General features: G+C 43.6%; 1 protein-coding gene across 3 annotated transcripts; it reads left to right on the forward strand.

The window, feature by feature from the left end:
- The first annotated feature begins 2700 nt into the window (after nucleotides 1-2700).
- bcl6aa (BCL6A transcription repressor a) lies at nucleotides 2701-20907 on the forward strand. Of its 3 annotated transcripts, XM_060834664.1 has the most exons (11): nucleotides 2723-2742; nucleotides 5560-5674; nucleotides 7597-7638; nucleotides 8061-8226; nucleotides 9587-9808; nucleotides 11488-12489; nucleotides 12798-12979; nucleotides 14519-14686; nucleotides 14809-14939; nucleotides 18687-18824; nucleotides 19942-20907. In XM_060834664.1, the coding sequence occupies exons 4-11, from the start codon at nucleotides 8063-8065 to the stop codon at nucleotides 20080-20082; spliced, it is 2148 nt and encodes a 715-aa protein (XP_060690647.1). In that variant the 5' UTR covers nucleotides 2723-2742; nucleotides 5560-5674; nucleotides 7597-7638; nucleotides 8061-8062; the 3' UTR covers nucleotides 20083-20907. The 3 variants fall into 3 exon arrangements, with proteins under 3 accessions (XP_060690648.1, XP_060690649.1, XP_060690647.1); XM_060834665.1 differs by lacking the exon at nucleotides 5560-5674 and having other exon boundaries at nucleotides 2701-2742; XM_060834666.1 differs by lacking the exons at nucleotides 18687-18824; nucleotides 19942-20907 and adding an exon at nucleotides 18029-18201 and having other exon boundaries at nucleotides 2720-2742.
- Nucleotides 20908-72089: the final 51182 nt, after the last annotated feature.

Below are 72089 nucleotides of genomic sequence, written 5' to 3' on the forward strand. Positions count from 1 at the left end.
GTTACAGGCCTCCAGTCTGAAAAGCAACCCTCCTACACCACCCTCTGTCTCCTACCTTTGAGCCAGTTCGTACCCAAATGGCTAGTTCTCCCTGTATTCCATGCGATCTAACCTTGCTAACCAGTTTACCATGTGGAAGACTTGCCTTACTTAAATCCATATAGATCACATTGACTGCTCTGCCTTCGTTCCTTCTTCAAAAAACTCAAGTTAGTGCATGGGAAATTGTATTTCACAATCATTAAATAGTTTTTGCCTTTCCAAATGCAAGTAAATCCTGTCCTTAAATCCCCTCCAACTTCTTGCCCACCACTGATGTCATGCTCACCAATCTATAGATCTCTGACTTTTCCTTTTTTAAATAGTAGCACCATGTTAGCCAACTTCCAATCTTCCAGCACTTCATCTGTGGCTATCAATATACAAATATCTCAGCAATCACTTCGCTAGCTTCCCACAAAGTTCTAGGGTACACATGATCAGGTCCTGGGGATTTATCCATCTTTGTGTGTTTTAAGATGTCTAGCACCACTTCCTCTGTAAATTGAATACTTTTCAAAGTGTCACTATTTATTTCCCCACGTTCTCTCGCTTCCATATCCTTCTCCACAGTAAACACTAATGCAACATACTTGTTCAGTATCTCCCCCATCTTCTACGGTTCCACACATAGGTGGCTTTGCTGGTCTTTAAGGGGCATTTTTCTCTACCTAGTTAATCTTTTGTCACTAATGTATTTGTAGAATCCATTTGGATTCCTTAACCCTATTTGCTAAAGCTATCTCATGTCCCCTTTTAGCCCTCCTCAATTTCTCTAGTCATCCTGCATTCCCTACGCCTACCAGCCTTGCCCTTCACTCTAACAGGAACATACTTTCTTTGGACTCTAGTTAATTCATTTTTGAAGGCTTGCCACTTTCCACCTGTCCTTTTCCCTGTGACTATCCACAGTCAATCTTTTAAAGTTCTTACTTAATAATGCCAGTGAAGTAGCTATACTGAAACAGTTTGGCTAGGGCCATGGTAGGATTTGGAGCATAAATCTTCAGGGTTATTGTTAGAATTAAGTCAGGACCATTAGGTTTTGCAGTATCCCGTGCATCTGTTCTGGTCATCACATAACTGTAATCGCATCTTTTTTTTGTACAAAGTTAAAAATCACACAACACCAAGTTAACCTGGTGTTGTGTGATTTTTAACTTTGTACACCCCAGTCCAACAATGGCATCTCCAAATCTTTTTTGTAGACAGGATGCAGAAGAATTCACCAGGATCTTGCCCAGCCAGGAGCATTTCAGCTCTGAAGGGAAACTAGATAGATTGGGGTTTCCATAGAGCAGAGAAGCCTGAGGGGTACTTGATTGCCCCTAATAATCTTGTAAAATGCATAAACAGGGCGGATAGGGTGAAATGTTCCTCTGTATTAAATGCATCAATGACAACCAGGTACAGTTATAAGGTAAGGGGCAGAAGATTTAAAGGGATTTAAAAAGGAAGAATGTTTTTCACCCAAAGGGTGGGATGTGAACAGAAATTGTAATAGATGGAGACTCTTAAGATATTAAAGAAGTATTTAGATGATTATTTGAAGTGCCATTGCATAACATAGCCTTGTGCTGGACAATAACAGGTGGTTGATGATTCTTTCTCTGTTGCATAACCCTATGGCTTGTGTTCTTACTCACTTTCAACCAATCCCTGTGAAAGTGATTGGAAAAATAGTTTCACAAAAAAAAATCAACCCGTTCAGAGATGTTATTCATCACCTCTGGAGCCGGTGAGACTTGAACCCCGACCTCCTGGTCCAGCAGTAGGGACACTACCACTGTGCCACAAGAAGGCTGGCATTCTTCCCACGATTTGGCTAAAGATACATTTCGCGAGAATATTGACACTTCAATTTACCCCATCTTGATGCCACTTTTGTGCCAGTGAGAGGACTCTGCTCTCATTATAGATTAACGAAACCTCTTTGGCTCCATTGGAAAATGTTCTATTCATAAATTCGCTGAACATTGCAAAGTTCACTCGGCAACCTTTCAAAGTAAGAAGCAATGATTTTTTTTGCACCATCGCACACTGTACTGCGCGCATCCTTGCAGCGGCTCCTCGTCGCCCCAGTCTGGGATGTCAATCAGCTGCATGGCCACGCCCCCTCGGGCTGTCAGTCGCACGGCGGCTCTTTTCCGGAAGGTGGGATGTCAATCAGCTGTTGGCACCGCCCCAAACCGCCCCTCATCCTCGATCCCGCCCCGGACCTGTTGACGACGACCACGCCCCTTCGTTACGCCCACTCCCCCACTGTAGCCGCGCCCCTTCAGGTGGCCCCGCCCCTACATTTACCACCCCTCAAGTCCCCGCCCCCCGATTCTCAGAATTCGGATTCAATGTATCCATTTCAGTCTCAACGTCACTGTTGGCCCAGCCACGTGATGAGCCAAACCATCCACCTGAGTTAGTGGGGGGAAATTCGCAAACAGCAGACTCCTGAGCACCATCAATAAACCCTGAAACCGGCGGTGGTCTCCAGGAGTAATTATTGTATACTTACCACATCACTAAACGTGGAATTCACGACTTGTAATGGCGCCATGGTGTATATTGTGTACCGGCAAGTCTATGTACACCCCTCCCCCTTCTCGAATGGTTGGGCCCACAGCTCAAATTCGCGGAATTGCCGGGCGCCGATTCTAAGAAGCGACGGCGGTTCCTGGAAGGAGCGGCCCGGGTTTCCAGGAACAGGTGACTGGCCGAAGGCTGGGAGAGGCAGGGCCGGATCCGGGGAGAGGGACTGAGAAAAGGACAGGGACAAGGGGAGCTAGGATTGGAACAGTGCGGAACCCACTCTCCATTTCTCACTTCCCCGGGCTGTAGCCATCAGTTTCCCCGGCCCCCTGGTGCCAGTGTCTTCCGCTCCCCAGCCCCGGCCTCTCTCGCTCTCAGTTGTAGAGTCTATCCCTGCCTCTATGTCTGTTTGTGTCCCTTACTCCCTGCGTCTCCGTACAGGAGTGTCACTCTCTTTCTCGGTCCCTGACTTATTTTCCCCGCAAGACTCCTGCATACTCGCCTCTCCTTTCCCCCCTCTGTCTCTCTCCCAGCCCCTGATTCCCGTACAGAGTCTGTCTCTCCACTCCAGCTTCTCCCGCTGGCCCTTTCTGAGTCTCCCCATCCCGGTGTCTGTCTGTCCGTCCCTCCGTCACCCACAGGAGTTGCCCTCAGTGTCTGTTGTCCCCCTTTCTGTTCTCCAGCCTCTGGTTGTGCAGACCCCCTCCCTTGATCCGTGAGCGGACTCGGCTGTCACTGACAGCCTCGAATCTGTTTGTTGTGACCGCTTCCCCTCTTCTGCCTTGGGGGATCTGTTGAACTTGACCCCGGGAGTCGAAGCATGGGCGAGGGTGACCGCTCTCGGTCCTGGGGTGCCGCGATCAGGAATATTCAAACCACAAACCCCTCGCAACCGGTGCCAGGTCCGGGCTTACCCAGGAGAGGTGAAGCGTCGGTTCCTGAGCTCCGGGATCGGGGCTCACACAGAACCGAACGGCTCCCCTATACACTTGGCGGAATCCGTTCCCCGGCGGCGGATTCTCGGAGAGTCCGGCGGTCTCGTCCCTTGTGTGGTTTTTTTTGGGGGGGCTCGGATTCCCGGGATGCGGGGGAAGTGTTGGGGTTCGCAGTTGGGAGGGGGATGCAGAAGTCCACGGGATGTGCCCCTTTCTCTGGTCAGGGTTGTGTTTCGGGTTTTTTTGGAGCTAATCTTTCCCCGGGGGAAGGGGAGGCGGCTGGAGGGTCCAGACGCCGCGCTCTCTCTCTCTCCCTCTCTCTCTGGCGCCGGAAAGTTTTGGGGACAGAATATCGCGATTATTTTCGGAATACTGGTGTTGACAGAAACTGCTGCTCCGCCGCTTGGTTCCGCGTGAACGGCCCCAGCCGCTTGTGTAACATTTGCTCAGCAAATATTGCCAGAGGCAGCCCCGGGGTGTTGGGGGAGAGAGAGAGACGGAGCCCGGGCTAGCTGGCCGGGGGAGAAGTGGGGGTAGACACGGGTTCAGGGAGCCCGGGCAGGGCCGGGCGTTGGAGGAGCGTCTTGTGTTGGCGTCCGCGGTCCGCTCGGAGATTGCCGGCGGCATCCGCGCACTGGTCCCCGATCACTAAGCCGCCCGTTCCCGGGAGGTTTAAACCCAGTGACAGGACTCAGATTGGGATCCTCTTTCGGAATAATCCCCCAAATTGGTCAGACTGTAGCACCCTGGTCCACTTGTGATGTTTGATGGGGGGAGAGGATGTGGGGTGGTGATGAAGGGCAGAGGGGGGCCATTCGGGCCATCTTTTCCGTCCTAGCCCCAAAGGAATCGGAGTCTCTCGTTAACTCATTAAGTCCCGCCTACATGTCACAGGAGGCAGTTCAGCCCGTCCCCAGCCTGCTTTCCCATTTCGACGCTCAGCTTGGGTACCTCCGTGATTTCAGGGATCCCCCCCCCCCCTTGCCCCGGTTTGAAATGTTCCGCCGTCAAACTGTCGGCGACAGTGACTTGAGAGAATTCCCGTGGGAATATTGAGGCTGCCTTGTTACCCCGGCCTGGTGGTACTCTCCTCACCCACCAACTCCTATCCCCCTCACCCACCAACTCCCCTCCCTTTCTCCCCCATTCTGCCCCTCCACCCTGATCCATGTGACACCCCATCCCTTCATCCAGGATCCCTGTGACACCCCCATTCTGGCTCTTGCCCCCTCCCCTTCCCCCATATGTGACACCCCCTCCCTATCTCTCCCCACCCTCCCCCTCCCTATCCTGACCCCCGGGGGTCCCTGTGACACCCCACCCTGTCCCATGTGAACTTCCTGATCCCGGAACCATGTCAATGAGAAACGCCCTCTCCTCATAGACCCCCCCCGAGGCAATAACCGGGTCCACTCATCACCTCCCGCTGTCCGCGAAATCCCCCGGGGGGAGGGGGGTGGGAGAAGAGTCTGGACGGTGTGCCGGGGCGAGGCCTTGAGCGGGTTGGGATCGAGTCCGAGGGAGGGGAGGAACTCGCCCTTTTGGAAACGGGACCGAGTTCACGAAAAGTAACCCCAGACCGCCACCTGCCGGCCTCCGTCGGTACTGCCCTGGAGCCTGGTGGTGGTGGGGACCGAGTGTCTGCGGGGTGGGTGGGTGGCTGAAGGGCAGAGTAAGTGGGACAAGGGAAGGCATATACCCAAGGTGTGGTGGCAGCAGAGGGGATCTAGGGAAGAGGGGTTGGTTTTGTCTAGTTTGGGGAGTGGGGGTGGAAGATTTTTGAAGTTGATTTGCCCAGGCACTCGTGGTTGTGGGGAGGAGATGAAGGGGAAGGAACCATGTGCCCCCTGCTGTTGCTCAGAGCTCAGAATTTGTCCCTTACCTGGGTTTGTCCCAAAGCTCATTTCTATTTCTGCCCAATGTCCACAAAACGTTAGCTGTAATGACAATCTCGTTTTTGTTTGTAATGCTGTGGAGGGATAAATATTGAGCTTAGGAAGTGGCAAGAACTTGCTGTTTCTTTCAAATATTGGGAGGCCGTCTTTTGCATCTGTTCAAGTATAACTGGGCCTGGTGTTCAACATCCAGTCTGGAAAAATGACATCACTGCCAGAGCAGGGCATCCCAGGTGGGCACAAACATGGCAGATGGAGTTCCCTACACAGCAGTGTGAGGTAATGCATTTCAGGAGGGCAGAAGAATAGGCTGGATGTTGAGGTGACATGGACTTTAGGTACCTAAAGGCACTGTCTCTGCAACACAGATCTGGGAGTTGGCGTGGGCTTGCTGTTAAATTTGGAGTGCTACCTAACTCTTATCTGACCCAGGGGCGAGTGAATCTGTGCTGATCCTTCCACCAACATCTGATGTTTAATGAGCTGCTGGATAACATGGACCATTTTTAACATGTGTGATTGCTGCCTGACTTTAACCTTCCCAAAATGTCCTGCTGGGTGTTGAGGACGCCCAGGAGCTTTTCGAAAAAAGTTGGTTGCAATTTTTCATTGAAAAATTATTGCTTGACTCCGTTTGTGTGTTTTGAATCTTGCCTGAAACTGTTAGAAGTTAGTGGGGAAAGAAAGGCCAGAAGTGTATGCGGGGACACAAATGTGGTCTTCCTAGACATTACCTTGGGGTGGATTGGCCCATTCCCAGGTTGGACAATCCTGTAGCAAAGCTTTGCTTCATTAGGGTGATGTTATGAAGCAACATACCCTCGGGACTAAAAATCCAAACACTTGCTCTTCTACTTTGTGTTTTTGGGGATCAATTTTTATTTAAGGGCAAGATCAGTTGTTGGATAGCAATCTGTACAGAGTTGAAAGTCCCCTGTACCTCCACTCCAAATTCCCTTAATTTCTAACCTCAGCTCTGCACTCTTTTGTCGCTGTCGTCTTCCCCAGTTGTGTGCAGCTTCCTACAGAGTATAGCTGCAGTAGTTTAAGAAAGCAGCTCACCACCACCTCCTACAGGCCATCTAAGGTTCGGCAATAAATGCTGACCCAGCCAGTGATACCTACTTCCCGTGAAGCACATCTAAAAACAGCTGGTCCTCTCACTCCTCGTGTATATTTGGAGTGTTTCCTGTAGCTGTGGGTGGAGTGATATTTTTAAATCAAACCAATTTTCAGAGTTTAGTTCAAACCTGTCTGGGAAATTTTCTTTAGAATCACAAAGTCTGCATGACCTGGTAATGATTATCTGTCACTTCTGAGAGAGCAAACCACACAAGGTGGAAAGATAGAATCAGAGGAGGCTCTCTACAATTCCTAAAACTGAAGATGCCACCTTTCCCCTGTGTTGGAGGTTTACCAGTTCATTTGGAAGGTTTTTCTGTGTCTTTTTAATACCTGCAATAAACCCAGCAGGGGAGTAGGGTGTTTGGGGGTGGTGGTTGTTGATTGTGATTGGGTTTGGTCCTTGATTTAGACCACCAGAGCTCCAGTTATGAAAAGATAAGGGAGATGCACGCATGGCCCTGTGCTGAGTTCATTCTGGCCTTTTTGCATGTGGAACAAAATTATTTTATTTGCCAGAGTTGGGACTTTGGACAACTTTGCAGTGGGACTGCTGGCACTTGAATATCAAATCCATCATTAAGACTGGGCTGGAACCAGTCCGAGTAATAGCTTGACTGAGGGACAACAGTAGCTGGTCCTATGTTCAGAGCCCCTGTCACTGCAGTTCAGTTGCATGCAAGACAATATTGTATTGGCTGCAGCCAGTATTGTCAAGTTGGTCCTGACAGTGCCTAATGCTCCATTGTTAACTCTCTTTGAGGAAGATCATTTTAATTCACACACTCTAACCTGTGTAATCATAAAAATGATCTTGTTTAGCTAGGATCGGAGCTGAGGAGTTGGGAATTGGTTTATCAGTAATACAACTCCCTCGCCATTGTAGAAACTCTGACCTGGTTGCTGTGGAATTGATATTTGGTTTGACATTTCTTGCCCTTTGCAAAGTTAGAGACTTGAATTTAAAGGTTGTTGGTTCTTTAAGGATGTCGTACAGAACATAGGCATCTTACTGGCTTTGAATGATGTGACTGAAACCACTTGTGACTCATCTTTGCATTTTCCTTTTCTGTTTTCAGACTTGTCACCGAACTGAACTCTGTAATAGGGCGCTGAATAGGGTAAGTGAAAACTTCAATGGGTCCCAGTTTGTTTCTTAAATTTGAATCTCTGAAAAATATTAGCCCTTGTACAGTTTGCTTGCATTTAGTATTCTTGGATTGCTAAAAGTCTGAGGACAATTTCAAACCAGCTGCTGTTTATATGCTGTGTACTTAGTATTGATCTTGATCTATGAGGGATGTAGACTGAATAGAATTGACTAAACAAGATGCAAGTTAGATAATAGTATCAAATAAGTTTCTTTTGGATAAAGTTGTGAAAGAATAGAGTCGCTCACTTAAGTCTGTCAATCTGAGCTTCAATTAACAGCAAAAGTGGAAATCCCATGGCAAATTGGAAGTAAATTATGACTTCAGTGCCGTTTTAGTTTCTCAGGATTGTCTTGATGTTGTGGGTGTAAATGTCTTTATTTGTGTTTCAGGCATGATGGCCTCTGCAGCAGATAGCTGCATCCAATTCACCAGACATGCGGGTGACGTGCTGTTTAACCTGAACAGGCTGCGGTCCCGAGACATTCTGACTGATGTCACTATCTTGGTGGATCACCAGCGTTTCCGAGCCCACAAGACAGTGCTCATGGCGTGCAGGTGGGGCCAGTGAAGATTGATTTTACTCAGACTCCTTAAAGTACAAAGCAGGTGTAGGAAAGGAATCGCTGGTGTCCCAGGTCAGAGGTTGACAGCTCTGACTGTGGGTCACATTCTTTCACAAGACAGCACTTTATAGCTGCAAACCCCCCAGAGCTGGACTGAGTGGGTAATGGGAGGGGGCACAATGCTGGTGAGGGATGATGGAGGACTATGGGCAGGGGTGGGAGGGAAGCAGATGCGCGGTGTCTTGGGGTTGGATTAAAGGGATATGCTGACCTATGGGAGCGGTGGATTGCAATATGGTGTTGGAATGGGAGATGGTGGGGCTATATAGAGACCTGTCTGAAGTGGATAGGGAAAGAAAGGTGGTGCTGTCTGGTGGGCTGAGGGAAGGGGGGGACACATTTGCTGTGAGGATGGGTGGGGGAGGGGCACAGACACGCCTTGGATACTCTGGTGGTGTAGTAGCCCTGTGCATGGGTTTTATCTTTTGGATGTGATCTTTATAACACAGCCTTGTTTGCATTTCTTTTCTGAATCTAAAAATTCAAGGGTGCTATTTGAAATATTTGACTCCTGTATCACTGTCCATCAATCTGTATCCTTGGCTGAAGCCAGTTGTTTCTAGGATCTCAGTATGTGCCCACTTGCTGCAACGGTAGTCGACATTTATAAAGTGTGTTTGGCTGTGGCTGTGCAACACTGAGTTGCTCCAAGATTGTGAAAGATGCGAAAGAAGTTAGACCTATCTTCAATACCATGCTGGAAAGTTGCCACAGAGTCACTCAGCTTGGAATCTCTGTGGGTCATTTTGGTTTCCAGTTACAGCAGAAAACTTGGCACTCTGCCTTGCTTCATGTAGCTCTCCTCCAGCCCGGCCTGAGGGTCAAATCTAGGTCCTTTGTCTGAAAAGATAAGAACTGACTGATTTACATTGAACCCTGACACCAATCTCTTCCCTGCCACTATCAACCCTTGCCTTGCCCCACCCTTTTTATTTAGAAGAGTGTCCTCCAACTTCGTCCCTGTGCATGACCATTCTAACCTTGCACAGCCAGCTAATTTCCTGGTGACCTGTTGTGAAGGAGCTTTCAGGAGGCTTAAAGTTATCTACTTGTCTCAAATGTAGTTTTTGTGATTGGTTGACGAGAATTACAATTTAGGGTAACTCTGGCAATGCCAATTTCCTTTCTGCCTGATCACATCACCAATATTAGATTAAGCAATGTCCATTTGAGCACAAGTTACAATATGCAACTTTGTGTTATATCAAGCAAGAACTTTGTGGAATCTGGAATGACATCAATGGCCCTCCCACTGTCCAGTGCTGACAAAATGCTGATTGTTTTCTTTCCAGTGGTCTTTTTTATGCCATCTTCACTGATCAGCTGAAGTTCAACTTGAATTTGATAAGTTTGGACCCAGATGTTGATGCAGAGGGATTTGGAATTCTTCTAGATTTTATGTATACATCCCGCCTGCCTCTGAGAGACAGCAGTATCATGGTAGTGATGAATACAGCTATTTACCTGCAAATGGACCATGTGGCCGACACATGCCGTAGATACCTACAGTCCAGGTGAGTCATTTGCCTACTTGTTTGAATATTGTCTAATACTGGCACACCCACACAATGGTGTCCTATCAGCAAATAGCAAGCTATTGTGAGCAGGTTGGAGTTTAGCAATTAAGAAATCTTGCTGCAGTTATAGGGATCTGCTGAAAACACTTGAACATTGACAGAATCTGTTTATACCATAGGCCATTCAACTCATCATATGCCTGCTAACCCTTTGAAAGAATTTGTGCATTGTCCCACGCACCCCTTTTGTGCATGATCCTCATGTTCCTCAATTGCAAATCACTGTCCTGATTTACATTTGAAATTACTTATAGAATGTGATCCCTTTTTGTGTCAAATGTTCACAATCACAACATCTTGGCATTCCCCTAATGTTTTGCCAATGGTTTTAAATCTGTTTTGAACCTGTGAGGACTGAAGCAGAGGTAGTCTAGTCCGCATCTTAAACTTGCTTGGCTATTCAATAAGATCGTGTCTGATGTGTTTGTGTGTTGAATTCTACATTCCCATCTACCCCATACCTTTGATTTCCTCTGCCTGTCAACAATCTGTCTACTTGTACCTTAAATATTTAATCCTACCTCCATTGTCTTCCAAGGTGGAGAGCACTAAAGTCTCTCAGCTATCTGAAGAGAAACAATTCCACTTCTGTCTGTCCTAAAGGGCAACCCTTATTTTAAACACACTGCCCCTAGATCTGGACTGACCCACAGGAGGAAACCTCTTTTCCATGCCCACCTTGTCAAGACCAGGATCTTGTGCATTTTAATCAAGTCTCTCCTCACTTCTCTTAAACCCCAGTGGAAACAAGTCCAGCCTATCCATCCTAACATCATAAGACAATCTGTTCATTTCAGGTATTAATCTAGTAAATCTCGTCTGTATGTTTATGTCCTTTCTTAAACAGAGACCAAAACTGCAATGTTTACAATGTGGTCCCACCAATGCCATTCTCCAGTGACATCCTTTTCTAAGGTCTCTGTCCATCAGTAATTGAACAATGTTATTAATAGCTTACTCCATAACCTAAAGCTCTGTTGGGCCACTGCCTTAAACTTCTCTGTTCCAAGGGGGTTTTGGAATTGGATGCATTTGGGACAGAAGTAAATACTTGTCTCGAAGGGGCTGCAGTGAAGGTTCACAAGATTTATTCCTGGAACAAACAATGATGAGAGACTGTGCAGGTTGGGCCTGTACGCTGGAGTTTAACAAAACGAAAGGTGATTGCACTGATTCCGGTGGCTTGCTACGGAGTAGTTGTTTCCCCTGGTTACAGAACCTAAAACTAAGTTCATAGTTTGAGTAAAGGGTAGGCTGTTTAGGACAGAGCCAGAAGATTTCTTCACTTGTGAATCCTGGAAGGTCCTCAGCTGCAGGCTGTAAATCCTAAAGTTAAGTGTATTTGAGACTGAGATTGATCAAATTTCTGTCCTGGATGGAATCATAGAGAAGGCAAGCTGAGTTGATACAACATCAGGCCTGATTTAAGATTAGGGAATGGAGGGAGGAAGGTTTTGGGGAAGGGGGTGAAAGACGTGGTTGGATGGAGACCTGAGATGGCTAGTTGACTGCATGGAGGAACAAAGACAACACCAAAGTCTGTTGGACAGATGAGTTTTGCCTGTAATAGTTGCCATTTTGTCAAATTGTTATAATCTTGATTTGTTTCCCAACAGTGAAGATATTTGTTCTACAATCAGTCCACCTCGACAGGAGTTTCTTCCCAGCAATGCAACGTTACCTCCAGAAACATTAAGCTTTCGAAAATCTGAAGTGACTGAAAACCTGCTTCGAGATGCATCAATCCCTGATGGGCGGGCTTTGGGCTCCAGTATCTACAATGTAATGACTCCCTCTCCACATCCATACTCTTTGTACAGCCATATCCCTGTTCACAGTTACTCTGCAAATCCTTACTTGATTAATGAGTTCAGAGATTGTCACATCCCTTTATCTGAAGTCCCCAAGCTCAGGAGATACCAGGGTAACTGTGTGCAGCATAATAGTGACACGGGTTTCACCAAGTACAACAGCAGGTCTGTCGCTGACGTTGCATCCAATGTTTGCCATGCAACTGTTTTCTCTCCCAGAGAGATCTGTAGGGAAAGTGATGCTAAAATGGATTTGCACTATAATCAAACTCCTAGCTCCAAAATGGCCTTGCAATCCTCTGCCAATAATGTGGCGAATTACCCTTCATCACTGAATGTTAACAGGAGGGTTGAAGAAAGCAATATTCCAAAAGAAGATAGGAGAGGACTCTTGGAATCCAGTAATCTGCCCGTTAATCATAAAGGCCCCTTGATTGGGCCTCGGAGCCCTCTGAAATCTGACTGCCATCCCAACTCCCCAACAGAATCGAGCAGCAGCAGGAATGCATTCAGGAGTCAGTGTTCTGAATCTCCCACCGCCAAGAGCCCCATCGACCCCAAAGCCTGTAACTGGAAAAAGTACAAATTCATTATCCTGAACTCATTGAACCAGAGCGCCAAAACTGAAAATGGCAGCCAGCTGGAACCCGAGAACAGCTCTCCTCCAACCTTCTCCGCCTCGCCTGCTCCTTTCCGTCAGTCTTCTGATGTTGAAACCCTGGGGAGCCAAACGCCAGCCAAGATGGATGTTGCTGGAGATGAGCTGCATGTCACTCAGGCCAGCAAACTCAACAGCATCGTCAACAGGTATATCTAACTTCAATCCTCCAGCCCAAAAAGGGGGTGTTTGATAGATTGTCATTGTAGACTCCTGGGAAGAGCTGTCTACATGCCTCTCATACTGTATCCCCTTGCATCACCCCCTCCCACACAAAGACAACCAATCTGATAGTAGCAATAAAGCCAAGCCTTTTGTTCTGTTTCTCCTCGTTTACCCCTCACGCTTCACCTGTGCACCTTGGGGAAAATTGATAAAAGCAAATTAAACAGTAGTGGGAATCTTTGTATTATGACCTGATTTGCAAAGGGTCTCATGCTGATCTATTCTGACTCAGGTCATCAGATGAGTCTTCACTGGATAACCAGCAGCCATCTCCTTTGGACACCTTTCCACGTAAATGTAGCTCATGTGAGTCACCAACTAACCAACACCCTGAGCTGTGCCGCCACACACCTGTGTCTCACCTGGCAGAAGAACTAACTGAGACGCAGTCTGAACTCTCGGACTCCAGCTCAGGTGAGGCTGGGGGTTGCAGCATTTGCGATATTTATTTTGCAGGAGGCTCATGCGTGCTGATTTGAATATGTGCAGACTGGAGAAGCGAGTGATTTAGAGCTTATTGTGCAGGGCTAAACTTGATGTGAGTTCAAATCCTCAAGTCAAGCTATGAATTTAATAAACTTGGATTGCCTACAGGAAAGGTAAAGCTGAGCAGCTATGTTTATAAAAAATAAAATGTAGGGGGCTCCCTGTCATTCTAGTCTTAATTTGACTTGATTTCCTTTGGACACTGAGAAATAAAAAGGCCCTTTTAAACTTAAAGGTGAAGCACTTTCTTTAAATGCAGCGAAGGCTCAGCTAAGATTAGAAATTGGGTTACTCAACTTATCTTTTAAAACCATCTCATTCCAAAGTTGGGGTGAGAAAGCAATTTACAGTTTATCCCTTGGTATTTTGCTCAAATTCCATTTGTCCGCTCACTCTGCTGCTGAGTGAGATCCACATTGTGGGAGTTGAATGTGTGGGGAGAAAGTCAAAGCATTGCTAAGAGGAAGTGGCATTTGATTAATCTAGAATTCTGTTAACTTATTATTTTCAGAATTTGTTCAGTCTGAACTACCCTGTATTTATTTTTCCTGTAACTGATTTTTATCTATAAACAGCAACTCTCATAATTAGCTTGCTTTTACACAAACCTGTTCTGCAGTTCTTCAACCATCAGTGTAAAATTTTCCTTTATTGCATCTGGGTGTTGCGCACGCTCTGTGGCTCTGAAGAACATAGAGTAGGAGAGCCCTTACCACCTGGTCTCAGCACAGTTTACATTTTTGCTTGGTGTGCTGGGAGCTTTGTGAACTTGACTCTGAAAGTGAGGATAGGTTCGGGGGAAGTTGGGGAGGTGCTTTCCCTTCTATTGTTTCATTTGATTTGTGTACAAGATCAGCATCCTTTAGCTCCCATACTGAGAGTCATAATACACAGAAGCAGCCCCTTTGATCCAACCCGTCCATGCTGACCAAGTTTTCTAAACGAAACTAGTCCAATTTGCCTGCGTTTGGCCCATGCCCTTCTAAACTTTTCTCATTCATGTACCTGTCTAAATGTCTTTTAAATGTTGTAATTGTATCTGCATCTGCCACTTCCTCTCTCAGTTCATTCCACAAATGAACCATCCTCTGTGAAAAATGTTAACCCTTAGGTATCTTTTTAAATATATTTTTCTCTCTCCTTAAAAATATGTTGAGTTTTGAACTCCCCAACACTGGGGAAAAGACCTTTTTTATTTGCTGCTGTGCACCGTCTATCTCCTGACCTCTGTAAAATTTGTACTTTGAATCTGTGCTTGAAAATAAATGAGGTATGGCATATCTCTGCCTTCAATCTCTCTCCATCTCCCAGCCTCATACTCTCCACTGCTGCATCCTGTTGGATTCTGAGGGGGTTGGGGGAGGGGGGGAGGTGACTAGGTGTTGTCCGGTTTCTCAGTATATCAGATTTTCTTTTTCCAAGTTTCACTCAGCCCTGGACTAATCCTGAGGTGTTTGTTTTGTTCAGAGAATGGATCGTTCTTCTGCAGTGAGTGTGACTGTAAATTCTCTGATGATGCTACACTCAAGAGACACATGGTCCAATCACACAGTGACAAGCCCTACAAATGTGACCGGTGTCAAGCTGCATTCCGTTACAAAGGGAATCTGGCGAGCCACAAAACTGTGCACACAGGTAGGCAGATGGTGAGGTTGGTCAGGTAACCTGGGTGAGAAGGGGGACGCTGGCAGATGGGGTGAGGGGTTTTTGAGTCCATCATCACCTCTAACGCCCTATTCTGCTTCTGCTTCATATAGGGGAGAAGCCATATCGCTGCAATATCTGTGGAGCTCAGTTTAATCGTCCAGCAAACCTGAAGACTCACACGCGCATTCATTCTGGGGAGAAACCGTACAAGTGCGAGACCTGTGGAGCACGGTTTGTCCAGGTCTGTATCCACCTTCGCTTTGCAACAGCCATCCAATAATTTGTACCCAGTGACTCCTTCCCCATAACCAGGCAAAATGTTTCACTTGCACATATTTCCCCCTTTTGAATGTTCTATTGAAATCTGTTTCCAGCACCTGTTCAGATGCCAACTTGTATATTTAAACCCAAAATAGTGCTGCAGTATCTGATAGAAAAACAGTTCACGTTTGAGTCCAGTGTTCTCTTTCTGATGAGGGGTGACTGGACTTGGAAATGTTAATTGTTTTTTGCTTGCAAGATATGCTGCCAGACCTGATGTGTTTCCTCCAGTAGTCTGTACATATGTCCCTTTTTTGTTATTGCCAGTGATCTTGTATCTGTCTTCTCTGGCCATTATTCCTCTCCCCTCAAAATTGGCCCTCTTTGACTGTTCTTAAATTACTTCGACTATTCAAGGTGTCCACAATGCTGAACCTTCTCAACTGAGTGAGCCCAGCTTCTCCAAACCCTCTCCGTTTACTGAAGTTCCTCACCTCCAGGACTGCCCTGTAAATGTCCTCTGAACGTTGCCATCCTCCTTTTTAAAGTTTGGTGCCTGGTATAGGCATGATGTTCTGGTTGAAGTTGAGCCAGTGATTTAGGAAGATTTAATGGAAGGTACTAGTGCTTTTTGTACTCTCCTACTTTCACCATGTAGGTGTGTGAAGGCCAGATCATCAGCTGAAACTTCTGCTTTTGAGTTGGAAACAGAATCTGGAGTGTGCAACAGAGAGTCTTAAGTTTGGTTGAATCAGGAGGATCTTCAGTCCGTTGTACCTGGTGCTGATTCTTTGGAATAGCTGTCGAGTCAGTCCAACTCTCCATAATCCTGTACCTTTTTGGCCCTGAACTGTTTGAGGGAATCACTGCGAGAAGATGATTGAATTAGAAGCCCACAGTACAGAAGAGGCTCTTTGGCCTATTGAGTCTGCAGTGACACAGAAGATTTCTCTTCATTTGCATAATATTCACTTTCTAGCACTTGGCTTATAGTTTTGAATATTCATGGTATTTCAAATGCTCATCCAAGTACTTTATTAAACAGTTGAGGTATCCTGCCTCAACTACACTCCCAGACAATGCATTCCAGATTCCTATCACTCTGGGTCAAAAAAAAGGTATTCCCCATATCCCCTCTTAAACCACCAACCTTTCATTCGTGAGTTTATATCCTCATTTTACTGACTTTTCAACTAAGGGGGACAGCTGCTTCCTATTTACCCTTTTCATGCCCCTCATAAACTTATGCCTCACATGGGTCCCCCCCGTCTTCTCTGCTCAAAAAAAGGTACCTGATCATATCCAGCCTCTTGTAACTAATCTGCTCCATTCCTGGTAATATCCTGGTGAATCTCCTCTGCGCTGGATAAGGTGCAGTTTTTTCCTTCCTATAGTGCAGTGACCAGAACTGCACAATATTTCAGCAGTGGCCTCACCGAAGACATGTACAGCTCCAACATATCCTCCCAGCTCTTATAATCTATGCCATGACTAATAAAAAGCAAGTGCCCAATAAGCTTCTCTAAACACCTTATTAACCTGTCCTCCTGCCTGCAGAGGTGTTCTGTAGATGAGCAGCCCTATAACCTGTGATCTTCCTAGTGTCCTGCGATTCATTTAATAATCCCTTGTCTTGTTGTTACTTACAGAATGTATCACCCCTCCATTATCAGAGTGAAGTTCCATTGGGCAGTGATCTGCCCTGCTGACCAATCCATTCATATCCTCCTTAACCTAACTCCTCCCCCCATATTGTCAAGCACCCAGCCAATCTTCTTGTCATCTGCAAACAAGCTCATCTCCCCACCCCCAAGATTTCCTTGTCGTCTTTTTTAATATTACAAACATAAAGGGACCCAGCACTGATCCCTGTGGTGTGCCACCGGACACCACTCCAGTTATATAAATAGTCTTCTTTTATCACAGTCCCAATGTAGATCCCATCTTGCCGAGTTACTGACTCCTAATGTTTTTACCTTTTATCAGTCTCCTTGTCAAAGGCTTTGAAATCCATATAAACTACATTTACTACGCTACCCTCATCTACACACCTGGTCTTCAGTTTACAAAATGCAATCAGATTTGTTCGATATCGCCTCTGACAAAGCCTGATCAAACCTTCCCTCTGCAGGAGGGGATTAATTCTGTTCTGAATTTTCTCTAATAGCTTCCCTACCACTGATTTGTGAGGCTCCTTGCTCTGTATTTCCCTGGTTTATCTCTACTGTCCTCCTTGAAAAGTGGAACCATATTTAAAATCTGATTGAAGATTTGTAGCTCGGGTATCCGTTGTTGTGGTTCTGCTCGCCGAGCTGGAAGTTTTTGCTGCAAACGTTTCGTTCCCTGGCTAGGGAACATCATCAGTGCTGTTGGAGCCTCGTGTGAAGCGCTGCTTTGATGTTTCTTCCGGTATTTATAGTGGTACCATATTAGCTGTCCTCCAGTCCTCTGGCAACTCCGTTGTGGCCAGAGAGGTTAAAAATTTGTCAGAGCCCCTGTAATTTGCCCCCCTGCCTCTCACAACAGCCTGGAATACAGCTTTCTCAGATCTGGTGATTTGTCCACTTGTCAGCTTGCCAAAACCTTCAATATCTTCCAGCTGACTGTCCAACTCCTCGAGAACCCGTTTGTCCCTCTTCCTAAATTCTGATTGGAGGAGTTTGTGGAAAAGACTGAAATTGGCTTGGCAAATTGGGATGAAGTCCTTTTGAGCAAAGGTTGATGGTTTAACCTATTTGCAACTTGATTTGAGCTTGAGACAGTTTTTTTTTAAAAGCAAATCCTAAGCAGCTGAAAGATAAATCTATTCTCTATGGTTTTGTTCATGAGAGTCTCTACTTTCTAAATGCCTAGGATCAGATAACTGCTGGTTGGTCATTGCAAGGTTTTGCTATCTGGTGCAGTATCTAAAATTATCACAAACTAAATAAAGTTTCAAGCTTAGTGTTTCAAGAAAGCAGAGAATGTGTGTTGGTGGGTACAGAAGCTGATTAAAAAGGAATTCCTGTTCTATCTAGTAATGGGTATTGGCTTTTTGGAAAATTTCTAATTTTGGTTGATTGGTCATAGAATTGAGGAACTTCGAGATCAATTCCCGGAATGGCGGGACTATCTTACGCTGAAAAATTGGAGCGACTGAGCTTGTATACCCTTGCGTTTAGAAGACTGACAGGGGATCTGATTGAGACGTATAAGATTATTAAAGGATTGGACACTCTGGAGGCAGGAAGCATATTTCCGCTGATGGGTGAGTCCCGAACCAGAGGACACAGTTTAAAAATAAGGGGTAGGCCACTTAGAACAGAGTTGAGCAGAAACTACTTCACCCAAAGAGTGGTGGGTGTATGGAATGCTTTGCCCCAGAAGGCTATGGATGCCAAGTCTCTGGATACTTTCAAGAAAGAGGTAGATAGAGCTCTTAAGGATAGTGGAATCAAGGGTTATGGGGATAAGGCAGGAACAGGATACTGATTGAGGATGATCAGCCATGATCATATTGAATGGTGGTGCTGGCTTGAAGGGCAGAATGGCCTACTCCTGCACCTATTGTCTATTAATGTGGGGAGACTGGAGAGGTTGCTGGAGTTCAGGGTAAGAAGAGCAACAGTTTCCAGTGACAGTGGCTTAATCACCAAGCATACCAATTAGTGAATCTGATTCTTGGACAGTTATGACAGATAAGTTTGCAGGGATGGCTGAACTCAATTTCAAACTTCTCTTTCCAAAGGTAGCACATCTCCGAGCTCATGTACTGATTCACACTGGAGAGAAACCGTATCCATGTGAAATCTGTGGGACTCGCTTTCGCCATCTGCAGACACTCAAGAGTCACCTTCGGATCCACACAGGAGAGAAGCCTTACCATGTAAGTAAACAGTGAGGATGCTGGGGCAGAGTTAGGTGGCAATATTGGTTACTTGTCCAGGGATAGTACCTCAAGCCTGGCGTTCAAATCCCACTGGAATAAGTGATCAAACTCAACTCTGAATCTGGGGGCTATCCAAGTAGTAATTAAAATGCAGGCAATTCCTTCACTGGATGGAGTCTTGTCATTTACTCCAGGATCCAAGCTTGGGTAGACAATTTGTCATGCATTTGAAACAATGACTCCCTCATACATGGTGAAAAGGATGGTCATTGAATCTACAGGATCGCTGACTCCCATTCCAATTGTGAGAGCAACTGCCTGCAGCTTTTTTTTGAGCAGAGAGCAGGTGAGAGTCTAACCCCTTCGTCCCTGGATTTCTGGAATATTTGCCCTCAGGATATTATTGGTGGGAATGGGGGTGATCCTTTCTGCAGTGAAATAGCAAGGGAATTTAAGATGTCAGTAGAAATGTTTTGTGGGATGGTTCTCTCGCGTACAGGGGGTGATGAGATGGGAGCTTGCTGCTGCATATGTCTGGATCTTTGTGCTCATGAATGACAGGATGTCACATGACAGATGAAAGTTGACACTCCGTGGTCCTGAAACTCCCCCATGTTTCTCAGTTACACTGAAATGTGACTTTGATAATGAGGAATGGCAAGTTTGAAACAGCTGAACAATCACTGGTATCACCGTAGGAAAAAGTGAACAAATAAGGGAAATAATCAATGTCCCAGTCATCTGTTTGAGGGAATCATTGATGGAGAGAGAGGTGATTGTCAGCAAATGGGATGGTGCCATAAGGTTTTCTACATCCTGAAAAAAGGCTCTTATTTTGACACTTCATTGGAAAGACTGCCCCTGTGGGCCAACTCTGCTGTCTTTACATAGCCCTCTCAATGTTAAACAAGATTATCAGCTTGGCTTGTGAGTTGGATCTCTGATCTGGGATGCAAACCCACTACCTTCCGAGAGGCTAGTTTTCCCTCTGCCCACATTGAAACCTCGACTTTCTCAAAAATCGCCAGATCCCTTTTTGAGATCAGTAATCAACGAGTATGAACATCTAGAATCTTTCTCATTCGCCAATTATTTCTTTCTTTTCTCTGTACAGTGTGAGAAATGTAATCTGCACTTTCGCCATAAGAGCCAGTTACGACTTCACCTGCGACAGAAGCATGGAGCCATCACCAACACGAAGGCCCAGTACCGTCAGCCTGTGGAGACACAATCTGATCTCTGCCAAGCTCGCTGAGTACTCTCAAACTTGGAACATTTGAGGAAAATTGACTTTGTTGAGGTGGTGGAATTTCTTTGAATTGTTAAGGGTTTTCATTCAATCTCCACGTGGCAAACTTTACAACAGGTGTCATCAGATAAAACTCTAACGGGTTTCTTAAGCTTGTGAAAAGAAGTGCTTGCAATTATTCTGGTTAATAGATATTGGAGTGTTTAGCTTTTAAAAGATGCCTCTCTGCTCTAATATAAAGAAATGTATGAATATATATATTTTTCCTGTGCAAAGCACAGCAGAGTTGTATTATTATATACGAGTGGGAAGGGTCGATATTTTTAACCAAAGTTTTAGCTATGGCAGTTACAGAATGATGCTTCAGACAGATTGTCTGCAGGCAGAGCACAGTCTGAACATCTTATTGCTTAAAGCACTTAAGATATTTTGTCTATTGTGAAAATTATATATGTGCTTTTGAAGTATTCTTTACAGTGGTTTCCAAAAAGTAAGGTTTACATTTGTCCAAATGCTGTATTCATTTTTCATTTGTGGTGTTCTTGTCTTGTTGATCAGAGCAGATCCATTGGTGCCTTCTACGTGCTAAAGCTGATTGTCCCAAAGGCCCTGATACTCCCTGACTTTTTGCACCTTCCTCATTCCTTTCCTTCCCTACCCTTTCTGTACTCCTCTCTCTTCTCCTGGATCCCTCAGTGCTCTGGGGTCACAGAGCTCCGCTGTGAGCTTCCAACACAATGTTGGCTTAAAAACTGGGCAATGATTTGAGAATTTTTATCACATACTGTACAATATAGCTGTAAGGATGTAATAAAGATATATCGCACTGTCCCAGGTTCATTGTCTGCTTCTGTTTAGGTATGCATTTCCCCTTCCCTGCACAAACTTTGGTTGCTCCCTATCAATTGGAGTGCTGTTTTGGGAAGGAAGTCTGCTTTTTATAAAGTCTGTGCCTACATGACCCCAGATCCAATCCAAAACTTGATGCAGTGCTGCAGGAGTCTTCATAAAGGTACAACAAAATTGCTCAACACCTCTCCTTCAAGAAATACAAGATTCAATGTTTGGTGCAGGCCATAGTTTGGACGTAGTCCCCTATTGATCTACAGTTCATTGTAGCCAGGAACAGCTTTCAGCAATTTATTGTTTTGGAGCAGTTAACAATCCAATCTAGAAAGATGTCGTCTTTAAATTGGATAGACTCCGAGAGAGCGAAGTTTGGCTCACTGTGTGCACCAGTGAGTGAAGTTTAGCTTGACATCTCAGGATTGTATTAGGTTAGATAATCAAAAGCTCAGAGGTAGGATTTGGTGTCTGTAGGGGAACTACAAATATTAATTTGCAGAAATAGATTCCTTTAACCTGCTGTCATTGGTAATATCAAGGCTGATTTGACCCACATCCTTACCTGCTCCAGATAATCAGTCACCCCCTTGTTTGCCATTAGATGTTTGCTAATTTAGAAGGATGAGGGGGAATCAGGCTGAAAATACGATTCTAAAAGGCTGCTTGACTGGGTGAAAGGTGGATGTTTTACACCTGCATGGAGAATCCAGAACCAGGAGCAGACTCCGATGCAGGACAATACATTTAGGACTGAGAAGGGGAAACGTCTTCAGACAGGCCAGTGAGCCTGTGGAATTCTCTACCACCGAAGGCTGAGTAGCTGAATATTCTCAAAGTTGTTGATTTTAAAGGCATCGAGGGCTATAAGGAGTATGATGCTGAGACAGAATCAGCCATGATCATGTGACATCAGAGCAGGCTGAAAAGGGCAGAATGGATCACTATTCCTGTTTGATGTGTTGCTGGAAAAGCGCAGCAGGTCAGGTAGCATCAAAGGAGCAGGTGAATCGACGTTTCGGGCCGCCTTCAGGCTTATGTCGATTCTCCTGTTTCTTTGATGCTGCCTGACCTGCTGCACTTTTCCAGCAACACATTTTTCAGCTCTGATCTCCAGCATCTGCAGTCCACATTTTCTCCCACTATTCCTGTTTGTCAACTTCTGCCTTAAAATCTTCTGAAGGCAGAGCAAGAGATTTCACCTATTTATTTTAAAAAAAAAAGTCACTGATTGAAAACTGACTTCCTTGATCTGGATTCTCAAGAGGAAATACGCCCCCCCTACAACCCACCCTCCCACCCTGGCACTTCCCCTGCCACCGCAGGAACTGTAAAACCTGCGCCCACACCACCTCCATCCAAGGCCCATTCAGGGCGGCACGGTGGCACAGTGGTTAGCACTGCTGCCTCACAGCAACAGAGACCTGGGTTCAATTCCCGCCTCAGGCAACTAACTCTGTGGAGTTTGCACGTTCTCCCCGTGTCTGCATGGGTTTCCTCCGAGTGCTCCGGTTTCCTCCCACAGTCACAAAGATGTGCGGGTCAGGTGAATTGGCCATGCTAAATTGCCCATAGTGTTAGGTAGGGGGTAAACGTAGGGGTATGGGTGGGTTGCGCTTCGGCGGGTCGGTGTGGACTTGTTGGGCCGAAGGGCCTGTTTCCACACTGTATGTAATCTAATCTAATCTAAAGGAGCCTTCCACATCCATCAAAGTTTTACCTGCACATCCACTAATATCATTTATTGTATCCATTGCTCCCGATGCGGTCTCCTCTACATTGGGGAGACGGAGCGCTTTAGGGAACATCTCCTAGGACACCCGCACCAATCAACCACACCGCCCCGTGGCCCAACGTTTCAACTCCCCCTCCCACTCTGTCGAGGACATGGAGTCCTGGGCCTCCTTTGCCGCTCCCTCACCACCAGCCGCCTGGAGGAAGAACGCCTCATCTTCCGCCTCGGAACACTTCAATCCCAGGGCATCAATGTGGACTTCAACAGTTTCCTCATTTCCCCTTACCCCACCTCATCCTAGTTCCTAACTTCCAGCTCAGCACTGTCCCCATGACTTGTTTGGACTTGTCCTACCTGCCTATCTCCTTTTCCGCCTATCTCCTTTTCCACCTATCCACTCCACCCTCTCCTCCCTGACCTATCTCCTTCATCCCCTCCCCCACTCACCCATTGTACTCTATGCTACTTTCTCCCCACCCCCACCCTCCTCTAGCTCATCTCTCCACGTTTCAGGCTCACTGCCTTTATTCCTGATGAAGGGCTTTTGCCCGAAACGTCGATTTCGCTGCACTTTGGATGCTGCCTGAACTGCTGTGCTCTTCCAGCACCACTAATCCATCCTCTCTGCATCTACCCTGTCAAGATCCGTGTGGATCTTCATTGTTTCAATTAAAAGGAAAGAGTGGTTGAGAGAGGGAATGCCAAACCTGAGTAGCTGAGCCAGAGCCACCACATGCTGGAACGCTGCTTGAGACGTCAATAACTTGAGGGTTGCTGAAAGTTCTAACAATCAGTGGGTATGTTAGATTACTGCACACATGTACTGGTGCATAGGCTGACATTACTCTGGGCTGGTGGCAAGGAAAGATCCGGCAGTGTTCTTGTTGCTAGCCAAACTTATGGAACAATGGCTCAAATATGATGCCTCCCTGGTTGATCAGCGTAATGATATTGCCATTTGCTGAGTAACCTAAAGGGAAATGGCACTTGTGATTGCTGCTCACTGGATGTCAGGAAGCTTGTATGAAAATATAAGGGGTCTCATTCAAAGCTTATCCCTGTCCTCCATTCACACTACCAGAAGCCCTGCAGTAACTCACTGAGGTACCAAAAGACTTGGGAGTGAAAGTAAGGCCATTCGGTCCATCAAGTCCACTCTGCTATTTAATCGTGGCTGATGGGCATTTCAACTCCACTTACCTGCACTCTCCCTGTAGTCCTTAATTCCTTGTGAGATGAAGAATTTATCAATCTCTGCCTTGAAGACATTTAATGTCCCGGCCTCCACTGCCCTCCATGGCAATGAATTCCACAGGCCCACCACTCTATGGCTGAAGAAATGTTTTGTCATTTCTGCTCCAAATTTATTCACTCTAATTCTAAAGCCTTGCCTACTGGTCATAGTCTCCTTGCCTAATGGAAACAATGTCCACTCTTTCTAAGCCATGAATTATCTTGTAAGTTTCTATTAGATCTCCCCATAACCTTCTAAACTTGAATGAATGCAATTTCAGGATCCTCAGCTGTTCTCGTACGTTATGCCTACCATCCCAGGCATCATCTTTGTGTAACTCTGCTGGACACGCTCCAATGCCAGTATATCCTTCCTGAGGTGTGGGGCTCAAAATTGGAGACAGTATTCTAAATGGGGCCTACCTGGAGCTTTATATAGTCTTAGAAGCATGTTGCTGCTTTTACATTCCAACTCTCTTGAGATAAATGACAATGTTTGCTTGCTTAATTATGGACTCAACCTGCAAGTTAACCTGTAGAGAATCCTGGACTAGCACTCCCAGATCCCTTTGTACTTTATGAATTTTCTCACTGTTTAGAAAATAGAACATGCCTGTCTTCATTTTTTCCAAAGTACAAGGCATCGCATTTGCTCACGTTGAATTTCATCAGCCATTTCCTGGACGACTCTCCTAAACTGTCTAAATCTTTCTGCAGCCTTCCCACCTCCTCAGAACTACCTGCTTGTTCACCTAACTTCATATCATCGGCAAACTTCACCAGAATGCCCTCAGTTCTTTCATCCAGGTCATTAATCTGTAAAGTGAACAGCTGCGGCACCAACACTGAACCTACGGGACACCACTTGTCACTAGCTGCCATTCTGAGAAAGAGACTTTTATCCCAACTCTCTGCCTTCTGTCAGACAGCCAATCCTCAAACTATGCCAGTAGCTCACCTTACTCAGCAGCCTCCCGTGTGGCACCTTATCAAAGGCCTTTTGGAAGTCTAGATAGATAACATCCACTGGGTTTCCCTGGTCTAACCTACTTGTTACCTCTTCAAAGAATTTTAACAGGTTTGTCAGGCATGACTTCCTCTTACTAAATCCATGCTGACTTGTTCTAATCCAACCCTAACACTTATAAGAGCTTAGAAATCTCATCCTTAATGATGGATTCTAGAATTTTATCAACAACGGAGGTTAGGCTAATCGGCCTATAATTTTCCATCTTTTGTCTTGATCCTTTCTTGAACAAAGAGGTTACACAGCAATTTTCCAATCATCTGGGACTTTTCCTGAGTCTAGTGACTTTTGAAAGATCACAACCAATGCTTCTGCTATTTCCTCAGCCACCTTCCTCAGAACTCTAGAATGTAACCCAGTTGGGTCAGGAGGTTTATCAATTTTTAGACCTTTTAGCTTTTGTAATGGCTACCATACTCAACTCTGCCCCCTGACTTTCCTTAATTGTTGGGTGTTACTGATATCTTCCACTGTGAAAACTGACACAAAGTACTTATTAAGTTCTTCAGCTCTTTCCTTATCTCCCATCACTAGCCTTCCTGCATCAATTTGGAGCGGCCCAATATCTATTTTTGCCTCTCATTTGTTTTGTATGTATTGAAAGAAACTTTTACTATCATTTCCAATATTACTAGCTAGCCTACCTTCATATTTGAATCTCACCTTCCTTATTTCTCTCTTTATTAGCCTCTGTTTGTTTTTGTAGTCTTCTCAACTTTCTGATTTCCCAGTGTTCTTGGCCACTTTATAGGCTCTCTCTTTTTCTTTGATACATTTCTTGACTTCCTTTGTCAGCCAAAGCTGTTTAACCCCCTCCACCACACGCACACCCCACTGGATAATCTTTCTTTTGTTTGGGATGAACCTCTGTACTGTGTCCTCAATTACGCTCAGAAACTCCTGCCATTGTTGCTCTACTGTCTTCCCCACTAGGCTCTGCTTCCAGTCAATTTTCGTCAGTTCCCCTCTCATGGTCCTGTAACCTTTATTTAACTGTAACACCATTACAGCCAATTTTCTCTCTTTCAAACTGCTGGCTGAACTCTACCATATTATGATCACTGCCTCCTAAGCGCTCCCTTACTTTCAGAACTTTCATAAAGTCTGGCTCATGATATAGCAGTAAGTCCACAATAGCCTGCTCCCATGTGGGCTTCCTCACAAGTTGTTCCAAGAAGCCATCCTGTAAGCATTCCATGAATTCCCTTTTTTTGGATCCACCGGTAACATGATTCACCCAGTTCACCTGCATAATGAAGTCCCCCATGATCACCATGACCTTGCTTTTCTGACCTGCCCTAACCATTTCCTGGTATGTCTTGCGCCCCTGGTCCTGACCACTGTTAGGAGGTCTGCACATAACTCCCATTATGGTTTTTTTGTCTTTTGTGGTTCCACCCACACAGACTGCACATCATCTGACCCACATCATTCAGTGCCATTTAAATATATTTTTAACTAACAAAGCAATTCCACCCCTTCTGCTCACCTCCCTGTCTTTTTGATAAGTTGTAAATCCTTGGATGTTTAACTGCTAGCCATGAACCCCCTGCAATCATGTCTTTGTGATGCCTACCACATCATAATCATTCATGATGATTTGTGCCGTTAATTCATCTACTTTGTTACGAATACTACGAGCATTCAGGTAAAGTACCATAATGCTAACATTCTTATTATTATTAGAGATAAGATATCCTAAGTTATCCTTCTTTCCTTCTTGCATTCCTAGTCTGCCTCGAGCTTAAACCCACCTCCACACATCCTATCCTGCTGCTTATCTTTCCATTTAACTCCATACTCCTTGTCGCTTTCACTTTCCTTTCCCCCACCCCCCCCCACCCCCGACTCAGAAGTTTAAAGTCCTACTGACCACCCTATTTATCCTTTTCACTAGAACACTGGTTCCAGATCGGTTCAGGTGGAGACCATCCCAATGGCACAGATCCCCCCAGTTCCAGAACTGATGCTAATGCCCCATGTTTCCCACACCAAACCCTTAGCCACATGCTTAATTCCCTAACCTTCTCATCCTTATGCCAATTGGGCAGTAATCTGGAGATTATGATCCTTGAGGGGCCATAATTTCCTTCCTCGTGCTTGATAATCCCCAAACAGGTCCTCCCCCCTACCTTTGCCCATGTTGTTAGTCCCAATGTGAACCACAACAACTGAATCCTCCCCCTCCCGCTCCAATATCCTTTTCAGACGGTCGGAGATGTCCTGCACCCTGGCACCAGGCAGGCAACACACCATGCGGGACTCCCGATCCAGCTTCCATAGGATATTATCTATCCCCCTAGTTATGGAATCCCCTATAACTACCACTTGTTTTTTTTTTGCTCCCTCTCTTGAATGGCCTTCTGCACCATGGTGCCATGGTCAGCTGGCTCATCCTGCCCACAGCCCTTTCCCTCATCCATACAGGGAGCCAGAACCTCATACCTGTTGGACAAGGTCAAGGGCTGAGGCTCCTGCACTCCTAAACTCAGGATCCCCCTACCTGCCTCACTTACAGTCACACCCTGTTGTCCCTGAACACTTACTAAATTTGAATTCCTTAATCTACCGGGTGTGACTACCTCCTGAGACAAAGCGTCCAGGTAATTCTCCCCGTCCCGGATGTGCCGCAGTGTATGAAGCTCAGATTCGAGATCATCAACTCTGATCCGGAGTTCTTCAGGCAACCAACACTTGCTGCAGGTGTGGTCACTGCCATTCACCATGGGATTAACCAGCTCCCACATCATACAGCTACAGCACATCAACCATTAGCTTTGAGGTAAGCTCCTCCGACAGTTTCTAAACACAGCACCTCTACTTCCTAAAAGGACAAAGGTGGCAAAGAAATGGGATCACCATCATATTGAAATTCCCCTCTAAGCCACTACCATCCTGACTTTCTAATATACTGCTGTTCCTTCAGTGTTGCTGGTTCACAATCCCGAGACTCCCTCTGTATCAGCATTGTAGGTATTTCTAAATTTCACAGTGTGCTCAGCTTGAACAAGGCAGCTCACTCCCAGGAGAAAGTGAGGACTGCAGATGCTGGAGATCAGAGTCAAGAGAGTGGTGCTGGAAAAGCACAGCAGGTCAGGCAGCGTCTGAGGAGCAGTAGAATTGATGTTTTGGGCATAAGCTGATGCCCAAAATGTCGATTCTCTTGCTCCTCTGACCAGCTCACTACCAGCACCATCAGGGCAATTAGGGATGGGTAATAAATGCTGGCACCCAGTAATGACCATATCCCATGAAAGAATAGATAACTTCCACAAAGAAACTGAGCATGTCATTAGATTCTGGCCTATGGCTCACCAAAGTGATCTGAGTTCATTGATTTTCAACTAGTGGTTGAAATGTGGCAGATACACAGTTGAAGTGGTCTTTTTCTTGAGGTAAGATCTTGCATATCAATAGATTCTGCACCACCTGGACAGAGGGACCTGGAGACTCATGTATCTGTTTTTTTTAAAACATGCATGACATTATGGGAGAATGGTAGCTAAACATGTAGGAACTTGGCATCATAAATCGAGAGATTGAGTACAAAAGCTGGGAAGCTCTGTTGAATCTGTATAAACCACTGGTTATATCAGAAGTGAATAAGTGCATCCAGTTCTGATCACCAAAAGGTCAGGAAGAAAGTGAGGGTGCAGAGTGGATTTACAGGGATGAAAGATTTCAAATACATCTTGGTGTTATGACCATAACTGTTGGTAATATTGAATTTGCCAAATCCAGAATAAAACCGAGCTTGAGAGATTATAAGTTTATTTTTTTACAGTTGGTTAATCACTGAAACATTGACATCAAGCTGCTGAGTCTTTCACAACAGGACATTAAATTTATTACACCAAACAAACAAAAAGCTATATATGACGGTATAGGAAGATTTTAAACAAAGAGCAACATAAGGTTTCAGCCTTTTTCTGATACTTTAACCTTTTACCGATACTCAATTCCAGAGAGATATCACTCCTCGCTCAACATTTATTTCTTAGCTGTAAACTGTTCTCCAGCATTCAGTAGAAAGGGGCATATGCTGATGATACACCAAAATGACAGTCTTGTTTCTTGTTCCATAACCTTATGGGTATTATTTGTGACATATCTCATGGACTCCTTATCTAGTCACAATTGCAAGTTTGAATAGCACATGTCCAGCTTCGTGAAGGACAGCCCCTCGGCCAGTTTTGTGTACAAGTCCTCTCTGTGAGGGATTGGGTATTAATTCAGCGGCGAGAAGTGGCTTACTGATGTTTGTTTAAAATCCCCACAAAGGCGAACCAACCCGTCAGGCTTCACAATCGATATGCCTGATGCTGCCTATTCTGCAAACTGGACTGGTTTGATGATTCCTTTGCTTTCCAGCCTTTTGATTTATAGAATCATAGAGTCATAGAGATGTACAGCATAGAAACAGACCCTTCAGTCCAACCCGTCCATGCCAACCAGATATCACAACTCAATCTAGTCCCACCTGCCAGCACCCAGCCCATATCCCTCCAAATCCTTCCTATTCATCTACTCATCCAGATGCCTTTTAGATGTTGCAATTGTACCAGCCTCCACCACTTCCTCTGGCAGCTCATTCCATACACGTACTACCCTCTGTGTGAAAAAGTTGCCCCTTAGGTCTCTTTTATATCTTTCCCCTCTCACCCTAAACCTATGCCCTCTAGTTCTGGACTCCCCAACCCCAGGGAGAAGACTTTCTCTATTTATCCTATCCATGCCCCTCATAATTTTGTAAACCTCTATAAGGTCACCCCTCAGCCTCCGACACTCCAGGGGAAAAAACCCAGCCTGTTCAGCCTCTCCCTTTGGACCTACCCTGGCAACATCCTTATAAATCTTTTCTGAACCCTTTCAAGTTTCACAACATCTTTCCAATAGGCCAACCCCTGTACTCAATACTCAATAAAAGAAAGAATATCAAGCACCTTCCTCACTATCCTATCTACCTGTGACTCTACTTTCAAGGAGCTATGAACCTGCGCTCTTTGTTCAGCAACACTCCCTAGGATCTTACCATTAAGTGTATAAGTCCTGCTAAGATTTGCTTTCCCAAAATGCAGCACCTCACATTTGACTGAATTAAACTCCATCTGCCACTTCTCAGCCCATTGGCCCACCTGATTCAGATTCAGTTGTAATCCGAGGTAACCTTCTTCGTCGTCCACTGCACCTCCAATTTTGGTGTCATCTGCAAACTTACTATCTGTACCTCTTAGGCTCGCATCCTAATCATTTATGTAAATGACAAAAAGTAGTGGACCCAGCACCGCTCCTTGTGGCACTCCACTGGTGACAGGCCTCCAGTTTGACAAACAACCCTCCACCACCACCACCCTCTTTCTTCTACCTTTGAGCCAGTTCTGTGTCCAAATGGCTAGTTCTCCCTGTATTCCATGAGATCTAACCCTGCTAACCAGTCTCCCTTGGGGAGCCTTGTCAAATGCCTTACTGAAGTTCATATAGGTCACATCCATCGCTCTGCCCTCATCAATCCTCTTTGTTACTTCTTCAAAAAACTCAATCAAGTTAATGAGACATGATTTCCCACACACAAAAAGGCAAATGCACTGTGTGTGCCTTGCAGAATCATAGAATTGCTTCCTGGTCAACATCTAAAGTGGCCTTGTCTCCTTTCATAGTACCCAGACCTTCTGAAAAACATCTGGGTATTTAATTAGGACTTCAATCAGACAGCCATTTTCTAATTGAAAATTGTTGAGCCAATCAAGGAGAATCTTTCTCAACCAATTCTGCTCCAACAAGCTTGGACCTGAGCCTTTTACTACAGTCAATGGTAACTGCCCCAGCTGCTTCTCATAGGAGACCGGAAGTGAAGTTTTACCCTTAATTTATAACGGTTCCCCAGTTAAAGGTTCTCAGTTTAGCTAAGTTCTTGTGCAAACTTAAGGGTTGGAGTCCTGAGCAGATCTTGCTAAAGACTGGTTCTGCAACCACCATACAGCTGCGCTGGTATCAACCTCCATGAGAACCAGGTGACTATTTAACCAGAAATTTATTTTGATTGGTTCTGATTTGAATGTTGCTCAGCAATTTAAGTGTTCTAAACCACTCATAGGTGGGCTTTTCAGGGTCTCTTGGATACCAGCCTATGAATTCACTAAGTGAATTCAGGCCTTGTTGGATTCCTTAGTGCTTTCGAGTTTGCACACCGGCATCAACTACAATGGCTTGCAGGCCTGGATCCTGAAGAATATTTTAGCCATTTGACCGAGGCTTGCCTCTGTTATGGAGTTTTGCTATGGGCTGGCCCAAGGTCCCTCTGCTCAGGATATTCCTTGTGTGAGGCTCTGCGATTGGTGTTCCACAAATTCAGTTAGACTGTTGAGTGTGTCCATGTCCATCAGGATGCCCTGCAGCTCACATGGTCCACTTGCTGCATCGTCTAATGACAAAGCTAGTTGCAGAGCCTGTTTGAAGTCCAGTTGGGCTTCAGCTTTTGCATAGTTATGTCATTAATCCTACATACCAAACAGTCTCTCAGCATCTCATTCAGGATTAACACAAAATCGCATGCCTCTGCCAGTAATCTTAACCCGGTCAAAAACCACAATACAGATTCCACTGGTTCTCACACTACTGAATAAAACTGTTTGCATTTCCGAATGTGAGGAGGCTTGAGTTCATAATATTCTTTAATTAAATCCATCAACTCTTGGAAGGTTTTAGTATCTGGTGCCTCAAGAAAAGTTAGGCTCCTAATAATCAAAAATGTTATGGACCTGCAAGCAGTCACAAGAATTGGTCATTGCTTTCCCTCTGTCCTGATGACATTTGTCCAGAAAAAAGTAGCAACTGGTTTTCACCTATTGGGCCCAGTCTTCAATAGCCAGATCAAACAAGTTGAGCTTCCTAAAGAGCAAAGATGGTTCTCGATAGGAGTGAGAGAGGCAGGGTAGTTGTCATGGGGGACTTCAACTATCCAAATATTGACTGGGATCACTACAGTACGAGTACTATAGATGGGTCAGCTTTTGTCCAGTGTGTGCAGGAGGGCATTCTGACACAGTATGTAGGCAGGCCAACAAGGGGCGAAGCCACTTTAGATTTAATACTGAGTAACGAGCCTGGCCAGGTGTTAGATTTGGAAGTAGGTGAGCACTTTGGAGACAGCGATCACAATTCTGTCAGGTTTACTTTAGTGCTGGAAAGGGATAGGTGTACTCCACCGAGCAAGAGTTACAGCTGGGGGAAGGGAAATTGTGATGCAATTAGGAAAGATTTAGGAAGCGTAGAATGGGGAAGTAAACTGCAGGGGATGAGCACATTAAAAATGTGGAGCTTATTCAAGGAAAAGCTCCTGTGTGTCCTAGATAAGTATGTACCTGTCAGGCAGGGAGGAAGATATAGGACGTGTGAGCCATGGTTTACTATGGAAGTAGAATCCCTGGTCAAGAAGAAGAAGAAGGCTTATATTAGGACAAAATGTGAAAACTCAGTTAGGGCGCTGGAGGGTTACAAGGAAGTCAGGAAAGACCTAAAAAGAGAGCTCAGAAGAGCCAGGAGGAGACATAAGAAGTTGTTGGCGGATAGGATCAGGGTAAACCCTAAGGCTTTCCATAGGTATGTCAGGAATAAAAGGATGACGAGAGTTAAATTAGGGCCAATCAAGGATAATAGTGGGAAGTTGTGTGTGGAGTCAGAGGAGATAGGGGAAGCACTAAATAAATATTTTTCGACAGTGTTCACGATAGAAAATGAGAATGTTGGCGAGGAAGATACAGAGATACTTGCATCTAGACTAGAAGAGATTGTGGTTCACAAGGAAGAGGTATTAGAAATACTTCAGAGTGTGAAAACAGACACGTCCCCTGGACCAGATGGGATCTATCCTAGGATCCTCTGGGAAGGAAGGGAAGAGATTGCCGAGTCTTTGGCATTGATCTTCAAATCATCATTGTCTACAGGAATAGTGCCTGAGGAGTGGAGGATAGCAAATGTGGTTCCCTTGTTCAAAAAGGGTAGTAGAGACAACACCAGTAATTACAGATCAGTGAGTCTCACTTCAGTTGTTGGTAAAGTGTTGGAAAAGGTTATAAGAGGTAGGATTTATAACCATCTAGAAAAGAATAATCTGATCAGGGACAGTCAGCATGGTTTTGTGAAGGGTAGGTCGTGCCTAACGAATCTTATTGAGTTTTTTGACAAAGTAACCAAACAGGTAGATGAGAGTAAACCGGTTGATGTGTATATGGATTTCAGCAAGGCGTTCGATAAGGTTTCCCACAGTAGGCTATTATACAAAATGAGGAGGAATGGGATTATGGGAGACATAGCAGTTTGGATCAGTAATTGGCTTGTTGAAAGAAAACAGAGGGCTGTAGTTGATGGAACATGTTCATCTTGATGTCCAGTTATTAGCGGCGTACCGCAAGGGTCGGTGTTGGGTCTACTGCTGTTCGTCATTTTTATAAATGACCTGGATGAGGGCTTAGAAGGGTGGGTTAGTAAATTTGCGGACGGCACTAAGGTCGGTGGAGTTGTGGATAGTGACGAAGGAAGTAGTAGGTTGCAGAGAGACATATTCGAGTAAAAAATGAGGTCTGCAGATGCTGGAGATCACAGCTGCAAATGTGTTGCTGGTCAAAGCACAGCAGGCCAGGCAGCATCTCAGGAATAGAGAATTCGACGTTTCGAGCATAAGCCCTTCATCAGGAATAAGAGAGAGAGAGAGCCAAGCAGGCTAAGATAAAAGGTAGGGAGGAGGGACTAGGGGGAGGGGCGATGGAGGTGGGATAGGTGGAAGGAGGTCAAGGTGAGGGTGATAGGCCGGAGTGGGGTGGGGGCGGAGAGGTCAGGAAGAGGATTGCAGGTTAGGAGGGCGGTGCTGAGTTGAGGGAACCGACTGAGACAAGGTGGGGGGAGGGGAAATGAGGAAACTGGAGAAATCTGAATTCATACCTTGTGGTTGAAGGGTTCCCAGGCGGAAGATGAGGCGCTCCTCCTTCAGCCGTCGTGTTGTTGTGTTCTGCCGGTGGAGGAGTCCAAGGACCTGCATGTCCTCGGTGGAGTGGGAGGGAGAGTTAAAGTGTTGAGCCACGGGGTGATTGGGTTGGTTGGTTCGGGCGGCCCGGAGGCGAGGAGGTTGAACAGTTCATCACTCCCACGAGGAGGTTGAACAGTTCATCACTCCCACGAGGAGGTTGAACAGTTCATCACTGCCTCGTGCTCCCACGAGGAGGTTGAACAGTTCATCACTGCCTCGTGCTCCCACGAGGAGGTTGAACAGTTCATCCTGCCTCGTGCTCCCACGAGGAGGTTGAACAGTTCATCCTGCCTCGTGCTCCCACGAGGAGGTTGAACAGTTCATCAACTTTACTAACACCTTCCATCCCGACCTGAAATTCACCTGGACCATCTCAGACTCCTCCCTCCCCTTCCTAGACCTCTCCATTTCTATCTCGGGCGACCGACTCAACACAGACATCTATTATAAACCGACTGACTCCCACAGCTACCTGGACTACACCTCCTCCCACCCTGCCCCCTGTAAAAATGCCATCCCATACTCCCAATTCCTTCGTCTCCGCCGCATCTGCTCCCAGGGGGACCAATTCCAACACCGCACAGCCCAGATGGCCTCCTTCTTCAAGGACCGCAGATTCCCCCCAGACGTGATCGACGATGCCCTCCACCGCATCTCCTCCACTTCCCGCTCCTCCGCCCTTGAGCCCCGCTCCTCCAACCGCCACCAAGACAGAACCCCACTGGTTCTCACCTACCACCCCACCAACCTCCGCATACAACGTATCATCCGCCGCCATTTCCGCCACCTCCAAACGGACCCCACCACCAAGGATATATTTCCCTCCCCTCCCCTATCAGCGTTCCGCAAGGACCACTCCCTTCGTGACTCCCTCGTCAGATCCACACCCCCCACCAACCCAACCTCCACCCCCGGCACCTTCCCCTGCAACCGCAGGAAATGTAAAACTTGCGCCCACACCTCCACACTCACTTCCCTCCAAGGCCCCAAGGGATCCTTCCATATCCGCCACAAGTTCACCTGTACCTCCACACACATCATCTATTGCATCCGCTGCACCCGATGTGGCCTCCTCTATATTGGGGAGACAGGCCGCTTACTTGCGGAACGCTTCAGAGAACACCTCTGGGCCGCCCGAACCAACCAACCCAATCACCCCGTGGCTCAACACTTTAACTCTCCCTCCCACTCCACCGAGGACATGCAGGTCCTTGGACTCCTCCACCGGCAGAACACAACAACACGACGGCTGGAGGAGGAGCGCCTCATCTTCCGCCTGGGAACCCTTCAACCACAAGGTATGAATTCAGATTTCTCCAGTTTCCTCATTTCCCCTCCCCCCACCTTGTCTCAGTCGGTTCCCTCAACTCAGCACCGCCCTCCTAACCTGCAATCCTCTTCCTGACCTCTCCGCCCCCACCCCACTCCGGCCTATCACCCTCACCTTGACCTCCTTCCACCTATCCCACCTCCATCGCCCCTCCCCCTAGTCCCTCCTCCCTACCCTTTATCTTAGCCTGCTTGGCTCTCTCTCTCTCTTATTCCTGATGAAGGGCTTATGCTCGAAACGTCGAATTCTCTATTCCTGAGATGCTGCCTGGCCTGCTGTGCTTTGACCAGCAACACATTTGCTGCAGAGAGACATAGATAGGATGCAGGGCTGGGCTGAGAGGTGGCAAATGGAGTTTAATGTGGACAAGTGTGAGGTGATACACTTTGGCCGGAGTAATCGGAATGCAAAGTACTGGGCTAATGGTAGGATTCTTGGGAGTGCAGATGAGCAGAGAGATCTCGGTGTCCATATACACAGATCCCTGAAAGTTGCCACCCAGATTGACAGGGTTGTTAAGAAGGCATACAGTGTTTTGGCCTTTATTAATAGAGGGATTGAGTTCCAGAACCAGGAGGTTATGATGCAGTTGTACAAAGCTCTGGTACAGCCACACTTGGAGTATTGTGTACAGTTCTGGTCACCGCATTATAAGAAGGATGTGGAAGCTTTGGAAAGGGTGCAAAGGAGATTTACTAGGATGTTGCCTGGTATGGAAGGAATGTCTTACAAGGAAAGGCTGAGGGCCTTGAGGCTGTTCTCGCTAGAGAGAAGAAGGTTGAGAGGTGACTTAATAGAGACATACAAGATAATCAGAAGGTTAGATAGGGTGGACAGGAAGAGCCTTTTTCCAAATATGGGGACAGCAAACACAAGGGGACACAACTTTAAAGTGAGGGGAAATAGGTATAAGACAGATGTCAGAGATAGTTTCTTTACTCAGAGAATAGTAAGGGTATGGAATGCTTTGCCTGCAACTGTAGTAGATTCACCAAGTTTAAGCGCATTTAAATCGTCATTGGACAGGCATATGGACATATATGGAATAGTGTAGGTGGGATGGGCTTCAGATTAGTGTGACAGGGCGGCACAACATCGAGGGCCGAAGGGCCTGTACGATGCTGTAATGTTCTATGTTCTATGTTCTATAAAGGCATGATGTCAGAAATGCTTACCTCAACTCAAGCACAACCATTGTGAGCAAATTTTCTTCATGAATGTATTACTTTCTCTCATCACCACCGAAATAATTACACCAAGGCCAATGTCCCATCACCAAGTTATCCTTTATCTACACAACCACAGTGCATGGACTCTGACCAGCTAGCTCAGTGCTAGTCCCTAGAGTGAGGAGACTCTGAGGCTCTGGTTTTTTTTCAGAGTGAACACAATATCTGACACTTCTGTTTATATTTTTTCTCACTTCCCCACACTACCGCCCAATACAGTAATACTTATTTTTCCCTTGTACCCATATCGTGTGTGTGTAGGTGTAGGACACAATGAAGAGACTCTTGTTTATTTTCTCTTTTTTGCCATATGGAGATTCCTTGACACTGATCAGCTCCCTCAGAGCCAGCTCTCAGAGTGAACTAACCCCTGACACTCCTGTTCTTTCTTTTTCAGAGGCAGCTCTCAGAGTGAACAGGATGTCTGAGACTCATGTTTTTTTTACCCATATTGTGTGTGCAGAGACTCATTTTTTTCAGTAAACAATAAAAAGAAACAAAGAACTTCAAAGTAAACTTTCCTTGATGCAAAGAAACCACCAACAAGAATCAGTCTCCTCTTCTCTTCTCTTGAAAGAGCAGAGACCTTCCCTTCACTCCACACTGGACCAGCTCCCTTAAGATCCAGCTCTCAGAGTGAGCAGAACCCCTGACGCTCCTTTTTTTTTCATTACCCCACACTACCGCCTAACTGCGGCAGTGCTTATTTTTTCCCCTGCACCCATATCATGTGTGTGTCGGTGTAGGACACATTTTTTTTTTAACACATGGAGATTCCTTGACACTGATCCAGCTCCCTCAGAGCCAGCTCTCAGAGTAAACAAACCTCTGACACTCCTGTTCTTTCTTTCAGAAGTAGCTCCCAGAGTGAAAGGATGTCTGAGACGCTTGTTTTTTTTTTAACCCATGTTATGTGTGCAGAGACTCTTGTTTATATCTGTCTGCCAGAGCTCCCTGATTGGCACAGATTAATAGCCCCAACCAGGGATCTCATACTCAATGTGATCCACCTGGCCAACCTCGTTTCAATCACTACAATTATACACCTTTTATCCAATCAGGTTGAAGAAGTTAGGCTTGTTCTCATGGACTACGGGAGATTTAGGCAGATTTGATATATTGGAGGACTCAAAAGGAAAAGCTGTTCCTGATAAATTGAAGATACAAGGTTTAACTCAGATTTAAGGATATAGGGCAGGGGTGCAGGTTTTGTGTGGAAGAGCCACTCTATATTGTTAATGACCTGGAATTTACTGCTGTTAAGGGTATTGAAGTGCCAATGCTGAATAATTCATAAAGGAACCGGATGAATACTGGAGGGAAATAACTTACGGGACTACATGGATAGATTGGGGAGTAATTGAATTACTCTACAGAGACTGTCATTCACTTGATGGGAAGAATGGTCTCCTGTGCTGTTTCGACCTGGATTGTAAACAACTCTCACCTTCCACTTTGTCAGAATTTGATTAGACGTGGAGTGGGCAGAGAAGAAAAAATTTTTCAAACAAATGTATGTAGACTTTCCTTTCTGTGTGAAACACAATGCTAAGTCAACATTCTCAGGTGTGGACATCATTGACTGGGCCAAGACTTATTGTACATTCCAACCTGAGGGTTAGTTCTGTTGCTAAGTCGTGTTTGCAGTCTGGGGAAGGGCAACTTAATTTCCTTTCATGATTTCAGCTTTTAATTTTTGGTGTATATTTAAACTGAATTCAAATTCTTAAACCATTGTGAAGGAGTTTGAACCCGGTCTCTGGATTATTTATTGAGTAATGTATCCATTACTCCTGTATCCATTATATCCAGGTCCATTCTGAAGAAAGGTCTTGTCTTGAATCATTAACTCTCATAGTTCACAGAGTCATACAGCACGGAACCAGACCCTTTGGTCCAAGCAGTCCATGCCAAGCAGAGTTCCAAAATAATCTATCCCATTTACCTGTGTTGGCCTATATCCCTCTTAACCCTTCCTATTCAAAAGTCTTTTAAATGTTGTAATTGTTCCTGCATCCACCACTTTCTCTGGAAGAGAGTATAAAATAATGGGTACAATAAAGGTGCAGGAGTAGAGAGCTGGGATATCTGTGCATTAGTCATTGAAAACATTAAAGAAAACAATATCCTGAGCTTTAATAATAGAGCTATAGAGTTCAAAAATGGACAGGTGATGCTGATCTTGTATTAGACCTTCACTGGAATGTTGTGCATATTGTTGGGTGAGACTTTATAATATTGAGGTGAGTGCAGAGAGATTAATTGGAAATAGTTTGAGAAATGAGAACATTCAGTTACGAGGAGAGCTTGGGGAGGTCAGGACTGGGTTCAACTCTGTTTCCCTCTGCACCGATGCCTAACCTGCTGAGTTTCTCCAGCACCTTCTGGTTTTATACATAGGACTTTGTTTTCTTTGAATTACTTCGTTGGATTGAAGAGTGGTGAGCCAATAATAAATTTATAAATAGCATTACCTTCTTCTTCCAGCTTCTCCCAATTTGCTCAGAGTCACCATACCGCTGAGTGATCACCAGTGATCTCCTCTTCCTGCCAGTCACTCATTTCTCTTCCAATCCCATTGTATTTTGTTCTCCAGCCACTGCCTCTTCCAATTGCTGTTAGATCTTCCTCACTTGTTAACCTATGTTTGAATTATGTTGATTTTAATTGGTTTGTTACAATAAAGGCTTTAAAAAAGTGAACAGTGGAGATGAAGCTGATCAGTAAATTGAAATGATTGAATCCAATTTCTGAGTACCCACGCAAGAATGGATCTTCCCCAGTTCTGGGTTCCTGATGAAGGGCTTATGTCTGAAACGTCAATTCTCCTGCATCTCAGATGGTGCCTGGCCAGCTGGGCTTTTCCAACACCACACTCTCGACTCTGAGGAAGTGTCACTCGACCCATAGCGTTAACACTGCTTTCTCCCTACAGATGCTGCCAGACCTGCTGAACTTTTCCAGCAATTTCTGTTTTTGTTTCTGATTTGCAGCATCTGCAGTTCTTTTGGTTTTTAATTGGAGCAGGTATTGTTTCGGGAAAGTCACTGAGCTATCAGGCAAAATCATGAAATGTTTGTCAGTACCCAGACTCCAGGAAAACACACACAGGCCATTGCGTTACATTGAATCACAGGAACAAAAAGTTAAAGATCTGTATTCTTTCTTTATCACTTTTACCTCTAACCCATTGAGAGGAGAAAATGTCAACCACCCCACTTAGCAGAGAATTGACAGAACTGTTCTGAGAAAACCAATGTTTCAGCAATTAAATAACATCCTGTTTGCAATGCAAACCACAGAAATTCAATGCTTTCTTTCCATCAACGTCTCTAAACCAATTCAGAAAACACTGTCTTGATGTCGGGTTTCAGGAGCTGGAGAACAGGAGAGAATGGTCCCGTCTGCTCAGCTTGGGCTCCCTCAACATTGATCAAAGATGTTTCCACAAACTAATGGGTTTGTACATACCAGAACCTATGCTGGAGAGCAGGGGCGGTTTATCAGAATTGCTGTACTTGTATTGATCTTTCTGATGATAATTTGACAATAATTCTCTGAAGGGATTTCAAGAATCAGCCTAATTGTGAGTGAGGGTGGGATGAGGTAGATGATGAGTAGATTACTCGGCATACTGGCAGGAATTCATTGTAACCTCTCCAAACTTGACAATATAGAACCAACCAGATTTTTTTTTTGTAGATATTTTTATTGAAATTTAACATTTTTGCAAATTTACAAAAATAAACAAAACTCTCAAATACAAACATTGATGTACAATTAAATCATATATACAATAGTCATAATTTAACAAAGAAAAGAGAAAGAAAGAAAACAAAAAGAGAAAAAAAGAGAAACGAAAAAAGAAAGAAAAAAAAACTCAACTTTCTACTAATCTAACCTATAACTAACCAGAGTGTATACCTAAGTCTCTTACATGCTCGGAATGTATAAACATCAAATATAATAAAACCCGTATTCGCGCAGGATTCCTCTCCCAAGGGGCCCCGGAGCAGCCCGGTCTGAAATCTTCACTAAATAAAAGCCCTTGTTAGGATAGCCGAAATATCTGCATTTATATAATTCAAAAAGGGCTGCCATATTTTATAAAATAATTCAGTCTTTCGGTGCACCATATTTGTGAGGCAGTCAAGGGGGATATATTCCATAATTGATCTGTGCCAATTTGAAAGTCCAGGGGGGCCCTCAGCCACCCAGTTCACCAAAATATTTTTCCTTGCACAGAAAGAGAGAATAGAAAATAGTCTCTTCCCATGCATATCCAGAGATGAGAGGTTCGAAAAGCCCAAAAGGAGAGATACAGGGTCCACCCTAATTTCCGTTCCTAAAATTTCTGTCAGGGTATTTGCCACTTTAGTCCAGTATCTGCGGATTTTCTGACAAGTCCACAGACAACGTGCAAGAGTACCCACCTCTATTTTGCATTTGGGACTTGCTCCTGCCTTAAATTTTGCCAGTCGAGCCGGAGCTATATGGGCCCTATGAAGTATCTTTAGTTGGATAGCCTGAGTTCTGTTACAGATAGCAATTCTTCTAGCATTTTCCCAAATGTCATTCCACATATCCTCAGAGATTTCTAGCCCCAAGTCCTGCTCCCATGTTTTAAGCAGGTCATCCATGTCTCCTGAGACTCCATCATGTAGCAAATGGTATATAGTACTAACGGAGGATGCCCCCGCTGGTCGTAAGACATTACGTTCTCTGTCTGATTTATAAAGACTATCTATTAATGTAGTCTTCCTCTGTATATAATCTCGAACTTGGAAGTATCGAAAGAGATCCCCATTAGGTATTCCGAATTTCAGACGCAGCTGCTCAAAGGACATCAGGATCCCATCTTTAAATAGGTCCCCTAAGCATGAGATGCCCCTGAATCTCCAGAGTTTAAAGGTGGCATCTGTAATCCCCGGTTGGAATCCCCATGCGCCTACTATTGGCGCATGGGGGGATGTTTTATGTGAGTTACCCTCATTTTGCCGCATTATATTCCAGGCCTTAATTGTGTTTAATATTATGGGATTTTTACAGTGGTCTGTTATGATTTTCCTCTTATCTGAAAATAAAAGGTTAATAAGTGGGTATTTTACTTGGGAGGCTTCGATATCCAGCCAAATTGATTGTGGATCAGATGAAACCCAATCAGCTATGTAACTTAGTAGGGAGCTTAACTGATATTTCCTAAAGTCTGGGAAGTCCAGTCCTCCCCTTGCCTGTGGAAGCTGTAGCTTCTTCAGCTTAATAAGGGGCCGTCTATGGTTCCAAATAAAGGAGCACAACCAGCCATATAATTTACGTAGGGCTAGCCTTGGCAGCATCAGCGGGAGCATTCTCATAGGATATAAGAGACGGGGCAGAACATTCATTTTAATTAATGCTATTCTCCCTTGCCAGGAAGTCGGAAGGTCTCTCCATCGCTGGAGGTCCTGCCTTATCCTTTCCATTAATTGTACAAAATTAGCCCTATACAGCTGATCAAATACTGGCATGATAAAAATACCTAAATATAAGAAGCCCTCCAGGGACCAACGGAAGGGAAAAGGGGATCTGTCCATTAAGTGGGGTATCATAGCCAGACCACCCATTGGCATGGCTTCCGATTTTGAAAAATTAATTTTATAGCCTGAGAATGCACTAAATGTATTAATAACTTGAATTAGACGAGGCACTGACATTAAAGGATTACTGAGGAATAAGAGAACGTCATCTGCATAGAGGGTAATTTTGTGTTTACCTGTACCAATCCTCGGGGCCTTTATATTAGGATCAGTCCGGATGGCTTCTGCTAATGGTTCGATTATCAGTGTAAACAACAATGGTGAGAGAGGACATCCTTGACGGCAGCCCCTACCCACACTGAAGCCATCCGATCTTAACCCATTAGTAATAACAGCTGCTTTGGGGTCATTATACAATGTTGAGACCCATTTGGTAAACACCTGTCCAACGCCAAACCTTTCCAATGTGTAAAATAAATATGACCATTCAACCCTATCAAATGCCTTTTCCGCATCCAATGAAATTACTACTCCTGGTATCTTTCCCTGATGACAGGCTTGGATCATATTCAAGACCCTTCTGATATTATTGGATGATCTGCGGCCCTTAATAAATCCCGTCTGGTCCTCCTTTATAATATATGGCAGTACCCTTTCTAGTCTTAGTGCTAACATTTTTGAGAGAATTTTAAAGTCTACATTTAGTAAGGATATTGGTCTGTAAGATGCACAATCTTCTGGGTCTTTTCCTTTTTTGAGGATAAGAGAAATATTTGCTTCTTTCAGCGTGGGCGGGAGACAGACCTGACTATGCGCAAAATTATACATATCCATAAGTGGGTCAACCAATATTCCTGTAAATTCTTTATAGAATTCAGCTTGAAAACCATCCGGGCCCGGTGCTTTTCCGCTCTGAAGTTGCCTAATTGCCTCAAGTATTTCTTGGACTGTTAAAGGGGTATTTAGGGCCGACACCTGTTCCGGAGTCAGGCCCGGGAAGGTCAAATTTTTAAAAAATGACTGCATCCTCCTAATCCCATCTTCACAATCCTGCGATCTATATAGTTCAGAATAAAATTCTTTAAAGGTCGCATTGATCTTTTTATGATCATGAGTCAGGGTACCTGTACTTTCCTTGATGGTCGGAATAGTTTGAGGGGCTTTCTTTTTCTTTGCAAGAAATGCTAAGTATCTACCCGGTTTGTCGCCATATTCATATAATCTTTGTTTCGCAAATAATATTTCCCTTTTAGCCGTTTGAGTAAGCGCGGTGTTTAAAGCTGTCCTAAGAGCTGTAATCCTCTGCAATTTTGTGATAGAAGGTCTATCAGCGTATGCTGTTTCGGCTGCTTTTAGGCGAGCTTCGAGCAGACACTGTTGCTCTCCCTTCATTTTCCTCTGGGTCGCTGAATAGGAGATGATCAAACCTCGTGCATAAGCTTTGAATGTCTCCCACATCATTGACGGATTGCTAGCCGTACCAGTATTAATTTCTAAAAAAGTTTTAAGTTCTTGGGAGAAGTACTTTAAAAATTTGCTATCTTTTATCAGGAAGGGGTCCATACGCCAACGCCGAGCGGATGTCCCATTGTTCTTTACCTTAGTTTCCATGTATACAGCGGCATGGTCAGAGATTGCTATAGTACCTATTTTACAGGTTGCTATAGAATTTAGAAAAATCGATGGGGCAAAAAACATATCAATTCTTGTGTGACATTTATGTGGATTAGAGTAGAAAGAAAAATCTCTACCCTGTGGATGGAGACGTCTCCATACATCTACCAATCCTAATTCTTTATTCAGGTCCGCCAGTTGTCTAGATCTGGGAGATACTCCAGCGGCACTCTTGGGAATCCTGTCTATTTCCGGATCCATAATACAATTAAAGTCTCCCCCTATAATTGTATGACGGGCACCAAAGGCCATCAGTTTTGAAAAAGCTTCCGTTATGAATTTAAAGGGGTGTGCCGGCCAACCAGATTTTTAAAAAAGCATTAAAACACACTTCTTACTGTGTCTTAGAATAATTGTATGATTACAGATAGAATGAGACTATTCAACCCATTGTATTTGTGCTGGCCATCTGCAAGTGTAACTCACCTTGTGCCTTACCCTACACTGCCCCTCTAGGTGCCAGTTGCCAGTCCCCAATGCCTTTGTTACTGAATTGGGTCAAATTGAATCTGATTATGTTTCTGTGAACGTTCTTGGAATGTTCAATCTGAGTGCTCAGAGCTTGAATGTTGTCCAAAAGTTGTTGCTCATTCACCTTTACTCTTGTGAGGTGGTAGGTTACTCACCATGATGAATCTGCTCTTATATAAACAACGGAGAATTGAACATTAACAGACACAAACTTTCCAATCATTCTGAGCCTGAACGGCAACTGCTGGAACTGCATCTGACCACTAGATGGTGGGATAATCCACGTGATATAACACAACGACACGTTCTGATACCAATTGTCACAGAGTAAGAGAAAAAAAATACCCTGGATTGTACAGAGAGTGAAAGAGACCAGCCCTACTTAAAGACAGCAAGAAAGACCCAGGACTGAACAGAGACTGAAAGACCTGGATATGTAGAGATAGTGAAGGGGGGGCGGCGGGGGAGGGGGTAGGTGGGGTGGGTTGGAGGTGAAGAGAGAGAGAGTGAGAGAGAGAGAGAGATAGTAAGGAAGAAATGGGACTGTCCAGAGACAGTGAGAGAATCCCAGGATTGAAAAGACCATAAGCCCTTCAAGCCTGCTCTACCGTTCAATGGGATCATGGTTGTTCCAACATTCCTCACACCCATTTTCCTACCCTTGCGTCAAAACCCTTGATCCCCTTATTGATCAAGAATCTACCTATCTCATCATTAAATATACATAAGGCCCCTGCCCCCAAGGCTGTCTGTGGCAAGGAGTTCCAAAGTCTCAGATCCATCTGAGAGAAGAAATTCCTCCGCATCTCAGTCTTAGATTCGTGTCCTCTGGCCCATGATGGAGGGTCCATTAAGAATCCTATATGTTTCAATGAGATCACCTCTCATTCATCTAAACTCTAAAATGGATCTCAACCTGTTCATCTTTGCTCATAAGGCAATCCCTTTCATACTGAAGGATCACCCGAGTGAACCATCTCCAATGAAATGATATCTTGCCTTAAATAACGGAAACAGTGTGAGAGAGAAAGAGAGAGAGAGAGAGATCAGGAGATAGTAAGAGAGATAGTAAGAGAGAATAAGGACTGTACAGAGAGAAAGAGAGAGAACCAGAGCTATACAAAGACAGCAAGAGAGATATTGAACTGAGACAGAACAAAGAACAAAGAAAATTTACAGCCCAGGAACAGGCCCTTCAGCCCTCCAAACCTGTGCCGATTCAAATGTACTGTCTAAACCTATCAGTCAATTCCTAAGCATCTCTATCCCTCTGTTCCCCAACCACACATGCATCTGTCCAGAAGCATCTTAAATGAATCTATGGTGCCTGCCTCTACCACCTCTGCTGGCAATGCCTTCCAAACGCCCACCATCCTCTGTGTGAAGTACATGCCGCGTATATCCCCTTTAAACTTTCTACCTCTTACCTTGAAAGCATGACCTCTCGATATTGAAAAAAATTTGTCTCTATCCACCCTGTCTATACCCTTCATGATTTTGTAAACCTCAATCAGGGTACCCCCTCAATCTCCTTTTTGCTAATGAAAATAAACCTAACGTACTCAACTTCTCTTCATAGCTAGCACCCTTCCATATCAGGCAACATCCTTGTAAACCTTCTCTGCACCCTCTCCAAAGCACCCACATCTTTTTGGTAATGTGGCAGCCAGAACTGTACACAGTATTCCAAGTGCGGCCGAACCAACGCCCTGTACAATTTCAACATGACTTGCCAGCTCTTGTACACAATACCCCATCCAATGAAGGCAAGATACTATATACCGTCTTGACCATTCTATCCACCTATGCAGCAACCTTCAGGCTATAATGGACCTGCACTCCCAGATCTCTCTGCCCAACAACTTTTCCCAAGGCTTTTCTGTTCATTGTATAATTTGCTCTAGAATTGGTCTTGTCTAAATGCACCACCTCACATTTGTCTGGATTGAAATCCATCTGCCACTTTTTTGCCCAACTCTCCAGTCTATCTGTATCCTCCTGTATTCTGCATGTCATCTGCAAACTTGCTGATCATACCAACAATGCCCTCTTCCAGATCATTTATGTATATTACAAACAACAGTGGCCCCAACACCGACCCCTGCGGAACACCATTGGTCACCTTTCTCCATTTCGAGAAACTCCTGTCAACTACTACTCTGTCTCCTGTTGCTCAACCAGTTCTTTATCCACTTAGCTAGAACACCCTGCACACCATGTGACTTCACTTTCTCCATTAGTCAGTAAGAGAGACCCAGCATTACACTGAGACAGAGATAAGAGCATCTCAGGATTGTAAACATACAGTGGGAGACACAAGTGAGTATGCAGAGAGGAGGGTGTAAAGGCTGTCCCATGTCCATCTCACTGCATTTTGTTTATGTGAAACCTATCATTTATGTCTTATAGCCTGGTATAGTATGGACCATGTGTAGATGTAATCATTTTGGATTACTCTCATGATGTGTTCTTTATGTTCACAGACTCAGTTTAGTTATGAAAGGTGATCAAATGCTACAAGGTCTAAATTGTGATGTCCTCTGCCAAGTTCACCTGAGGGAAATGTCTCACACTCCTGTTTGGTCTGTGTTGAATGTACCCTTTACAGGAGATGGTCATGTTTTTCACCTGGACTGCCATCCATCTCCTCCCTGCTCTCCTTGGGAGTCTATTTTAGCCTGAATGTAAAATCCTGCTCAGTGAACTGACTGGCAGTAGTTGGATACTGGGGAACTGGACATGATTGTTCCTAATGCTGTCCTATAGTTGGTCATAAACCAATCAGCCAGTACATGTTGTGGTGCTGGTTGGTTCCTCCCCTGGAGTTTATCACTAAAAAAAGTAGGTGCTCACAGACCTTTTCTGAAAAAGAGACAACAGTCATTGCTGAGGTTCTGAGTCTCCCAACTAGGAGGGCAGTCAGGTACTCATGTGTCCTCACGCCAAGCAGTGACTTTCCAACTTCAGACCCTGCGGCAATATCCTGAATTTGAGACTCCCCACGGATGGGGCAAGTAGTGGTGCCCTGATGATATCAATGGGCGAGTAGGTTAGAGCATGATGCAAATATTCTGAACTCACCTGGTTTACTAATGCCCTTAAGAGGAATCCTGCTTTCTTAAACCAAAAGAGAAAATGCTGGAAATCTCAGCAGGTCTGGCAGCATCTGTAAGGAGAGAAACGAGCTGACGTTTTGAGTTTAACTGACCATTTGTCAAAGCTGTCTTTCTTACCTGGTCTGGCCTACACCTGACTCCAGTAATATGGTTGAAGTTAGGGGATTAGTAATAAATGCCAGAAATGCCCACACTCGATAAAGAAATAAAATACAAAGGTGGTGTGCCCTGACAAAATGTTTTTTCTGCTAGGTGCACAACCTCAACTGTAGCACACAGATCCGGTTTGGTGAATTGATCTGGTTTTTATTTTAACTCCTTACAGGAGTTGCCTATCTTCTACCAAGATCTAATCTGGGTTTAGGATATGGTTACTTCACACTGGATCTATCACCTGTCAAGATTGTCAGCAGTGGTCCAGGAACCACTACCCAGGAAGCCTTCCCTGATACAGTTTTGAATGGATGGTGGAGGAGGGGGTTTGGGACAGTTGGATTAATCAGACTGAGGAATATGCTGGACAATGGAGGTGGGGCTGGATCAGTTCATATACAGTTTGTGGACAATACCATCCATTAGCTCAGAAACGCAGTACTTGGCCCCAATGGAACTTGTGCTATCAGGCCAGCCCAGTGGCGTGGTACACTCCAACCTGAACTCAGACAGAATTTCACATTGATCCCAGATAAAGGGTTGTTGTTCAGATTGGAGGCTAGGGTAAGAAGACAGAAAATGGGACAGTGAGAAAGAAAACCAGGTGTGCACTCATTTCTACATAGACACGACATTTCACTGAATTCTCCAGTTATTCAGGAGACCTGAAAGCTGGTCTGAATGATGAACTGGCATCATCTGATTATTCTCATTCTGTTTATCAGAGCTTAGAGAGAAAACAAAGAGATCCTTGAAAGAGGTGAGCAGATGGTCAGCCTGATGAGTGAAGGCTCATTTGATTGGAACCACATCCACAAGCATTCATTTCCTTCATCATCGATGCTCAACTGCAACAATGTCTACCAGCTAAATGATGCACTTCAGAAATGCAACAAGTCTCCTTCAACAGTATTTTCCAAACTGACAACCACTGCCATCCAGACGGACAAGTGCAGCAAATACTAGGGAACACCACTCCTGCAGGTTGCCCTCCAAGCCAATCACCATCCTGACTTGGTAATATAGCACTGTTCCTTCAGTGTTACTGTGTCAAAATCCTGGACACCTTCCCCAACAGCACTGAGGGTGCACCTGCACACAATGGCCAGCAGGGGCTCAAGATGCTCCAGGGCAGTAAGGATAGGCAACAACTGCTGATCCAGCTAGTGACATCCACATCCCATGAATTAACTTTACAAGAAGGTAGACCAGTGAAACCACCACAACAATTATCTTAATGAATGAGAAATTAATTCAGAGATTGTGAGAAGATATACAATTAAAGGACATATGTAATAAAATATAATGTAATAGGTAGATTCTGTGATTAGGGGATCTAATGAGAAGGGTTAATATGAATATGTAAATAGTTTATGTCATCATGGGAAATGATGTAAGATCAGGCTTCAAGGGATATTTCATATCAATGCATAAGACCTGTATTCTTGTTTATGACTAGTATTTCCCAAATTTAAATAAAAGTTAATATTTGCTGATAACAAAGACTCTTGGAACCTTTATACTGACTTCTGGAAGCAACCAAAGTACAAAATCAGTGAAATAATGGAATGAGTGACCTCCTATGTGTCAAGGATATTCTATGCTAATGGTTTATGGTCTTCAAATTACTCCAACCAGCATATTTGATCACTGTTGGTTCTTAGCACCACCAATACTGAGATGATATTTGGCTCTTCTGACACAAGGCTGTTATTCATTCCTTTAATGAGGGTTACACTGCACCTTTTCCACTTTCACTGTCATTTTGCAACATAATATGACCTGGAATATTAAAGTGGGGGAAAGTAAGGACGGCAGATGCTGGAGATCAGAGTCAAGAGTGAGGGGCTGTAAAAACTCAGCAGGTCAGGCAGTATCCGAGGAGCAGAAGAATCAATGTTTTGGGCAAGAGCCCTTCATCAGGAATGAAGCTTGTGAGCCAAGGGGTAGGTGCCAGGCTTGGAAAGTGCTACTGAGGGAGTCTTGGTGAGTTTCCTATGGTGCACCTTGTAGAGGCATACACTGCTGCTACTGAGCATTGATGGTGAATGGGCTATAGATCAAACAGGCTGCTTAGTCCTGGATGATGTCAAGCTTTTTGATTGTTGTTGGATCAACATCCTTCCAGGCGCAAGCAGAGAACATTCCATCACTTGTGCTTTGTGGATGGTGGAGAGGTTTTGGGGAGTCCGGAGGTGAGTTACAAGCTGGAAACATAAGCTGGTAAGCTTCGTGTCCTAATATCTGATGAATAGTCCTGTAAAATAATCTGCCCTTAATGGTCAGGATCTGACTTCTTCATGTACTTCATAATTGCAACGGGAGTGGTTGGCGACTTTTCCAGTCAGCTCGGCATAAAATTTTGAATTTGAGAGAAGCAAAAGGAAAAAAGATATACTGTGTGGATTTATTTTGAATTTGAAACTCAAATTGTTTGAGCACTACTGCTTGCAACAGGCAGGAGCCTGTGAATCAGTAAGGCAGCCTGACATGCTATATAATTATAAATGCTGTCTTTGTTCCTTCTTTCCAGGTCTGAACAGCTACATAAGATTAAGTGTTGCTCTTGGGGTACTGAATAATGCTTGAATCTGCTGAGTGCTTTTTCCTGGAGAAGTAAAGTTACTGCTCAGCTGAACTGAATTTTACAAGATAATCTTTTTTTAATTTCTTCTCTGACTAATTCAAACCCTCAGGATGTGTAATGTGAGAGCAGCCTGGTTTTTCAGCAAGATGAGATTTGGTTTTAATTCACTGAGCAGAAATCATTTAAGCAATGTTTTCTGCATAATTTCACAAACCATTTAAAAAAGTTATGGTCTCATAAAATTTGAATGTAACACAGCAATTGTTGAGACTCCAGGTGTGATTTTATTATCAATACACAGTTAAGGCAATAAAATGTTCCATCCTTTTTTTGACTGTTCCTCTGTCTTCTACTTCTTTCCTTGATTTAACTTTAAGAGCCTTGTGTTAACACCAAAGTCAAATCTACAGTTAGGTGCAGCTTTTGCACGCTCTTAAATGCATCAAATTGTACAGCACAAGGAAGTCATTTAACTGCTGGAGTAGTGGAGCTTCATACTGAAAACAGACAGTGCTGGAGAAACTCAGCAGGTCTGGCAGCATCTGTGAACAGAGAAAGAGAGTTGACATTTCCAGTCCAGTTTGACCTTTCATTGGAACAGAGTGAGGTTTCACTCTGTGTCCATGAAAGAGCAATTCAGTTAGCCCCACTCCCTGGCTCTTACCCTTTAGCTTACAATTCCTTGAAATGTATATCCCACTCCATTTTGAAAGTGACGAGTTAATCTCCCCATTGTATAGCACATTCCAGGTCAGAACAATTTGATCAGTTTTCTTAAAAGCTTCTCCTCTTCATGGAGAGGTTGGTGAATATTGGGAAAAGTTGGGGAATACTTAAGTTGAATTGGCAAGTGGATGGCAGCACCATGTACAAATGAGAAAATAAATAAGCTGAATTAAATGGGAATGATGACAGCACGAGAGAAGAAAGTAGTATTACATGAGATGCAAGCAGACAAAGCGTGATTAGAATGAAATCAGATACAGGTTCACAATGTTCTATATAAATGTACTTAGTGTGGTGGATAAAGTATGTGACCTGCAATACAAATGGTTGTCAGGAAATAATGGAATGAATAAAACAGAAATGTGACTTTAGAAAGGGGTGAGATTGGACACTTCTTCCATGAATTGTGAGTGTCATTGGCAAGGTAAGGATTTGTTGCCCAACAAATTTGTTATAAAGCGATGATAACAATGATCACTGTGAATGAATTTCCAGATTTTATCAACTACTTGAATTTAAATTCCACCACCATCTGGTCGGGATTCAAACCCAAAGCCCCAGACCATTAGCCTGAATCACTGGATTAAAAACCCAGTGATATTCCCTCTGCATAAACAAACATCCAATTTGGATGAGTGGGCAAATCCATGGCAGTATGATGTAGATACATATGACATTGTTGACTATGGTAGCAGATAGAGAATGGTAGTCTCAACATGCAAAGCATGTATTACTGACAATTGTATTAACATACAAAAATACCTAGATATCCTTGTACACTTCTCACTGAAAGCAAATATGCAGGTGCAGCAAGCACTTGGCAGGCAAATGGGAGGTTGGCATTCATGGCATGGGAGTTTGAGTTCAGGAGCAAACGCATCTAACTGCAGATGCACAAGGCCTTGGTGAGACCACACCTGGAGTGTCATGTGAAGTTTTAGTCTCCTTACCCAAGAAAACATTTATACAAAGGAAGTGCAGAAATTTTCATCAGACTGATTCCTGGGATGGCAGGTTTGTTTACATCAACTGACCCTGTATTCACTAGAGTTTAGAAGAATGAGAGGGGATCTTATTGAAACAGATAAAGGTCTGACAGAGCTGGACAGACTGCATGATGTTTCCCCTTGTCAAGAGGTCGATTATAAGGAGTTACAATCTCAGGACATAGGACAATGAGAAATATTTTCACTCAGAGTTTGCTCCTGAACTCAAACTCCCATGCCATGAATGCCAACCTCCCATTTGCCTTCCAAGTGCTTGCTGCACCTGCATATTTGCGCTCAGTGAGAAGTGTACAAGGACATCTAGGTATTTTTGTATGTTAATACAATTGTCAATAATACATGCTTTGCATGTTGAGACTACCATTCTCTATCTGCTACCATAGTCAACAATGTCATGTGTATCTACATCATACTGCCATGGATTTGCCCACTCATCCAAGTTGCCTAAATCACCTTGAAGTGTTTTTACATCCTCCCTCGCACTCACAGTCTCATCAAGTTTTGTGTCATCAGTAAACTTGGAAAAATTACATATGATCCACTTACACAAATTGATGACATATGTTATGAATTGCTGGCCCCAACCACTTACCTATACAATATTTTACCCGTGATGGCCTTTCACTCCAAAAAAAAAGAGTTTTTTTTTGCTACTCTTCATTTCTGCCTGCTAACCAATTCTTAATCCATGCCAGTATATTACCTCCAATGCCAAGAGTTTTGATTTTGAACATGAATCTCTTATGTGAAACTCCAGCAAGACCTTTCTGAAAATTCCAGTGCATCACACCCACTGCTTCACACTTATCCATTGTTCTGACTGTGATAGAAGGAACATGCTGACAATCAAGCCCTACTACTCCTTCAAACACACCAGTTGTATAAATATTTTGGTATGATCACCAAATGGCAAGATGCTTCCCTTTTGTACTACTATCCAGAGCCCAGGTGAGGTTCCCCAAGTTATTATTGTTTTATACAGGATACAGAGCAGCATGGTGGCTAGCATTACTGCCTCACAGTACCAGGGACCCAGGTTCGATTCCAGCCTTGGGTGTCAGTCTGTGTGGAGTTTGCACATTCTCCTTGTGTCTGAGTGGGTTTCCTCCCACAATCCAAAGATGTGCAGGTTAAGTGAATTGGCCATGCTAAATTGCCCATAGTGAGTTATTCAGGGGTAAATGTAGGGAAGTGGGTCTGGGTGGTATCGGGCTGACTGTTTCCATACTGTAGGGAATCTAATCTAACCCAACTAGCTACATTCCTGGATAAGGAGAAAGAAACTGGCTTCTCTCATTCATTCACCCACCCACTTGATTGGTTGCAGCTAGATTAATTACCAGAAGAAGTCTGTCTATTGTGTACTTTTTATCCAGACCAAATGAATTGGTGTTTTAAAAGGAGCCAATTTAGTCAGGCTTTCTTGAGTTAAAAAAAAACTAGTGATTTCAAGAAGAAATGACAACATAGGTTAAAATTGAGAAATATGTACAAAGTTAAAAAGTATATGTTTCAGCCACTGAAACATTTGTGGTGAATTTATAGTGGAACTTTGGTGGTTGAACAGTTCATTTTTGAGATTTTTGGCTTTGCAGGTCAATTGAGATTAATTTGTCCAGTTCGTTTTGATTGCAATGCTGTCTAGTTGACCTCTCATACTCAGAGTAAATAAAGACATCTACCTGCACTACAGGTGTGATTATTTGATGGCTCTTCAATGAGACTTTCCCACAATAGTGCTCAAAACCAAGGAAGTAGCCTTGAGTGCCTTGGCACACACAAGCATTTCAGTTCACCAGTGTATATTCATAGAATCCTTACAGTGGGAAAGCAGACCATCGAGTCCACATTGACCCTCTGAAGGGCATCTCATCCAGACAAGTCCCGAGCCTGGCCCTGTAACTCTGCATTTCCCATGGCTAATTCACCAGCCTGAACAATTTAGCATGGTTAATCCATCTAATCTGCACACCTTTAGACTGTGGGAGGAAATTGGAGCACTGGAAGAACCCTACACAGACACAGAGAGAATTTGTAAGCTCCACACAAACAGTTGCTCAAGAATGGAATTGAACCCAGGACTCTGTGAGGCAGCAGGGCTAACCATTGAGCCATCCGTGCCACCTTCTTTCATCAGCAAACACAGACCAGATTGAATTAACGTTTAACCGCTGCTCTGGTCTGTTCTTGAAAAGGCCTGCTACATATCTATTGATATGTTTCCTATCTTTTCCGCTCTACCATGTTTACAGTCTTGGGTTATTTCCAGGAGATTTCTGTTCAGTTTGTAATGTATTTTTCACTTTTATGCATTTTTAAATGCATCCGTCTGAGAATTCCTTGGCATTTCTTCCAGTGTGACATTCCAGAGTCTCTCTCAGAAGGTAGTCATTGGATTTGCATCAGCAATCTGTATCAACTCTCTTTAAAAAACATATGTTGGAATTGAAGGTTGATATGTTCATAGATGATCCAGGATTATGCTCTGTAGCCGTGACAATATCAATATGTGTTCCCGATATGCACCCAAAATTGAAAAATCACATACTCCTTTTAAATATGTTGCATTATGATATAGTCAAGAAAACATATACAATATAAAATCATCCTCATCCACACATCATGCAAAATCTGTTCAGTTTCTTGTAGCCTTATTTATGTTCAAGCAATTCATCACATGATTACATTCTTAATAGTTCATCAGCAATTATATTACACAATATTTCCACATAAAACTTATTTGTCATAAATCTGAATTAGCAAACTCCAACTGATGTGTGTAGCGTTTTGGCTCTTAAGTTTTCTAAAAATGGATTCTGCGTACTTTCCTGTGGACATGAGGGATATGAATTTCAAAATGTGGGAAAGCCAGTAACAGTCTCAGTTTCCTTTTCCATTTTGGAATATTTATTTTCATATTGATTTAGTTTCTTAGAACAGTAATTGGCTTCCACATGCCCACCTCATCTTGTAATATGAGAGCACCCACTTCCAAACCATTAATATCAATCACCATTTTAAAGGGGCAAAAACAGAAATTGCTGGAAAAACTCAGCTGATATGTGAAGCCAAAGCAGAATTAGCATCTCATGTCCAATGCCCCTTCTTTATTTTAAAGGGTTTAGTGAAGTCAGGGTGGGCCAAAACCAATTCATTTATTAGGATTTTCTTCAGGATACCAAAACCTCTAGCTCTCTTTTCACCACGAAACCTTTGCCTGTTTTTGGAATAAATCTATTGGTGGAGGGGAAGGTGGTGGGCAGCTATTTAGTAGATGTGTAGTGCTAACCTTTGGCATAATTCACAAAATCTCAAAACTTTTGCGCAAAGTTTCAATAGAAGCCACATATTCCCAATGATCTCATGATATTGCATTTAGTTTTAGGAACAGATAATTCCATTTGTAATCCTCTATTTGCAAACTTGACCTTGCCCTTTGATTTGTCTTGGGCAAGGTGCCCTTGCATACATGAACTCTCTCAAGATTTATTACAATATCAGCTAAATGCAACTGTTAAAATAAGGCTAGTTCTTCCCAGCTGCTGCTTAAATTATTCAAAGTAAACCACACAATTATGAACATTAGCTGCAACATGTTAATAGGTCTTTGGAAAATAACTGAAGCATTTTTAATTCCCAATGACATGACTCAACATTGATACAGCCCATTTAGTGTAATGAAAGCAGATACCTCCTTTGACCTCAATAACCAGGACTTTGCCACAATTCCCTGCAACATGTCTGATTAAAGCTGTACATTTTTGTTTATCTCTGTAGATTCCCTGGAATTCCTTAAGAATCCTCGCTAGATCTGCCCAGTGTCTTCTTCTAACTATAAGAATATGGAACCTAAATGTTTCAGTATTCCAGGCTTAGCAAAATGGGTAGTGGGAAGTTCAGAAATTGGAAATGTATGAATTGCCTGCATCTCTTTCAACCTCACACTCTCTATCTCTTACATCCTTCACTATTCTTATTCCCTGACAATTCAGCAATAACAATACCAATTTATGCAGAAAATGCACATATTTATACTGTTTGAGGTGAGAGTAGTATTTGATTAGCAAGTGAACTCTGATTGATAGAGATATTGTTATGGAAAATTCACCAATTATTTATGATTGAGAGTTAACCGCTAAGCTTTTAAAAAAAAATTATACCAGACTGGTTGACTTTGCTTGGCTAAGACAGTGTCCTAAGTAATGAACCAGTTAATGACTTTACTGACTAGCAATGCAATATCCATGAACTCATTTGACAATGCTAGCCAGTTAAACAATGTACCACCAAGGAAGCCATTGACATCTGTACTACAGCATTACTTCATGGTGATCTAGACCTGCCACCACTGTGTAATCAATTTTCATTGAACTTATGAACATCAGCAACTCATGCAAGTTGCATTCAGTTTCAATGACAGGTTATGTCTAAATAGATGATGTTGTGATGGAATCCCACCAGGCCTAACTCTTTGTTCAATTCAATTATAAATGTAGCTTCAATGGAATGATGTAAAATTATTTAGTTCTTGTGAATTTCTGATATGTAAATGATATGTTTGCTGTATTTGAATCTGGAGCTGCATGTAAGAATTTCCCTACATTTTGTAATGGGCTCACACTTCAGTCAAATGGAACAAACAAATCAGCTCCCTTTCCTCGATGTCTTAGTTGTGAAATTAGTCAGAGGGTTCTCTACTATTGTTTACCACAAACCTCCCTTCACAGTTCCAGTATACACATTGAGATTCTTACAATTCAATGTGCTATAAGATGGTCTTATTGACAACCTTGTAAATAAGACCTGAGGCATTTCTTCACCATGCAAGCTTGATTGTGAAATATGATATATGAAATATCATACATGTATTGCATTAATCATCATTAATTGATGCATTGTTCATATGTAAGTTATAGAAGTTACTATTGTTTCTGGAATTTGGATTTCAGCATTGAGGCAGATCAGTGATCCCATTGCACTGAGATGATCCTTTTGCAAGCCAGGATTCTCTGTTCTTCAATCTGTTTTCTCCAGGTCCTTTTCACCTCTTTGCAGAAGGCACAGATGATTAGTTCATTCATTCCATTTTAGTTCATTTTCGTTACTGGTGGAAGGCCTTGGCTTCCAGCAACTGGTGAGAGAAAATAAGTTCTTTGGGCTTTAGGCATTTAACTGGAGAGAAAGACACATCAATTTCCACTTACTGAAGGCTTTTTCTACTATTGTACACACCCACAAGCTGTCGCCAGAGTTGGAAGGTTTGAGTTACAGGGAGAGTCTGAATAGGCTATGGTTGTTTTCCCTGGAGCGTCGGAGGCTAAGAGGTGACCTTATCGAGGTTTATAAAACCATGAGCATGCATAGGGTAAATAGACAAGGTCTTTTCCCTGGGGTGAGGGAGTCCAGAACTAGAGACCATAGGTTTAGTGTGAGAGGGGAAAGATTTAAAAGGGCCCTAAAGGGTAGCATTTTCACGCAGTGGGTGTTATGTGTATGGAATGAAATGCAAAAGCAAGTTGTGGAGGCTGGTACTTTTACAACATTTAAAAGGCATCTGGATGGGTATTTGAATAGGAAGGGCTGAGAGGGATATAGGCTGGCAATTGGGACTAGATTAGGTTAGGATATCGGGTCAACATGGACAAGTTGGACTGAACGGTCTGTTTCCGTGCTGTACATCTGTATGCCTCTATGACTGTATCTACACAGGAGGCAATCACTTTGTTGTTGTCAGGCTGATGGCCTTTGCCAACTGCAATAGGTCACAACTCCACAAACCAATCAACAATATGCTGCTGCCCAAGTCTTTCTTTGTATAAATCACCTGGTATCAACCCATCCACAAAAAGCTTCCCTCACTGTTTGATCAAAGCAGTCGTGTAAACCAAATTACAATGAGTTTCTGTAACTTGCATTTTGTAAACCTACAGCAGTTCTTTCCATAGTCCCTTACCGTAAAACAGTCCTGATTCTATATAAGTCCACAATCAAAAATATGGGACGATATTAAGATGCCATCTTTATGTCTCTCCACCTTTACAAGGTGAAGCATTATTTCAAAAATATGTTTCATTACAAGGTAATTGATACACACAACAATCTTGAGATTTGCATCCATTCATCCTTCTTTCATCTTTAACCAGCTTTTTACAATCTTTGCATTTCTTAGATCTTGAACTTATTCTATCATTTTATACTTGGGACAATGTATCAGAAATTACATTATCTTTTCCAGCAATATAAATAATCTTTACATTAATAGGATGAAACAAAAGTTTCCATCTGAATAAGCCCCCATTTCAAATTTTAAACTTTTCAATGAATTCCAGTGAAGTATGATGAGTGTGAATTAATGCTTCTCTGGTACCACGTACAACATTGTCCTCAAAGTGTCAAAGAGCCAATAATAATCCCAAAGTCTCCTTTTCTGTAGTAGAGCTATAATCTGATATTGGTTAGCCCTTTCTTAGAGAAGGGCTTCTATATTCCTGACTCAGTATTCTGTAATAAGACAGCACTCAGAATCATAGAATCCTTACAGTGTGAAAGCAAGCCATTCTGCCCATCGATTCCACACTAACTCTGCTAACAGCATCCCACTCAGATCCATGCCTCTACCCCATCCTCATAACCCCACATTTCCCATGGCTAATCCATCTATCCTGCACATCCCTGGATGCAATGGACAAATTAGCAGGAACAATCCACCAAAACTATACATCTTTGGACTGAGGGAGAAACTGAGCACACAGTGGAAATCCATGCAGACATGGGGAGAATGTGCAAATACCATACAGACAGTTGCCCAAAGATGGTACTAACCACCGAGTCACCATTCTGTGCTACTCTCAAGCCACTAATATCAATTGCTAGTTTGAAATGTCTGGAAAATAATGAGTGTAACCAACACTGGCTCAGTTCTTAGGATTTCCTTCAGCTTAGATTAGACTTACAGTGTGGAAACAGGCCCTTCGGCCCAACAAGTCCACACCGACCCGCCGAAGCGCAACCCACCTATACCCCTACATTTACCCCTTACCTAACACTACGGGCAATTTAGCTTGGCCAATTCACCTGACCCGCACATCTTTGGACTGTGGGAGGAAACTGGAGCACCCGGAGGAAACCCACGCAGACACGGGGAGAACGTGCAAACTCCACACAGTCAGTCGCCTGAGTCGGGAATTGAACCCGGGTCTACAGGCGCTGTGAGGCAGCAGTGCTAACCACTGTGCCACCGTGCCGCCCACAAGCTTCTTAAAGTCTGCCTAACATTCTGCTGGCCATAGCGCTTTTGCTTGTTTTCTCATCAAATTATTTAAAGGACTATTATTGTGTTGAAATTAGTCACTAATTTCTGGGAAAACCCACAAACTCTTAAAACAAAATGAATGACTTCGTGTTTAGTTTTAGGAACAAGGACTTCTATTGTAGCAATCATAGAGTGTTAACTCTGCTTTCTCTCGACATATTCTGCCAAACCTGCTGACATTCTCCAAATATTTATATTTTTATTTGAGCCTTCTCTTTCACTGTCCTTGGCAACACTTGCCTGTATCCCATGATATGTCCTAAGTAATTAATCTTGGTTTCAGGAATTCAATTTTGGCGAAATTTAATACTAAACCAGTCAACTGTAATTCATTAAAAATATTTTCTACATGTTTCACAGACTTTTCCCATGTGTTACTATATACCATAACATCATCTCAATAAACTACACTGTTACTTAGTTCAGCTATGACTTGATTCATTGGTCTCTGAAATACAGCTGGGGTGTTATTCAATTCAAATATGATAACTCAAAACTAGAATAAGCCATTGGTATTGCAAAAGTTGATATTTATGTCGCCCTTAGTGTTAATAGTTCTGCAGTACTGCCTCGATAGATAAATCTTAGACAAGACTGAGGCACTACCCACCTTATTGATACAATCCAATAACCATGGAATTGGTATGTAATCTGCCTTCATGACTGTACTTACCTTTCTATAATGTGTACAGAATTTAGTGGCCCATCTACTTTAAGAATTAAACTACCAGTGAACTCCAGATGCTTTAACTAGTTCAATAACTTGGTTTTCCAGGATTTGTTGTATCATTGTTTCTACCTGAGCTTGAATTTCTTGGTCTAGTTGATCATAGTGGTGTCATGACTCTCCCATGTGCACAAGCCTATCTAATGTAGTATTTTCAAATGTATCTCACAGATTGCCATATACTTCCTAAGCAGCCTTATAAGATGGTCTCATTGTCCTTTCTCTAATTATGAGAAAACTATTATTTCTAATTGCCCACATTTTTTTGTATTAGATTAGATTCCCTACAGTGTGGAAACAGACTCTTTAGCCGTACAAGTCCACACCGACCCTCCAAAGAGTAACACACCCAGACCCATTTCCCTCTGACTAATGCAGCTAACACTATGGGCAATTTAGCGTGGCCAATTCACCTGACCCACACATTCTTGGACTGTGGGAGGAAACTAGAGCACCCAGAGGAAACCCATGCAGACACGGGGAGAACGTACAAACTCCACACAGTGGCCTGAGGCTGGAATTAAACCTGAGTTCCTGGTGCTGTGCGGCAGCAATGCTAACCACTGAGCCACCGTGCTGCCCAAAAGCTCATCAAATTGTAGGAAGCTTGCTTTGAGAATTATCTCCTTTTACCTCACTCTTACTTTCTCATCATTTTTAACTACTATTACCACTAACTAACTTCCTTTGTATCATCTTGCCTATTTATGTGTCATAACCAATTTTTCTTGATATGATCAGAAGTATTTGTCAAATCAGTCATTTATCTACTTCTCTGAACTATTTTATATGGACAGTTGCAATTCACTCTCAAATATTCACCTTGCAAGGATAACGATAACAATGTTTTACTTCCTGCTTGAAACTTTGCAATTGTTGAATGTTCACTGGCCATTCTTTCAGTTTTAGCAGTAACAGCTTTAAATACTTTTGTGCAGTCCTCCGTTCTCTTTTGTCTCTTTCTCAAAACATGAATATTTAATCCAACATTGAGGATTTGCCATTTTTTTCAAGGAAGTTTCCTGAATCAATTTTAATGAACCTCTAATTTCATGGCCATAAATAAATTCAAATGGACCAAGTACATTCATCTGGGAATTCCCTGTCTATAAGTAGGAAGAAATTCAATCCTTTACCCCAATTGTTAGTGTATTTGTGACAGTATTCCTTACTCATGGTTTTGAGAGTCTGATAATATCTCCCCGAAGCTCCCCTTTATTTGTAGATGACATCAATGTTTTATATCTTTATGAAGCCTTGTATTGATGCCCACATTTTCAGTATTCCAATATGTTCTGCCATCAGAACTGCAGATGCTGCTTGTAATATCTATTGATGATATCTGGGCAGAACCATCATTTTATTATTCTTCCTTCATGGGTCTGTGAAGATATTTCCAGCTTCACGTCAGAACTCCATTTTTAATGCAGTATTGCTCTGGAAATCTTTCTGTCTCAGATTTAGTGAGAGCTGTCTGTTCTAACTTATTTACCTTTGACCTGAACTGCAATTAACAAAGGCACGCCAAACACTTAGATTACTTACAGTGTGGAAGCAGGCCCTTCGGCCCAAAAAGTCCACACCGACCCTCCAAAGAGCAACCCACCCAGACCCATTCCCCTACATTTATCCCTTCCCCTAACACTACGGGCAATTTAGCTTGGTCAATTTGCCTAACACTTTTGAATTATCCTCATTCTTAAATAGAGTTTCAGCTACTTTAACATCTGCTCATGGCATTACTGTACATTCTGGTATTGGATATTGTTTAGCCATTGCTCTAGTCATTATGATGGCAAATAGCCAGAACCTGTTCCTATAAATGTTCTTTTCTTTAATCTCAACTGGACTCTCCATGATTATAGGCAAAGCTATGACATTCATTCTTATTAAATATTTTCCCAGGAGTAAATCCATTCTGTTCACAACTAATTTCTTAATTACCCTGACTAACAATAGTCCAGTCAACAAACCATGTTCCAAACAGGCTTTGTAAAATGGGACTGGGTTAACTTGCCACCTCTCCCATTCATTAACACTTTGATTTTCAATGAGCACCCCAGTAGGAAACTAAATGCTTACCCAGCAAAAGAGTTTGAGAAACTGCTGTTTCTTTTCATTTAGTTGTGTGTATAAATAGTTCAGTAGAAGAAAAGGTGTTTGCTTCCCTTTTGATAAAGCAGCCTTCATATTTGTCATCTACTCTATGTTTTTCTTCTGCATTCACAATCGCATCTACCTCGCCTCTTAGTCGGCGTTAAAGCTACAATTAGATTTATGGAATTGTCTTCTTGACTTTTCTTTTTGGACTTATTTTTACTAATCCACTAAGTGTCATGTATTTACGTCTCAACTTGCAGCATTCTGAATGAATGTGTCCCATCTTGTTACAATGGAAGTACCTTGGCTTTCAGTTTTCACCTCACTCACAGCAGTTTTGTTTCTGATCTGAGGAGGCATTGGTACACTCACAACTATCCATTCTTTACCCAGGCTACTTGCTTTCTTTTCACACACCCACTTTCTATCCATTTTGTATATATGAGGGTGACAGAAAAACGTTTAGTTGATGGATCGTCATTTCTTATAACGAAAGTCTGTGAGTATGAAGATCTCTAAGAGAATAATTTCTCTAAGGTCTTTATACATGGCTCCAGCTTCTAATGCTCACATCCACCTGTTAACGTTACTTTGCTTAACCCTTTCCAATGCAATGCAGGTTTGCTCAGGTTGTTTTCATAAATTTTAGAACATTTTCCTATCTGCCTCAGTCAGTAACTCTTATGCAGCCAATGTAGTCCTTTTACAGCATCATAATTTCTAGAAATCTTCTCTGATAGTGAAGCATAAATTTCCAATGCTTTGCTTGTCAACTTACTCAGCATTTCTGAAGAAGGGCACAGTGGTTAGCACTGCTGCCTCACAGCGCCTGTAGACCCGGGTTCAATTCCCAACTCAGGCGACTGACTGTGTGGAGTTTGCACGTTCTCCCCGTGTCTGCGTGGGTTTCCTCCGGGTGCTCCGGTTTCCTCCCACAGTCACAAAGATGTGCGGGTCAGGTGAATTGGCCAAGCTAAATTGCCCATAGTGTTAGGTAAGGGGTCAATGTAGGGGTATGGGTGGGTTGCGCTTCGGCGGGTCGGTGTGGACTTGTTGGGCCGAAGGGCCTGTTTCCACACTGTAAGTCTAAGTCTAAAAAAAGGGCTTATGCTCGAAACGTCGATTCTCCTGCTCCTTTGTTGCTGCCTGACCTGCTGCACTTTTCCAGCAACACATTTTTTAGCTCCGATCTCCAGCATCTGCAGTCCTCACTTTCTCCTTACTCGGCATAAGCAGTGTTTACTCTTCTTTAGCCTGTGCAAACTTAAGAATTTCCTTCCTGGATTTTAGATTGTGTCTTAGATTCTCCCTTTCAAAGTCTTCATCTGATGTTCTGTGTTTCAATTGCATCTCTTTAAGTTCATATTCATATTTTCTCACATTTTCTGTCTTTGCAATTCCAATTATTTCCATTCTTTTTATTTACATCTCCCTTCCCTTACCTTTAATCTGCTGTCTCAAGTTTCTTCATTTTCCCCTGATGCTGAAACTGTTTTGGCCGTGACTTCAATGTGTCCTGACCTGGAGTATTTGTTCTCTCTTGTCTCTCTATTGGGTTTAATGCTATTAACTTATTTAATTCTGGCTTCCTAGCTTTGTCAAACAATGCTACCTTTCAATTACCTGCTAATTCAGACAATTTTGCGGGGTTTGAACATTCACTTAAGAATGTCAGGGACAATGTTATCACTACTGAATATTCATTTCCAGTGACATTTATTAAATGCAGAACCTGGCAATTTCCTTCACCTGTATTATTTACAGATACCACACCCAAATCCTCATTTCAATACATCTGTTCACAAGCTTCCAAACTTTGTTCTGGATATCAAGCCCTACTATTCCCGGAATCATCAAAAAAGTTAATTATTTTAATCAATTTACAAAACATAGACCAAGTTTTTTACTTAACAAGAACAAATATTATAAATAAATATATCCTAACCAAAGATAAACATGTATGAACTGGTGAAACTGTAATAAAACCATACTAATTGAAACTCAAACTCCATCACACACACACACACGCATGAACAGACAAATGCAGACAAAACATTGGTATTATGGCTGGAGGAAAACAGTTCAATGAGCTAATTCACATGGTTTGCTGAAATGATTAATTTTCCATGATTTTCTGTTCTTCAATGTCTTTTCTCCGAGTCCTTTTCATTTCTTTAATGGAGGCATTAGTGATTGTTACTCTAACTGCAAAGTCTTTTTATCACTGTTTAAAGGCCACAACTTAGAACAACTCATGAAGGAAAATAAACTAGTTGTCTTCAGGTGCTAGGTATTTTATTGGAGAGTAGGACACCAACCTGTCCTTGCAAAAGTCCAAAGTTTTCTATCAGTATCAAGCACACCCACAAGCTATTTTCGTACACAGGAACTAACCAGATGGTTGTCAGGCCAATGGCCTTTGTTATTCACAATTAGTCACAATGCTGCAACCATTCAGCAACCTGTTGGTGGCTGAATCTGAGATTGTACATACCTTTTGCTTATTCAAAAAATAGCCTACTCCATCAGTTCAGGTGAAAAATTAGAGTCTTGGTATACTGGAAAGGCTATGTTCAGAGTATAACAAATATAGGGTCCCAGGTTGTTACAGGAATTTGCTATTGAGATAGTGGGAAGACATACAATAATCTTACAAATTGTCCTGAATGTGGGGGAATGGTTCAGAGGACCACGGCAAGTTTTCCCAAGTTGGAAAAAAAGGTATTTTGAGAGAAATATTCACTACTTCTGAACTGAGGCCAAGTAAAATGAATTCTTGGACTTCTTGCTGGCTCCACAAACTCCTCCTGTTCGTCTCAAATAGAACATAGAAGATAAAATATAGAACAATACAGCACAGAACAGGCCCTTCGGCCCTCAGTGTTGTGCCAACTTGTAAACTAATCTACGCCCGCCCCCACACTATCCCATCATCATCCATGTGCTTATCCAAGGATTGTTTAAATGCCCCTAATGTGGCTGAGTTAACTACATTGCAGGCAGAGCATTCCACGCCCTTATCACTGTCTGAGTAAAGAACCTGATTCTGACATCTGTCTTAAATCTATCACCCCTCAATTTGTAGCTATGCCACCTCGTACAAGCCAAATTCATCATCCTAAGCAAAAGACTCTCACTGTCCACCCTATCTAATCCTCTGACCATCTTGAATGTCTCTTTTAAATCCCCTCTTAACATTCTTCTCTCCAATGAGAACAGACCCAAGTCTGTCAGCCTTTCCTCATAAGACCTTCCTCCAGACCTGGCAACATCCTGATAAATCTCCTCTGCACCTTTTCCAATACTTCCACATCCTTCCTGTAATGGGGCAACCAGAACTGCACACAATATTCCAAGTGAGGCCGCCCTAGCATTTTGTATAGTTGCAGTATGACATTATGGCTTCGGAACTCAATCCCTCCACCAATGAAACCTAACACACCATATGCCTTCTTAACAGCACCATCACTCTGGGTGGCAACTTTCAAGGATCCATGTACATGGATACCAAGATCCCTATGCACACCCGCATTACCAAGAATCTTTCTATTGACTCAGTATTCTGCCTTCCTGTTATTCTTCTCAAAGTGAATCTCCTCACATTTATCTGCTTTGAACTCCATTTGCCATCTCCCAGCCCAATTCTGCAGTTTATCCAAGTCCCCCTGCAAACTGCAACATCCTTCCACACTGTCCACGACTCCACCAACTTTAGTGTCATCTGCAAACTCACTAACCCATCCAACTATGTCTTCGTCCATGTCATTTCTAAAAATGACAAACAGCTGTGGTCCCAAAACAGATCCTTGTGGCATGCCACTAGTAACCAGACTCCAGGCTGAATATTTTCCATCAACTATCACTCACTGCCTTCTTACAGAAAGCCAGTTTCTATTCCAAACTGCTAAATCACGCTTAATCCCATTCCTCTGCATTTTCTCCAAATGTCTGCCATGTGGAATTTTATCAAAGGCTTTACTGAAGTCCATGTTCAGTACGTCCTATTCTCATCCACATGATTGGTCCCCTCCTCAAAAAACTCAATGAGGTTTGTGAGACACGACCTGCCCTTGGGAATCCATAGTTAAAAATCACACAACACCAGGTTATAGTCCAACAGGTTTAATTGGAAGCACACTAGCTTTCGGAGCTACGCTCCTTCATCAGGTGGTTGTGGAGGGCTCGATTGTAACACAGAATTTATAGCAAAAATTTGCAGTGTGATGTAACTGAAATTATACATTGAAAAATTGATTGTCTGTGAAGCCTTTCATCTGTTAGAATACAGTGATAGTTTCATTTCTTTCATGTGTAAATCACAAAACCCTTTCTTTTAAAAGTTGCATTCTCGGGTTAGCTGTTAACAATGGTGATAGCGAGACAATATATTGAAGGTGTTAGCCCCCTGTGTTCTCTGTCTATGACCTGATGTTTAGATTGATTCTAATCTAATAAGTGAGATAACAGAGTTTTACATAAATTCATGCAGTTTTTGAGCTCAGAGTTCTACATAAATGTATGCAGTTTTTGAGCAAAATGCAATGTAACTCTGCAAGTACCAATTCACCACACAAAATATATGTGTGCATGTGGGTCTTTGTCTGTCTGTGTGTGTGTCTGTCTGTCTGGGGTGGGGGTTGTGAGTGTGAGAAAGTGTGTGTGTGTGTGTAGTGGGTGCAGAGTGTCTTAAGTCTGTGAGAGGGTGCATGTGTGAGTGTGGGAGTGTGTGTGTCTATAAGGGTGTGTGTGGGTGTCTGTGTGTACCTGTGTCCATGTGTATGTGAGAGTGTGTGTGTGTAGGAATATCTGTGTGTGTGTGTAGTGCAATGGTGATCACTTGTAATGTGGCATGAACCAAAGGTCCCGGTTGAGGCCCTCCCTATGGGTACCGAACTTAGCTATCAGCCTCTGCTCAGCCACTTTCCTCTGCTGCCTGTACCAAAATCCACCTTGGAGGATGGGCACCCAAAGGTCCGAGGCTGAATGTCCTGGACCACTGAAATGTTCCCCAACTGGGAGGGAACCCTCCTGTCTGTTAATTGTTGTGCAGTGCCCATTCATCCGTTGTTGTAGCCTTTCTCGGTTTCCCCAATGTACCATGCCTCCAGGCATCCTTGCCTGCAACGTATAAGATAGACAGCGTTGGCTGAGTCACATGAGTACCTGCCATGTACAAGGTGGGAGGTGTTCCCACGCGCAATAGTGGTATCTATGTCCACAATCTGACACGTCTTGCAGCGTCCACCCTAACAGGGTTGTATGGAGTTGTCCTGAGAGCCGGGCAGTTTGCTACGAACAATGATTGTTTGAGGTTTGGTGGTTGTTTAAAGGCAAGTAGTGGAGGTGTGGGGAAGGTCTAGGTGAGGTGCTCATCCTCATTGATAATGTGTTGCAGATCACGAAGAACATGGTTTAATTTTTAAGTCCCTGGGAAGTACTGAACAACGAAGGGTACCCTGTCAGTTGCAGCACATGTCTGTCTCCTGAGGAGGTCATTACGGTTCCTTGCTGTGGCACGTTGGAACTGGCAGTCGATGAGTTGAGCATCATACCCCGTTCTTGTGAGGGCATCCTTGAGTACTTCCAGCTGTCCATCACGTTCCTCCTCATCTGAACAGATCTGGTGTATGCGTAGGGCTTGTCCATAGGGAATGGCTGTTTTAATATGTTTTGGGTGAAAGCTGCAGAAGTGTAACATTGTGAGGTTATCTGTGGGTTTGCGGTAGAGTGTCCGTCCTTGATGGAGACGCACGTGTCCAAGAATGAGACAGACAGTCGAGAGTAGTCCATGGTGAGTTTGATGGTGGGATGAAACTTGTTGATGTCACTGTGTAGTTTTATCAGTGACTCCTCACCATGGGTCCAGAGGAAGAAAATGTCATCAATGTACCTGGTGTACGATGTTGGTTGGAGACCATGCATAGAGAAGAAATCTTGTTCGAACCTGTGCATGAAAATGTTGGCATATTGGGGTGCAAATTTGATCCCCATGGCTGTTCCGTGTGTCTGGATGAAGAATTGGAGTTGTAGGATGATGTTTGGAGACGGGCAGTTATTGGCATTGAATACTGAGGCTGTTGCCACGATGCTATCCTTGTGGGGGATGCTGGTGTAGAGTGCAGAAACGTCCATTGTGACGAGGAATGTTCCCGGTTCGACTGGTCCATGGGTGCTGTGTTTCTGTAAGAAATCCGTAGTGTTGTGACAGATTGGGAATCCATGTTCACTACCTCCAATCAAAGTGACTCCTAAGTGACCAATAATTGGCCCGGTCAGAGTCTCATAGAACATAAAACATAGAACATTACAGTGCAGTACAGGCCCTTTGGCCCTTGATGTTTTGCCGACTTGTGGAAACAATCTGCAGCCTATCTATCCTACACTATTCCATTTTCATCCATATTTTTATCCAATCGCCATTTAAATGCCCTTAAAGATGGCAAGTCTACTACTGTTCCAGGCAGTGTGTTCCATGTCCCATCAACTCTCTGAGTATAGAAACTACCTCTAACATCTGTCCTATATCCATTACCCCTCAATTTAAAGCCTCCGTGCTAGCCATCACTGTCTAAGGAAGAAGGCTCAACTAATCCTCTGATTATCTTATATGCCTCAACCAAGTGACCTCTCAACCTTCTTCTCTCTAATGGAAACAGCCTCAAGTCTCTCGGCCTTTCCTCATAAGAACTTCCCTCCATACTAGGCAACATCCTGGTAAATGTCCACTGAACCATTTCCAAAACTTCCACATCCTTCCTATAATGCAGTGACCAGAACTGTACATAATATTCCAAGCTCTGCCACACCAGAGTTTTGTGCAGCTGTAACATGACCTCCTGGCTTCAAAACTCAATCCATCTACCAATAAAAGCTAAAACACCGTATGCCTTCTTAACAACCCTATCAACCTGGGTGGCAATTTTTAGAGATCTATGTCTATGGATACTCAGATCTCTCTGCTCATCTACACTACCAAGAATCTTACCATTAGCCCAGTACGCTTTATTCCTGTTGCTCCTTCCAAAGTGATTCACCTCACAGTTTTCTGTATTAAACTCCATTTGCCACCTCTCAGCCCAGCTCTGCAGCTTATCTATGCACCTCTGTAACCTGCAACATTCTTCAGCACTATCCACAACTCCACCATTTGCAAATTTACTAACCCATCCTTTTATGCTCTCATCTAGGTCATCTATAAAAATGACAACTAGCAGTGGTCCCAAAGCAGATCCTTGCAACACACCATTAGGAACTGAACTCCAGAACAAACATATCCCATCAACCACAACCCCCTGTATGCTTTCAGCTAGTCAAGTTATGATCCAAACTGCTAAATCACCCTCAATCCCATGCTCTGCATTTTCTCAAAATGTCTGTCATGTGGAATCTTATCAAAGGCTTTACTGAAATCCATGTACACCACATCAAGAGCCCTACTCTCATCCACATGATTGGTCACCTCCTCAAAATACTCAACCACAATCCCATGCCTCTGTATTTTGTGCAATAGCCTACCATGGGGAACCTTATCAAATGCCTTACTGAAATCCATATACAACACATTTACTTCTTTACCCTCATCCACCACTTTGGTCACCATCTCAAAGAATAAGATTTGTGAGGCACGACCTATCCTTCACAAAACCATGTTGACTATTTCTAATCAACATATTCCTCTCTAGATGATTATAAATCCAATCTCTTATAACCTTTTCCACCACTTTACCTCCAACTACATTCAGGTTCATGGTCTATAATTAGCAGGGTTGTCTCTACTCCCCTTCCTAAACAAGGGGACATTTGCCATCCTCCAGTCTCTGGCACTATTCCTATAGACAATGATAACATAAGGATCAAAGCCAAAGGCTCTGCAATCTCCTCCCTGGCTTACTAGAGAATCCTAGAATAAATCTCATCTATGTTCACACTTTCCAGAAATGCTAACAACTCTTCCCTGTGAATCTCAACCTTATCTAGTCTAGCAGCCTGTATCTCAATAATCTCCTCGACAACATTATCTTTTCCAGTGTGAATACTGATGAAAAGAAGCACCTCTCCTACCTCCTGAGATTCCATGCAAAACTTCCCACTGCTATCCATGATTGGCCTTAATCTTTCTCTAATCATTCTTTTATTCCTGATATACCTATGGAAAGCTTTAGGGTTTTCCTTGATCCTATCTGCCAATGATTTCTCCTGTCCCTTCCTGGCTCTTCTTAGCTCTCTCTTTAGGTCTTTCCTGGCTAACTTGTAACTCTCAAGCACACTAACTGAGTCTTCATGTCTCAGCCTAACATAAAACACCTTCTTCCCCCAACAGGAGATTCAACTTCTTTAGTAAACCACATCTCCTTTGCTCGACCACTTCTTCCCTGCCTGAAAGGTACATTCTTATCAAGGACATGGAGTAGCTGTTCCTTGAATAAGCTCCACATTTCAATTGTGCCCATCCCTGAAGTTCCCTTCCCCATCCTATGCATCCTAAATCTGCCCTAATTGCATCAAATTGCCTTTCCCCCAGCAATAACTCTTGCCCTGCGTTATATACCTACCCCTTTCCATTACTAATGTAAACATAACTGAATTGTGGTCACTATCACCAAAGTTCTCACCTACCTCCAAATCTAACACCTTGCCAGGTTCATTCGCCAGTACCAAGTCTAATGTGGCCTTGCCCCTTGTTGGCGTGTCTACATATTGTGTCAGGAAATCATCCTGCACACATTGGACAAAAACTGACTCATCTAAACTACTTGAACCATAGTTTTTTCAGTCAATATTTGGAAAGTTATAGGTCCTCATAACAACTACCCTGTTACTCTCGCTCTTATTCAGAATGATCTTTTCTGTCCTATCCTCTATATCTCTATTTGGAGGCCTATCGAAATCTCTCAGCAGGGTGACCTCTCCTTCCTGTTTCTAACCTTAGACCATACTTCCTCAGTAGATGAGTCCTCAAATGTCCATTCTGCCACTGTAATACTGTCCTTGATTTACAATGCCACACTTACCCCTCTTCTACCATCTTTTCTGTTCTTACTGAAACATCTAAATCCCGGAACCTGCAACAACCATTCCTCTCCTTGCTCTACCCATGTCTCCATAATAACCACAACATTGAATTCCCAGGTATCAACTCATGCTGCAAGTTCACCCACCTTATTCTGGATGCTCTTGGAGTTGAAGTAGATGCCTCTTGGAGTTGAAGTAGATGCATTTCAATCCACTTTCTGGCTTGCTTGTGAACTCTTGCAACCTTGAAACCTCATTTCTGACCTCACTACTCTCAACTTCCTGGACACGGGGACTACAATTTAAGTTCCCATCCCTCTGCTGAATTAGTTTAAATCATCCTGAACAACATTAGCAAACTTCCCCCTGAGGATATTGGTGCCCCTTTGGTTCAGATGTAGACAATTCTTTTTGGAGAGATCCCATCTACTGCAGAATGAGCCCTAATTATCCAGGTATCTGAAACCTTCTGTCCCTGAGGCCACATGTTCAACTCCTCTCTCTCCCTATTCCTCGCCTCACTAGCATGTGGCTTGGGCATCAAACCAGAGATAACAACTCTGTTTGTTCAGGCACTATGCCTCCACCCTAGCTACTTGAATTTCTGTCTTAACTTCCCATTTTCCTACCCATGTCATTTGTATGCATGTGGACTCTCAATTTGGATAAAAGCAGATAGGCCATCATTGGCCTTACCCAACCCCTCAAAAGATACTGACAGTCATAGGGTCAGGTAGAGGGCAATGGCAAAGCCCCCTGGGAAGTTTACAAGCCCCATGCATGGGAAGACATTGCGGGTCATCATACAATTCTATCCAAGAACCAAGAAATACGAGTCGGAGTGGACCATACTTCATATTGTGTTTGCTCCACCATTTAATGCAATCATAGCTGGTTTTGGGCTCTGGTTCCAATTTACAACTTGCTGTCTAAAATAATTTCACGGAGGCCAGCGTCCCATCATCAAGTCACCCCTTTATTTACTCAGGGAGAGTCCTTGACACTGATCCAGCTTCCATACAGCCAGCTGTCAGAGTGAATAGAACCTCTGACACTCCTGTTCATACTGGTCAGCCCAGGATTGCTATTTGGACCAGATTAACAGCTCCAATCAGGGAACTCATATTCTATGAGGTCCAACTGGCTGACCTCAATGCAATCACTACACTGTGCATATCCCTGAATTCCCCACG

The sequence above is a fragment of the Hemiscyllium ocellatum genome, chromosome 13, assembly GCF_020745735.1.
Source record: "Hemiscyllium ocellatum isolate sHemOce1 chromosome 13, sHemOce1.pat.X.cur, whole genome shotgun sequence".
NCBI classification, from domain to species: Eukaryota; Metazoa; Chordata; class Chondrichthyes; order Orectolobiformes; family Hemiscylliidae; genus Hemiscyllium; species Hemiscyllium ocellatum.

What these genes read in the sequence shown, in the direction of transcription:
- bcl6aa (XM_060834665.1), top strand. Translation starts at nt 8,063, where the DNA reads ATGATGGCCTCTGCAGCAGATAGCTGCATCCAATTCACCAGACATGCG. An exon ending in CTCAACAGCATCGTCAACAG is followed by an intron (nt 12,490 to 12,797) that starts GTATATCTAACT and finishes ATTCTGACTCAG; the next exon opens with GTCATCAGATGAGTCTTCAC. An exon ending in CCACAAAACTGTGCACACAG is followed by an intron (nt 14,687 to 14,808) that starts GTAGGCAGATGG and finishes TGCTTCATATAG; the next exon opens with GGGAGAAGCCATATCGCTGC.